This window comes from Erigeron canadensis, chromosome 5 (assembly GCF_010389155.1).
Source record: "Erigeron canadensis isolate Cc75 chromosome 5, C_canadensis_v1, whole genome shotgun sequence".
NCBI lineage: Eukaryota > Viridiplantae > Streptophyta > Magnoliopsida > Asterales > Asteraceae > Erigeron > Erigeron canadensis.
The window spans coordinates 22,214,993-22,287,081 of NC_057765.1; the positions used below are offsets into that span (position 1 = coordinate 22,214,993).

A 72,089-nucleotide genomic window follows, 5' to 3' on the forward strand; every position below is an offset into this window, starting at 1 on the left:
TTTTAATTTATTATTATTATTTTTTACTTTCTACCTCATGTAATGGAAGTCGTATAGATTAATAAGAAATCATATGCTTTGGAGTGACCCATTCCATTCAAAGCATTGAAATCTAAATCTAATAAGAAACTCCAAAATTTTGTCCAATTCACACAAGACCATGTCCAAACTTGAACTAGAAAAATAATAGGGTACACAAAAGTCTCCATATCTTGTTTCTTTTGTTGATTTCCATGTTTCCTGTTGTATATTTGATTTTTGAGTTGGCTAACAATAATCAAGTTGGTTACTTATTGTTGCCAATTTTAGTTAGCACAATATCATAAATAAAGTTTTGACAGATAAGATATCAATTAGTTTAACTTATCGATGTCCCTTCATATCTTTGAAAACTTAGGTATTAGTAAAAACAAAAATAATGTAAAATGATAAAACTAATAACTGATAATGGAATTTGTTGGTAGTTATTCACTTATTTGAACTAAGGCGTTGTTTCTTTTTTATTTAATAAACTTAATAGTTAAGAACTTAATTACTCACTCAAATTTTAAATTTATTTTTTGACTTAATACACAAAAATAACCGTCAATTACTTATATTTTACTTAATACATGCAGACATTCTTAATGCATGCAGCCACTTAATACACTCAGCACATAATAACTAAAAAATCATCATGTAATTTTGATTGTCTAAAAACTTCAAAAGCTACAAGTTTATTTATGTAGCTTATAAATTATGAGCTTTTCATCGAAACAAAAACTTTCAAACTCGTGTAACTAAAAAAAAAATATTTAATAGGAAGTTTCTTTTAAAGACTTTTAAAAGTTCCTTTCCAAACATTGCCAATAATACATAATTTTTCCTTAAAATAACTATTTAGGATAACTTATAAATTTTATCCTTTTGTTTGGTCCAAAATTCCAAAATCATTCGTAATTTCACGAAATTACATTTTTATGTTTTTTATCTCTGATTTTGGACCTCCGTTCAGGTGTTCATACTTATGCTCCAAAGTGAACAATTTTTTATTAGAAATATGTTGACGCTTTTGGACTAAAAGTGTAATGAGAACTCCATATTTAGGGAAAAAGAAAAGTCATTTGAAATGAATTATATCTTGGATTCTTAGGATGATTTACACTATTCAAATCAACATTGGGCAAAGAAAATATATTATATTAAAATAATGAGAAAATTACATTTTTGGTATCTCAGGTTGTCAGTTTTTGTACTTTTAGTCTCTAACTCAAAAAATTGCAATTTTATACTTAAAGTTTTGTGTTTTTTTTTCTAGTTTTGGTACCACGTTCATATGGCATTAATTTTGCCGTTAACGCCCTCACGTGACAAACACGTGAGGGGTATTTTAGTCTTTTGGCCCCCCTGAATGCATTGGTTGATCGATGGCCAAAAAAAACTCATGTCTCCGGAATACGCACCCACCATCGATCTCTTTTCTTCATTTTATTGAAAACCCTCTCACCCCTAAATTACTCTATTCTTCAATCAGTTTGATCGGAATCTGCTACAAATGAGATCTAAACGGAATTTGTTACAAATGAATATATTTGCTACAAACGACATTAGATCAGAATCCCTAGCTAAAGTGGAGGTCGTGGTGCCTGGTAGGGAGGGAGATAGTCGTCAACCCTTTCTGGTGGTGTATGATTCATATAAAAGATTTGAATTTATTTACGCATGTTTATGTATTGGATTTGGTATGGTATAGAGATATAAGTATACATGGATATATGGATGATCGCAATGTGTGTTGATTTTTGAGTGTGTGTTGATTGATAGATGCTAATATGTGAGATAAAAAGTGTAGAATGTAATAAAAATATGTTGTCTACTTAAGGTATCAAAAGTGAAAAAATTGACAACTTGAGGTATCAAAAGTGTAATTTTCTCAAAAAGATGGGGTTCAAAAGACTAAAATACCCCTCACGTGTTTGTCACGTGAGGACGTTAATGGCAAAAATTAACGCCGTATGAATGTGGTATCAAAACTGAAAAAAACCACAAAACCTTAGGTATGAAAGCTGCAATTTTTTGAGTTGGAGACTAAAAATATAAAAACTGCCAACTTGAGGTACCAAAAATGTAAATTTCTCTAAAATAATTAATAACAGCAAATGTAACATTGGGCCTATGAGATTCGATATCAACTGATGAAGTCACGGAAGCTTCAAAGTAATCAGCAAATGTTTGATAATAATATATAGAAAGTTCAATGGATATACCATTATATTCAAATGTTAGGTTTTCTATATTTAATTACAATCATGTTATCTGAAATAAATCTGTTCCATCATACAACGAACTATGGAAGCATTGTCTTGCCACATCAACAATAATGCTAACTAACTTTGCAAGATCTTTTGTTTTGTGTACACGAAATGATAAATCTATTTAAAAATTAGCTTTAGAATTCTATGATAATATATGAATTCCACTAATAATCATTCTCAATCTTATTTGTATCAGATTTTTAGTAATCATTTCCTTATATTGATATTTATAATAATATAGTTAAAAGAAGAAGTTGGAACTTGGGAGCAGTGGCCATTTAATCGGGTCGGGTCAAACAAAAATAACACTAATAATCTAAGTTTTTCATTACAACAAAAAACTACAAAGACTTATGAATATACCAAGTGAAAAGGCGTTGGATTGTAGATTGTGGGAGATATACCTTGTTACGTGGATTGTGGATTGTTGGCTAAAACATAAAATTACGAATGGACTAAGTGAATTGTGGGTTATAAAACTAAAAAGGTAAATTTTATTTTTTTCTAGAGCCTAAACTCAAAAAAAAGAGGAAGACCTTATTACGTGGATTGTGAATTGTAGGCTAAAACATAGGATTATGAATGAACTAAGTGAATCGTGGGTTATAAAAATTAAAAAGGTAAATTTTATTTTTTCTTGAGCCTAAAACTCAAAAAAGGGAGAAAGACCTTGTTACGTGGATTGTGAATTGTAAACTAAAACATAGAATTTTATAAAAACCAAAAAGGTAAATTTTATTATACTATTAAATTTATTAAACGTATCAAAAGTTTTTAAAAAATAATCCTTGAGGACCGACTTAATAGATTATAAATTAATTTTGGACGAAATACAGATATAATAGTACTACTAAACGAAAAAATGGTGGTGGCTCGGGCCCCCACGGGCCCTAAAGAGAACCGCCATTGCTTGGGAGTACACTTGACACCTTTAAATCTCCTCCTAAGGCTAATTCTTCATCCTAATTAATCCTCTACTTTCTATATATTTTTTTAAAACTTTACAGGCCAAACTATATTCTATTAAAAAAAACCCTTCATACATCAATCGATCCCTACACAACATGTTTTTGTCATACACAACAATATATACATTATATAATTGTACTATTCAACTGTATAATGCATACAATGTTGTGTATGGCTAAAAATGGTTGTGTAGGGATCATTTCCCAATAAATAAACCCTCACGAATTCTCAATAAAAAAAAGTTCGACATACTCAACAAACATAAAGGGTTTTTTTTTTAATATATTTTGTTCATGTTTAATCATTATTTGACACTGAATATTTATATTATTATCATAATTCATCTCTTTTAATTTAGTTCTAGGATAAAATCCTCACGATTCTAAAAAAAGTAGTTTGACTAACTCACGAATTCTCAACAACAAAAAAGTTCGACTTATTCAACAAACAAAAAGAGTTTTTTTATATATATATATTTTGTGTTTAATCATTATTGTTGACATTGAATTATGATGTTATTGATATTATTCATGTTTTTTAATTTAGTTTGTTGTCCATTATAGGTTTATTATGGCTTCTTCTTCAACTGTAAAAAATAAGACAACGTTAGTTCATCTTGAGGATCTTAACGCAACACATGTTAACCATCATCTACGACTCTGTGTTGTGCATGTATAAACTGTTTCGGGTTGGAGCAACCAAAAACAAAAAAATCAAAACATCCGAAATGGTCTTAATTGATGAATCGGTATATATTATTTTTTTTTTATTTTTAAAAGTTTCTACTATATCTGCATATTTGTTTTTGGGTTTTTTTCTAATCATGTTGCATATTTGTTTTTGGCTTCTTTTGTTTCTTTGGACACCACAAATATATAACCTAAGAAAAAGGGGTAAGAATTTGTATTTGGTTACAACTTCAGAAGATCGAAAGATCTAACTGCTTTTTCTCACCTCTTTCATCATCTAACATCTTTTCTTCTTTCTTTCTTCAAACTCCAAATTTTTTATTTAACTAATTATTACAAATTAATAAACAAAAATAAAGAACTTTCCAATAAAAAGGAAATTGATAAAAAAGGGTAAACTAAAATCGATATTGCTATGTTTACGGAATAAGACAAGATTAAAATTTAGCCTACTAGTGTTATCAACAATAAAAATTATCTTTGTAGAAAATATGAAGTTATAAACTATGAATACCAAACTCTTATTAACTACTGTACTGTCTACTTATATTGGATGATCCGACTATCAATTTCAATAAAGAGAACTGCCACGAACACTGGAGATTTTGCAAAATGGGTGAAAAAGCAGTCTCCTATTAGAGTTTTCAATTTAGTTAACATTCACCCAATTCATATAATTCGACAATATTCTGATATCATCTTTCAAGAAAGACAGAAACTTTTCGACCCAAATCAATATCATTTTATTTGTAACAAAGATAACATACAAGTGTGCAAGAAAGTTGCCATACGAAAAAAGATAATCAGACCAGGTAAAAGGGAAGTCATGGAATAAGAAAGTTTTCATTTACACTCGTGCTTATCAAAGCGCGGTCGTTAAAATAGGCATTACCAAAGTCTAATCGTCATTTATGACAGAAAACCATACAAGAAATAAAAATAAAAAACACAAGCTTAACTAATAACACAAAATGAGGAAATTCTGTTAGAACAAAAAAGATGAGATGACTACACGCATTGGTAATGGAGCCTGATTTAGCATTCACACGATTATACAGCAGCAGTATGCAAATTCCAGTAGTACCCATTTGCCGCTAAATATTTTTTCATAAATGTGGTCATGTAAATGCCAAATTTTCATTTCTAGTAGCTATTAGTAAAAGTGTGCATTTATGATTGCAATGCAGTACTACACAGTTACAACAATAGTATGCACATTCTTATTAGCTTGCATGATAATGTATTTCAAACTTTAAATGTGTAAATCACTAAGTTAAGGTTTTATTGCACAAAGAAAAAGAGACTTATGCATGCCAAATAAAACCTTCAAAGGAAACTGGGATCAATAAAATATTCCCGGAACTTCTAACCCACTTATACCATACACTTCCCATTTTCAGGCTAGCTAGCTTTACTTACCAGTCATAAAATTCAACAAAAAAGGGAGACTTTTGGCCAATTTGACAGAAATATTACTGTATACGGATTACTTTGGTGTTGACTTTCTTACATAACAAATGTATCGAAAACTAAAGCTGAAAATTAGCTAAAGTTACAGTTTCACATATAAATCATGGTTAAGTAAACCTACATCATTATAGAGATAAGATGTATAGTTGGCATTTACAAAGTCAAAACTACCGAACATTCGATGTTCTTAAGTCTTAGGATTCGTATCTAATAACCAATACAAACTAAATTACACTGATTATAAACACAAGACCTACTGTTAGATATAGGTAGCACAGCGGAAGCAATAGCAAGACAGATAAAAGAACACGAGAATATAACGTGGTATCTCACACAAAGTGTGTGAAGTAATCCACAGCTGCAACTAGGGAATTTTATTAATGCTCAGTAGAAGAAAATTACAATGCAAAGTCTAGGATATATATATAGGCATCAGATAAGGGTTCTTGGATTGGTGAACAAGAAAGGCCAAATGGGCCTCCTAATCAATCTAAAATAGTCCCTAAGGCCAAAACAGCCCATAAGGACGTCAAACCCAACATTAAGATCATGCAAATACGAAGTCCATATGCTATCTAAATAGCGTAACGAACGAAGAGAATTACCCCAGAAGGTGGTGTAGGGTTGCGAGTAAACTTTGCTGCCGCCAAGAGCCCATGGAACTGTTAATTAAGACAAGTAGAAAGCAAGTGAAGTTGTGGCCACACAAGAGAACAAAATCATATTCGTAAGAACTTTAGTCAAACAATGAGAATGTGGATCGCGAATTATCACGATTAATAACTATCAAATACTACTCCATATATTGGACCTAGTTGAGAAAGAACCATTTCATTCTACTCTATGTAAAGATCAGGGTGGCGCCATTTATTATACTAGGCCTCGCCATCAGCAATCATTCTATCAATAGTCTCTATATCTTCCAGTAAAGACAAAATAACATAACAATACACATTAAAAGGTTTACAAGTTCACGATACAGAATTCATAAGAAGAGGGTACCCATTTTAGCTAACCCTTCAGCTAGGTCAATGTGAATGTGCTCTAATATATGATTAACATTGTGATTTACTCGAGAGCAAACCTATTGGCATGTATGAAAAGGTAAATTCACAAAACTGATCTTCACTCTCGTGTTGCAAAAATATTGCAGAACCAGGTAATGAACATTGTCCTGGAATACAATGATCTGGCATACTATCCCTGTTCATTTTATAATGAGAACTTTCATCAACATATTAAAAAGGCTATGGTTTTATACCTTCCCATGTAAAAAAAATACAGAGGATCTTTTACTGAAAGCAACGGAGGTGAAGCTTGAGAATTATTGGTAAGCCTAATCAGGAGGGATCGCACATAGATAAACACACAAGGGTTCAGATTTAGTGACCTTTCTAAGTTCTCCTTGTCCTATTATCAAAGTAATTAAACACGTATCGGTTATAATATACTTAGCTTTCAGCCATCGTGTCCTCACCTATATCCAGTCAGTCCCTATCATCTTAGTCTCTATTTGACTACGGACTCCTCATGCGGGGATTATGAAAAGTAATTCCTTGCTAATTATAGTCCTCCGTTTTTCCCCCAATATCTCAAACTATCTCCTGTTTGATTCCCACAATACTTCACATTTTTTCCATAAATCTACAAAAATTGTTTCAGTCACCATTACCAGTAAATTGTAATCATTCCTTATAATGAACAAATTACACCCTGAATATTCTTGTTATCTGAATTGTATCATTTACCACTAAAATAGTACAGATTACCATCACGTCACTCATGTATACTCTGGTTATTATGATTTTATATTTTTGCTATACTTAAGCCCCTTTTTGCAATACATCATGTCATCATCTAGTCCGTAACTCATAAATGGCAGTACTTTAACAAGAGCTGCTGACCTGCAAGCCTTACCTCTCTGATAACAGTAAGAGCACATGCCCAAAACAACCCGCTTATCTCACATCCTCTCTTAGCCCCCCACATAATGATGTGGTATAATGCTAATACAACAACAATCTAAAAGTTCTTTTAGGAGAACATCCTTATATATTAATGTGGTGCAAAAAAAGATAACGATAATACGATGGTGCGTCAACATCGCCGTCAATTAAACAAAAACAAATGCCTTTTAATCTTTTATGAACATTCACACAAGCTGAAAAAACCTATGCTCCAAAATGCTAAACAAATCACAAAAAACCCAAGATGGCTTTTAACAGAAAGACGGTGAAACCCAAAACATGAAGACAGTTAAGCATATCTTTTATGATCAACTACAACTACTTAACGTTAATTCCCCTGTAACAAATCTTCCTTAAAACAGAAGCATCACAGTTCCCACAAGTTGCCTATTCCCCAATGGCCCAATTCTCAAAACTAATGAACGTTAAATGATGTATGCATGTTGCATAGTCGCATCTTAATCCAGAAAATGGAATATCGATTTCAAAAGAATATGTGCACCAACAATTCTGACACAATAGTGATTGTAAAAGACAACCGCAGCTTACGCTTACCATAAATCTTACAAAAAAATAAAAGTTGGCATAGATAATTGATAATTCCTTCCTCAAAACTGTCTCATGCAAAAACCAATCCACAGATGCTTTATAAGCCTTAGCCTGTGTGAGGTCTCAAATGTTCAAGTATTACCTTACACAGTAATTTTCCCAAAAACACAGAATGAGAAACTTATAAAGTGACTTCTCAATCATAGCATACTTCTAACTAAATAAACCGAAGTTTACAACTACAACCATGATTGTAACTAAATACATTTGCAGCCACGAGATAGAACGTTTCAAAACGAACATTTAGCCAATCATAAAACAAATGTTAGATATAGAATATACGATGCCCGTCAGTTAAAATCATAAAATCCATAAACGCTCACAATATAGCGATGCTAGGTTGACAACCATTTTACAAGCAAATTTTTACAAACACATGTGGCATGTGAGATGGTCCAATCATTAAAGAGAAAGAAATTAGAGAATACATTAACATAATATAATTGGTGGAAGATATGCTTGTAAAAATTTGTATGCAAAATGTTTGTAAACCTAAAATTACTCTTGTAGGATTAGAGTCATCTAAGTATACGTGCTTCCCAAAAAATGCGTTATCTTGTGTCAAGTACCTTTTTTTTCATTTGGGTCACTGTAATCTATATAAATTTTATTATTTAAGATGATAACTAATCTTGTTAACATCATAGCTTTTCCAAAAACATAATCTTGTGAAAATCATAAATTTGGATCAACGTATTATTTATGAATTTTAAATAGTGTAACTAAATTATATGTAAGTTTACACACAAACATTACAGGTTTTTGACCAAGTAACACCACACTTACACTGACCCACCAAATGAACACAGAAAAAAATGACACAAAATAGACATTTCTAAAAAAGTACGTTTACGCTTTGCTGATTTTAACCCGGTCCGTAATTATATGATCTAGTGAGAAACTTACATTTTGTTCCTATATATTTTACTTATGATCATGATACAACAAACAATGCTACATACATAGGTATTTTTAACACGCATCTATTAATAGGGGGTTTCAACTGATTAAAAACTAAATTTTTTCAGGGTTTTAATATGAAAAATTTCTTTTTCATTTTGATTAACATAATAAAAAATCGATGGAAAACAAAAGGCGATTAGGATGGGAAATAGAGATAGAAAAACGGAACGAACCACATTCTGGTTAACATCGAATCTCTCACGAAGTGCATCTGCCTGTATAAATCATAATTAGATACAAAATCATTATCATCATCATAAATTCATAATCAAATAGATATATATAAAAGAAGCACTAATAATAAGAATAAAAAGGAGTAGGAGAGATATAATACAACGGGGTAAGAAGATGACGGTGAACGGTCCAATTGAGGGTGTCTTTTAAGCCGCATCGTTAAAGGATCCGAACTCTCTCACGCCGAGCTGCTCTTTGAGCCAAGTAAGAAGCTAATATGCTCATCAGCCATCGCTACACACAATACACTCACGATTTGTGTTTTGACTGTGTTGGGGTTTGAGCGTTAAGCACTATATAGTTCCAATCACAAGGGTATTTCAGTCATTACAAAAACATCACTTAATATTTCCATATAATACTCGTTTCTTTTAAATGTGAACATATTTAGAACTCTACTTTTCTGAAATTTTCAAAAAATAATTACCTAGCATAGAGTGTTCAGCCTTATGCATTTACACCCCTAGGCCCCAACTTTTATGTAAGTAGTGTGCTTGATCTTGTGTCGAAATTGAAGCCTTTTTGATTCAAACTTGCCTCTTAACTTTATGTAAGTCAACATATGACAATTATATGGTACTTGTACCATCAATCAGAGACTAGTTATATTATAATGTATAATAAATAACCTGGAAGATAACAAAAAACACTGGTATTTTCATAATTATGAAGAACATGATAGTTTACCTAGCATACATTGGTTACCTAGCCATACATTGGTCCAAGACTAATGAACCACCACTCCTTTACTTTAAAGAAAGATCTGCAATACTCTCAACAAGACTGTCAACCGACTCTATATCCAAACCTTTCCTTCTAGGCAGCACACGTGTGCCTGCATTTGAAGAAAGAGCTTCCTTCAGCTGTGTATCAAGTTCATCTTCTTCTTCAACAGGGATGTCTAAATCCCACACCTTGAAAATATTGTCAGACAATGGTTGGTCCATTGCAAATTCCGAAAACACAAATCCCAAATCATCATCATTATCATCAGAAAATTGAGTTTTCAACATCTCGTCTTTATAGTTTGGAAGAAAAGGTTGTTGCTTTAATGAGGATAGAACATCAACGATTTTTTCTTCTTCTAGGTGATCATTATTACTCGTTTCAGCAGTTTCTGAGGGTCCTTCATCTGTAAATGAAGGTAAGTTCTCCAACTCATCTATGTGACTCGCATTATCCTGCTCGTTTGTAGAAGGCTCATGGATCATCTCAGAATGTAAATCAAGAATATTGAGTAAAGCTTCTCTTACAGACTCCATACTAGTTTCTGATATATCAGGATCCGCATTTAAGCAGGAGTCTGCCCAGGCGAAATCTTCAGCAGATAATACATCTTGATCCTGTTTACGCTTGGTGTCAACATGTTTAAGAATAAAAGAGTTCGCATCGGCATCTTCCATTATGAAATTGTTAATAAGCTGAAAATTAATGCAACTAATTTAGTTAAAGAAAAAGCTCGGAACTTTGGTACAAACGTACAAGTATATCATGTTATCAGTCATCATAAGGCTCAAAGGACTAACGAAGGTCTAAAATCAAAAAGTGCCTATTTTTGTGGCGTATCTAGTTAAATGTCAGAAAAAAATAACTACTTCTGAAACTCTAGGACATGTGCCAAGAGCCCTGATCAGTCCAATAAGCTAAGCTCACTACATTGAAGTAAATATAGTGCATACAATCAATGCTTTGAAAAGAAAGCATAACATAAAAACAACAATATTCCCATTAAACAAAAATTACAGTGCAAAGCCATTAAATTTGCTACAGAAAAAACCACAAAAACTGTTTTAGGGGAACGTTTCGAGCTTCCTTCGTGAGCTCAATGTGAAAGTATACTAATTGCTATTGGTCCTAAAATATGTTTGGCACAAGGTTTTCAGGAGCTTTTCAGGAGCTTTAGCTTTTTATTTTAAACTAAAAGCTCCTAAATATTAAAAGCTTTGTTTGGATGCAAGTAGTTTTAGCTTTTATTTGAAAGAAGTAGCGTTTCAGAAGCTTTAGCTTTTCGAAGGAGCTTTGAAACTTTAAAAACTACACAAATACCTCTTCAAGTTAGAGCTCTCCCAAACCAAATACTTTTAGAAAATAAAAGCTACAGCTAACAGCTCTAACTAAAAGCCACAGCTTACCGCTAGAACTAAAAGCTCCAGCTACAACTACTTTTGCCAAACATACTAACACCGTCCACAAACCGTGCAAATAAAAACGTTATCATAACATACATTTTACAACAGATATAATTTTTAACAAACCATTTTCATACCATAGTATGTGTGTGTGTGTGTGTGTGTGTATATACACACTACAACGGTACAACTAACTAGTGTTTCAATAATTCAAGTGTCAAGAAAAGAAAAGAAAAAAAAAACTAGCAGCAAACTGTATGATCGCACACAATGACAGAAAATTGTAATCTAAAAACTATATCAAATCGAATTTTGTACTAGACAATAATAATCATAAAATAGTTGAATTGAATATAAAGAAATAAATATAGGTGAATAGAGATACCGTGGGAGTTGGGGAGAGTATTTGTAGCAATTAGCAAAACGATTGTAAAACCTTGGGGATGGAATTAGGGCTTATATAAATCAGTATAAGTGGCAAATAAATATAAAATTGCGTTAACAGAAAAAAAAATTTAGTTCCGTTGCCGGGACTTGAACCCGGGTCTCTCGGGTGAGAGCCGAGTATCCTAACCAACTAGACTACAACGGAGTGTTGTTTACAAGTGCATATACAATATATTCAATCTTTATTCAGATGAAGGGTTTAATTCCTAATGACGCCCTTAGACATCCTTGAGCTATTATATCATATTATTACAAATTCTTACACATCCTTATAAATCTTTAAAATCCTATAAATTTATCACCAACCATACAAACATCCTTACATATCCTTTAACTCTACTAAAAACAAAAATATATATATATATAAGTAAGGACACCTAAGGGCATGCCCTTGGGTAAGGGCATGCATCAAAAAATCTTTAGTTTTGGACAAGCTTCAACCGCAAAGGATATCCAAGTGCACCCAAGGGCTCCCAAAAACATCCCCATTGGAGATAGTCTTACACTTGTAAAGCCGGAGGTGTTAAATGTGACAACTTGACAAGAACTCTCTCTGATAGAAGTAAGACCATTTGCATCTTAACCTCCTTTAAATATTAATGGAAACAATATTATGACTTATAATCCGTGGAGTTACTTTACTTATTTTTTATTTATATAAAATATGGCTCCAATCATTTAGTTGATTTATCGTTAAGATGAAGAACAATGTATTTAAATTGGTAAAGCGATAATGTTTTTATCCTTATAACTATCAACTAGAATGTTGTTGTAACGTTAAAGTCATAAGGTGAGCCATAACAATAAAACTTATTTACATAATGTCGATAACCACGACTGGCGATTGTTTTGAGGCCATTTCCCAAGGCCAATTTATTTACCAACACTGACGTTGCCAGTAGTTTATGTTTAAGGGAGTTGAACAATCGTTAATCTATTATGGGTAGGCCAAGAAACGTTATACCAAGCTAATTTATTACCCTTCGTCCCATTAGAAGTGTTACGTTTTGAATTTTACAAGTTTTTATTTATAAACTTTAACTTTAAATATATAATTTTTTTGTGTAAAATAAAACTTGATGAAAATTACACCAATGAAAACACATCTAAAACACAAAAAGAATTATTTAAGGTCAAAGTTAATAAATTAGACTTTGCAAATTCTTGCGAATTCGAAATGTGACAATTGTAATGGAACACTTTCGGAAGGTTGTGGCGAACCTTTGATTTCATGTGGATGTGCTTGATAAAACCAAAAGTGTATCCATTTGCCCTTGGAAATTTGCCACTTTCACAATCTCACACAGCTTCCTTGACCTCCATCAACATTAACATCAGCTTCAAGGACCGAATTCTGCACACTCAAGAATTTTTTTTAATCAAGCACTACACTGAACCCGAACAAAATGCTAGTGTTTGCTTAATAAATGGTTAAAAAACACTATTTCACTTCATTAGGATCCTCCGACACCCCAATATGTTCAACCCCACGAATTGCTAACTGCTTCCGTTTCTTGTTTAGCATACCATGAAAATTTTTTGAGTTTTCATCCGCTTCTAAACACCACTTAACCTTAGCTTTTTGATCATCTGAATTGATATTTCTTTCCATGTCCAAATTATTTTTAATGACCTCTTTGGACCACCAACAAACTCCATGATTAATGCTTTCAGCCAGCCTTTTCAATTCATGTCCGATTGCAAGTTTTTTATATCAGCAGTTGTACGACTTAATCTCCATGTGCAGATATTTTGCTTTAGCGCCGTTTTTTAAAACTAAATCATTGAAAAAGTACTACAATACAATGGCACGTAGTCGGACAACAAGTTGCGCCGCTACCCTCTTACACCGATTTATTAGTTCAACCATTTTAGAATACCACCAGCGGGCTGAGACCAAGATTTCATTACCAACTTGTCAAATTCATAATCATTCATCCAGGAAGGATAAAGTTTGAAAGGCGTAGGGCCATAAGATTAATTAGGTGATGGTTAGAAATATTTCTCTCGATCTTGCACCATGTCTTTGTATATCTGATATCACGTCTTAGAGACTAAAAACAGATATGAATTTATAGCCATTCAGTAGGACATCAAACAGGCTAGTCAATTCTATGAAGTTATTGAAATTCCGAGCGTTGATCTGCAGTCTTCTTTCCTATAAGACTCACGTTTCACGGAATTAAAAAAATATCAAATACTCCCCATTCATTAGAACTCATGTACGTCTAAATGAATGATACTTAGCACTTTCGTCTTGAGAAGCTGAGCATACACATTTAACATAAAACATCTAATGTTATTATGAACCCAGCCAAGTGCCTTCAACAATTACAATGTTTGGATGACAAAAGAAAATAGAGTGCTTCTTTAAAAAATGCTTGCATTCTAAATAGAAATAATCCCTCCAGAATGACCAGGAAACCTCAAAATCAAATGAACTATTTTTAGGGAAAATACATAAAAAGGTAACCTATTTACCTAAAATTCCTAAAAAGGGAACCTATTTTGTTTTCGTTTATTTAAAGGATATAGTTTTCATAAATTTCCTAATAAGGGGAAGATCGTTAGTTTTAGACGCTAGTCAGCCTTTAACATCGTTAGTTTGCTAATGTGGCATTACTAAAACAACTATTCATCTTCTTCTCCCCCTTTCCACTCCATCCGCCGACAACCACCCCCCTGCAGCACCACCGCCGCCTGCCACCTCTCCCTCGTCGGAAAACAAATCCGGCAGCCACCACAAACAACCCTCAAGGGTTTTCTTCAACTCTAGACTTCAAATACTCCATAACAACCACTGCTCCGCAGCGAGGCGGCGGTGGTGCTGCAGGGGGTGGTTGTCGGCGGATGGAGTGGAAAGGGGGAGAAGAAGATGAATAGTTGTTTTAGTAATGCCACGTTAGCAAACTAACGATGTTAACGGTTGACTGGCGTCTAAAACTAACGATCTTACCTTTATTAGGAAATTTATGAAAACTGTATTATTTAAATAAACGAAAACAAAATAGGTTCCTTTTTAAGAATTTTAGGTAAATAGGTTACTTTTTATGTATTTTTTCCTTATTTTTATGCAATAGAAATCCACTGACAACACATTTAATTTCCTAGTAAACACGAACATTCACAGCATGATAATTAAGAATTTTGGCAACTTTAACGACCCCGCTCCTACAGATGTTAAATGATAAAATATTTATTCATTGAGCCACCGGCTAATTCTAGACTTAATTTATTGAAGATCTATTGTGATCCCTGAAAAATCCAAACCAAGAATATTACCCATTTTGCACTATACGAGACACACCATCCACCTCGACATGTTTTATGGAGTTACCTCGAAATAACTGAAACGTTCTCTCTTATTAAGGTAGGCATGGTTATTTCGTTTGCTGTAGGGTTTGAGTCAGTGTGTTTATGTCGATGATCGATTTAGAGTCAGACCAGAATTTGAAGTCATACATTTTAAATTACTAAACATTTGTAGCCGACTTTTTTAAGACGATGACTTTGAAATGATTTTTCCTTCTACATTTTATGGTTATTACATTTGATACACTTATTGTAAAGTAATAATAGTAATATTGCATTACTCCTTTGAATTTGTGTCATTATATAATTTTGGGAAAATTACACTTTTGGTCATTGAACTTGGCACGTTTTTCACTTTTAGTCTCTAAACTTCAAAAATTGCAAATTATACACTGAACTTGTCACTTTTTTTCACTTTTGGTCACTGCGCCCAGTTTCGTTAGTTTTGCTCCGTTAAGTTGCACAGATTCGTTAGTTTTTTTTTTCACTTTTCGTCTTTCCAATTATTCCATAACTAAAATCGGTAATCGACAAACTTCAGTGATGAAAAGTGTAATTTACCTAATTTTTTTTTATATATACCTCATTCGTCCAATTTTAAATGTTATTATTTTGATTTTTTCTTAATATTTTTACTTTTAACTTTGACTCTAAACATTTTTATTTATAACGTATAGTAGTTGGTGTAAATTTTATCAATGAAAATTATATTTAAAAATTAGTTCATTATTATATGTTTTATAACAAATTTATATAACATAGACAAAAATATTTATGGTTAAATCATAAGGCGTTATAGATTATCAGAAAAACCTACAACACGTTACTTCAGATAAACATTACAATATCTTATTTTTATTTTCGTTTATTAATAGTTAATAAAATGAATTAAGAAAAACTATATAAGTTTATATAACACACAAAAAAAAAATTACGGTTAAAATAGACATAAGAAGACTCGAAATTCAAACATAGTCACTAAATAAATCTATCTTTATAAATAAAAATTTCAATCACAATTATTTCATCGTTATTAAAAAAAACAATTATTTCATCTAATCAAACTACTGTATAACAAATAGATAGTAACTGTAAACATAAAAATTTTGTTTCAAAACATAGTAAATGAATATGTATTTTCACTAATCGGCCAAAACAATATATAAAACCTGAAGTTGGACCGATTATCGATTTTAGTTATGGAATAATGGGAAGGATGAAAAGTGAATGAAAATTAACGAATCTGGGCAAGTTAACGGGGAAAAACTAACAAAGTTGACGTAGTGACCAAAAGTGAAAAAAAGTGACAAGTTCAGTGTATAATTTGCAATTTTTGAAGTTTAGTGACTAAAAGTGAAAAACGTGTCAAGTTCAGGGACCAAAAGTGTAATTTTCCCTATAATTTAGCCAACTTAAAACGACACAGAAAGACATAAAAGTATAAAACCTTTAGGAGTTGGAACATAGAGACTTGCCAAAATGTTATCATTTTGAAAAGCATATTTCAAAAGCACAGTTCAACCAATTGAACTATAGAGACCTGCACCAGTGGATTACCAGGTTACCACCAGTGGGTTACCAGGTTACCTTATTCACATAAACAACGGGAAGGATATAGTTTTGAAATTTGAACCAATATCATTTTGTTATTTGACAGAGCAATATATATATATATATATATGGGAAAGATAATTTGAGACCAACTAAAAAAAGTCCAAAAAAGGACCATTGATTTTCGTAACTTACACACCACCATCATCATCTACTACGATATACAAGAGTTTTTTGTAAAAACACTAAGACTTTCCAGCGACGGGCCCACAGAAAAATCATGTTTAAGTTAACTTACACATATGTAAGTTACACATGTGCAAGTAACTTACACATGTGTAAGTTAACTTACATATGATTTTCTGGTAGGTCTGTCGCCGGAAAGTCTTAGTGTTTTTACAAAAAAATCTTGTATATCGTAGTAGATGATGATGGTGTACAAAAATCAATGGTCCTAGTTGGTCTTAAAATAATAGATGGTCTCAAAATATCTCACCCTATATATATATATATCTCACCCTATATATATATATATATATATTTGTATATATATTCCGGGCTAACCAAAGCCATTGAGGGTCTATTGTTTTGAGAAATGCATGTTAGATTCTTGCCAAAGGCAAGACCGAGTATGATAGCTAACAATCGATGAAAAAAACTCGGCATGAGACTTTCACAGGAACTAATGTTGTATATGAGATCAAGGTGGCAAAAAAACCGATTCCAAAAAAATTAATCAAAGAAAAACCGAAATTAGAACCCGAAAAATTGATTCTTAAGAAACCGATTCCGGTTCTTGAATAACCGCCAGTTTGGAACCGGTTTCAACTATCGGTCCCAAAAATTGGTTTTTTACCAGTTCCAAATCGGGTCGGTTTCAGTTTTTTTAAAGAAAAATAACTAGTCAAAAGTTAACCAAAACCGGTTCAGGTTTGGTCAAAACCGATTTTTCATCGCGTTGATCAAAACCAATTCCAGTTTGGAACCAGTTTCTCAAAATACTCTTGGTATATTTTAAAGACGACGAACGGTTTTCAGGACTGGTACAACCATAAAGAGGTCGCCAGACCAGTTCAATGTCCTGTCAAGTTTTAAAGACATTGTAAACACAGATTGTACAACATGATTTAATTGAGTTGACATAACAACTTTTAGCAGGTTACCCAACTCAGATGACCCATTCATCTTGTCACCTTTACATCAGATGGATACATAGATCCTTACAATAAATACGGCTCCGACCATCACTCATGACCATTTTAAAGACGTCAGACAACAAGATCTGCAAGCAAGATTAATAAGTTAACATATCATGATGGTATAAATGTTCTTTGTTTCAACTAAGTTTATGAACATCGAACTTCAAACTTTGTTTCAAGTCACAATATGCAGGTGCTCAAAAAGAACCACAGGTAAACATTACACTTCTTGAGTAGTTGGATCTCCTTGATAATACTGCATAGACACGCACTAACTTTGTCAATCTCCCCCTTCGGGAGAATTCATTGTCTGTTGTCAGTCATTCACGACAAGGCCTGCCACATTTTGGCTTTGACCTGCAACTATTTTGGATTCGAGTGGTGTATAAATTTATGTATAGATGATGGTATATATATTGATTGGTTACTATCATACTAAAAGCAAAACTGTAAGCGGCCATATCTGCATGCGGTTATAGGATATGGAGTGTCATGAGGATGAAGAAGAATAACCAGATTGTACGGTAGAAGACACATTTTTCTGAAGCTGCAAAAAACATAATTAAAATCAACATTAGGATCCATACACCATCAAGAAACAAAATTATTGAAAACTTTCAGTACAACGTGAATATGTGATGTAAAAATTGCAACATTTGCATTTTTCAATACAATTTCTGTTGCTATGTGTATTACAAGTTTAAACAATTTTAGTCAACACAGCAAACTCATCTTGAGAGAATCTACTACTAAATGAATGGATTCTGCAACTGTAGGTCGACCTGTCAGGCCCGCTAATTTAAGGCAGAAAACTAGAGGTGGCAAATTAGACAGCTAATCTGTAATATGGGTTCAGGTCAGAACCATGAACTTTTGACGCGGGTCAAAACAGGACAGGTTAATGAGAGCTTTTTGTTCAAGTTCCTTGAACTCTATAGAAAACTAACGTATCAAATTAGCTCTCAAAATAGGGGTCGGTTAAGATAGCTTGTAAGCATAATACTTGCACTTTGAGACAGTTAAACAAACCTGACATGTAAGAAAAAGTAAGACCCATATAAACGCATTCATGTGTAAATGTGTCAAGGTTGTCATTACTTCACTCCTTTACTAATAAAAAAAGATTCTAACACTTTTGCGTTTATTTATATTCTGTTTGAAGGTAGGACTAGTGGGTAGGAAGATCAAGAGAGGAGGTGCAATGAAAAAATAAATATTCTCACACTAGCCAAACATATATCAGTGGCAAGCATACAATTTCCACATTCGTTGGAGTTTTGGTAAACATATTACGTATAGAATTCGCTAGATTTGGTAAGCATTTCTACTAGATACACAACCACAAGATAAATGCATAATTAGTAGGATTATGACCCATGTCTTATGATACCGACAACTAAAAGTTACTTTTGTGTGTGTGGGTGAGAGAGATAGCGAGGTACTTACAAGAAGATGATGGTAAAACCAAGAGAGGTGAAGGCGCCAAACCTTTATGATACCCATTTTCTTGGTGAGGACGGGATCCATATGACACAGCAGGTAAAGGAGAAAGATCTGGGGGCGTTCCTGAACCAAATGGTGAAGCATGAGGTGGAAGGGCATGAGAACTTGGATCAGACATTGGTGATGGACCAGGTGACATAATGGACACTCCACAAGACGGGTCCATTTCAGGTGAAGGGGAATTTGAAACAGGTGGTGAAGACTGGTCAAACGATGCTGGAGATGGGGAGATGGTGGGACCCATGTGAGCATCAGGTGATGGGGCAGGAGAAGGTGTAGGTGCATCAAGAGTATGGTACATATAAGATGATAATTTGACCCCCTTCACTTTACCAAATACAGAGTTATCCAGTCCAAGATTTTTGGCTTGAGATCCATTAATATTGTGGGCTAATTCCTTTAGTCTCTGAGAGTCAAGACCCCCTAGGGTTGAGATAATCGATGCCTGGACTGTAACAGGTGGATCCCGTGTTGATCCCTCTTTGTTCGTCACTTGCACAAATACACTCTGCATAGCAAAACATATTTGTAATTCCCAATTGCTTTGGAAGTTATCGAAAGCAGCGAAAAATGTATCATTTAACATTTCAATTTGATAGAGCACAACAACTTAATTCAACTTAACAATTATATCTTAATCGGCATCCTCCTATAAAGGATTCCAGTAAAAATACTGTCTGAAACTGTGAAATCCAAATACATCAAAAAAAAGGGCATCCCAGTATTGAGGATAAACAATCTGTCACTACAATGTTTATATTATATACTTCAAAATGAGGTAGAGGAGCAACATTGACTCATAACTCCTTAACTTATGAATGCGTTAATTTGTGTTATCTTTCATCTTGTACAGCTGGTCTAATCAATTAAACAAACTTAAAATATTATGTCTATTAGGTCAAAAGTCAACAAAGTATAAATATATAATTATATTCCAAAGTATATTTCTATAGCATCCTATTTGTATCATTGGTTAAGATCACCGTTGTTTGTCAAGTAGGCTAGTGAAAGTGACATATAAGGGTTTTTTTTGGTAACTAAACAACGTATCTATCAATATGGTCTGGGGTAAACAACGTTGAGTTTCAGTAATCAGTAGTAAATAAACAAAAACCTGAGTATAAACAAAGGAAATGGTAGAGTAAACTGCATACCTCATAAGGCATTAACTGCAACCCTGATTTGAGTTGTTCCTTCAACTCGAGAAAATTATCTTCTATTTCACGTAAAGAGTTAGGGAGAGTAAAATTAAAAAGGACTTGTGGTAGCATTATAACAGGAGGAGATGGAGTAGGGATAATTGTGATCCCACCGGAAAACTTGAGAATATCAAAAGAAGATGGCATGCCAAAAATTGATTTTGTGAGTGTCAGGTTGGAATGTTTGGTGAAAAGCTCGACTAATGATGATCTCAGTACACTTAAAGATACAGGATTTATTGGATAATTCATAGGTTTAGAAAGAACACCAAATACCACATCCGTCTGGTTAGATGCACCGGATTTGTGCATTGACAGGATAAAAATCTGGAATTTACAGTAAAACAATGTTATCAGAATACTAAAAATGCAATAAACTAAAAAACTAACTGGACTATGATTGTTACAACCAACCTGTGCACCAGGGACACCTATTTCATCATTAATATCATACTCTAGTCTTGTAATTTGAGGAATAAGAAACGAAACAGGCTTTTCCAATCTGAAGTATGCCTGTACTTTAGCTGAAACAATAATAGCACGGTCAACTCAATAATTCAAAGAGCTACAGCCATACGATAGACGTCTAATTGCGTATACATTGTGTAACATATAACATACACCATATATATATACACACAGACATACATATAAACAATCATTGATAATATATTATAAATCTAACGTACCTATTAATCCAACAAAAGTTATTGTGGCTCTCTCACATCTCCTTTTATACACAGACATACATATAAACAATCATTGAGAGTAAAGAATTTACTTATAATATAACAAGGATACTCATTTATAGTACCACTTTAACCAATATTCTCCAAAAGTAGTATATTGTAATAACATAACGTCAAGAAGTAGATAAAAGAAATAGTTTTCCATCTAAAATTAGAAAAGTGACATAATTCATGCTGTTCGAAAAAAAGAGCCGTCAGCCAGTAATTATACAAATAGAAGTAGCATAAATGTCAACAACTTATTTAATACTTGAACTACAAATAGAATATCAACTCATTAACTATTTACTAATTTGAAAAAAAGGGAACGTAATAGACAAGTACTGAATCCACTTTCCAGAGTATCAAGAATCAAGATCTCCCTTATTCGAAGAGCTCAATATAAACCCCAATCTAGTGTTGTATATAATCAACCACACTAAAATTTAACTGTCCAAAAGATCACTAAAAGTTTTCGTCAATCCCTATCCCAATTAGGGCTAACCCATTTGCTCATTTTTCAGCCGATAATTAATGTTTTCACAATCAACATCCAATACAAGATAACCACAACCCCATCTATTCATATCAGAACTGTAAAAACTCATTATAAACCGCAAAAAATACTATTAAGAATCATTAACCGACAACCATGAAAAGTTACTTTCATTCCGAATTAGGCCTAACCCATTTGCTCATTTATTGGAATTACATAAGTCCTATGTATTAATGTTCTTACAATAAGACCCAAAACGATAAAAACCAAAATCTCATTTATTGATATAAGATTCACAGCAGCTATTATTTATAAACACTAAATTACTGTTACAAATCATCAACCAATAATCACAGAAGAAAAAAAAACCTATTTCGGATAATCGAGATCACTAAGTCTGACCACCTTAAACCAGTCCATTTGCTCAATAATCATGATTAAGTAAACCTAATCCATATAATCAAGAACACCAAACCTTAACTTAAAATCAAAAATTAACACTAACCCATTTTTTCAATTATCATAATTACACAAACCCTAATCATTATTTCCCGAATCAACATCCAAAAATCAAATCTTTATAAAGATGAAAAAAATAACCCTAATTCACAAATCACTAATAAAACCACTAAACATCACCTAAATAAAAAATCCAACACAAACCCATTTGCTAGGATCACAAACAAAACAAAACCCTAAAATTAAAAATCCAAACCTACCCATATTAAAAAACCCAAAAAGAATATATACATATATATATAAACACATACATACCAGAATTCTTGATTGAATCTTTGGCATCAAATCCAATTTGCTGATGATGAAAATGGAAGAGAGAGAAGATGGCAGAGAGTGAAACAGCAAGTGTAAGAAGCAAAATAAAAACACACTTAAAACTAAATAATCTACTAATGGTTTTTGCAAAACAAGAAAACCCATTATTAGAATGATGATTTTGATTTTGATTTTGATTGTTGATATTTTGAATTGGCAATTGGGGTTGTGATTTCCCCATTTGCAAAGCAGCATCTGTACTTGCACACTCTTTTTTTGTGTGTGTTTATAATAAGAAAAAATATATAAAAGATTTTGATTTGATGATTGAGAGAATTAAATCATAGTCTTGTTTTGATTTTATTATATATATGTATTTTGTGTATGAATGTATATCTGTGTGTGATTTGCACAACTGTTACTAGTGCTGATGATGAGGAAGCATCTGTTTTGTACCACTACCACTCTTTTGTCTTTTTTTTCTCTTTCTTTTTCTTGTTTCAAAATCTTCAACTTGTTTAATACGGACTAGAGTATATTTTCCAAAAGAAATGCAATTTTAACAAAAGATAGTAATTATTATTCATATAAAAAATGTTTTTTTTTTTGGTAGTATGTATTAATATGCTTAAAAAATCTGTTAGTAAGTTAGTTGATAGATATTATATAAGGGAAATGATTAATTCTTCTAACTAAATAGTCTACTAATCTTCTATCATGACATATGTAAAAATCAGGGGGCAAAATTAGAAAAGAAAATTAGTTGATACCACATGTCACCTCTTAATGTTTTAGAAGGATTATTAAGCTATTTGGTTAGGAGTATTTACCATTTTCTATTATATAATCGAAATCAATGGTTAGAGAAAAAAAAAAGGATTTATGTTAGTTGCTGACTTGCTGGATATGTTACGTGTTAGCATATTTAAACATTAGACAAATTCATAAACTTAAAGATTAATATTACGTTCATAATAATAGCATTAAAACTTTAGACAAATTCGTAAACTTAAACGATTAATGTTACTTTCATAATAATGTATATATGCTATGATATGCTAGGATGATAATTAAATAAGATAATTGTATACGGAAAAAGTTAATAATTGTTACATATAGCTAGATGGTTAGTTGATATGTTCTTTTTATGTTGCGACTAATCCACATCTTATTTTCAAGTCTCTAACCATAGTTACTGTCAACTAGATTGTAGGGTATATGTGAACCAGTCTGTAGCCAAATTTTCACATGTTTGGATTCCAATTCTTGTGACAATTGTTGGAGAGGCTAATTATTCAATATTTAAATGCGTTATCTATACTCATATATAAAGTACTAGGTTATACCCGGGCGTTGTCCCGAGCTATTTTAGTTCTCATTGATTTCTCATAAATAATATACAACAAAAATGATCATAGAATTTAGTGACAGAGCTACGTGGAGGAAAAAAGTGGTTGTAGCAACCATATAGTGTGTATAAAAAGGATAAGTATGTTGGAATGTAACAAACTTTGAATGAATGTCTATAGTAGGAAATAACTAAAGTTGTGTGTATTGTATGTAAACAACTCGAAAATAATGTTTATTGTATGTAAGAAAATATATTCAACCAATTATAATCAGACAAGTGGCACCTCTATATGGTTGTCACGTATGTTTTCTTACATACAATAAACATTTTTTAAAGTTGATTACATACAATACACACAACTTTAGTTATTTCTTACTATAGACATTCGTCCAAAGTTTGTTACATTCCAGGATACTTATCGCGTGTATAAAATTCTATATTTTCAACACTGTTTTTTAATATTAGTGTAATTCAAAGCTAACTGACCTCCCACCAAAGCATACATTTAGAATCTCCTATGTTCATCTTGACTCAATTTAAGATTACTAGTATATTTTATACACTAAAAAGTATGTTTGGCAAAGATAGTTTTAGATTTTAGATGAAGCTATAAGCTGTAGCATTTAAGCAAAGTGGTTACCTAAAGCTTTTATCTTCTAGATATGTTTTATATGGTTGTTGTAGCAAAGTGGCTACTTGAAATAGCGTTTCACTTTGGAGTTTTTTTTCAAATAAGAGTTAAAGCTAATTACGTCTAAACAAAGTTTTAATACTATATGAGCTTTTAGTATAAAACTAAAGTTAAAGCTCCTGAAAATCTCTTGAAAGGCTTGTGACAAACATAGCGTAATTGAGCCTAAATTATGTCTTTGTCACTAATAGAACTTGAGTAAATAGAAATATAATTATTTATATATACCTAACATGATTATATATACACATGTGTTGTGTGAACTGATTATTTATAAATAGTTGATGATGAAATCGATATATTGATCTATACTACTTTATCTATAATATATTATAAAGCAAAAAGTCTCTGTCTAAATTTAAGTTTCAACATTTACTTCTCCAAAATGCCCCCTATATATTATATATTTACCTAAAATAACTATATTATACTTTCTCTCTCCTCAAATCTCAACCAAATATTTTTTTTCTCTCCTGCATAAATCATTTATTCCCTCAATTAATTCAAAATCTTTTATTTCAAAAACCGTACATCGATAAATCATAAAAATTATATAGGTGTTCTTAAAATTGCATGCTCTTTCATTAGAGATGTCATTCGATATACTTTCGACGAATTTTTAAATCTAAGGGCGGAGCCCGTACGGCTAAGGCATTTGGCTATTACACTTTATGACCTATCAGGCTATCACCTTCTATGACCTATCAAACTTTATGACCTATCACCCACCATCTCACCATCGCAACGCGCGGGTACTTGCTCTCGTATATTAAAAAAACATTAAATTTATTATTATAAATTGTAAATCCAAATCACAAATAAGATTTCTATAAAAAAAAAAATAACAAACTTTGTAATTATTAATTCGATCATTTGTGTGATCGAAAACATTTGAACTATGTTTATAAATAGTTTTACCATTCGCAAGCATTCATGTATAATTTATTATTTTGTTAAAAAGATTTCTAATAGATAGAAAATATATTAGACAAAGCTATAATATACGATTATGAGAACAAAAAGGATAGGGTAGATAGCATGGATAAACTAATAATCAGATACTTTTAGTTACGAAATGTCAAATATGATAGACAACATTGAAATGTATACGACTAAATGTAAATGAGAAATATTTAGTAAAATGCAATTTGTTATTAAAAATGTCAATTATTAAAATGAAATGTCATATTAAATGTAGTTGGGAAATAATATCAGAAATGAAAATCTAGTCCACTGGCAATGTGTGCATATGTTGTTCTGCATTCATAGGTTCGAAACCCATTTGTAACATTTAACATTCACTTGAATGGTCACTATGAAGGCTAACTAAGTAAAGTAGGTGTTGACGTGTCTTTAATATCAATCTAGTGATGACACAAAAGAAAATGCTAACGTGGGGACTCAGAGAGTGTCATGCGAGCGTTTTTTGATAGGCTCATATATAGAGAGAGAGATTGATAAATTAAAAATAAATAAAAATTAATGTGAATAGTATATTAAAATGATTGTACTAATATTGTTTTTTGTAGTTTTTTTTAAACACATATAAATAAATACGGTATGTAAAAAGATCGTATTTATAGAAAACATATATAACATTGTTATATTCTAATTGAAATATTTAGGATATGTTTCATCTATTAATAAGAATATATTTCTAATAGTTGAAAAAAAGAATATGATACACTATGTGTAATAATAAAACAAATAAAATGATAATGATCTATTATGATTTTTTAATATTTAAATGTTGTTAACTATGTCAGTCGTCAGAGTCTACAACTTCAATGAACATATTATGATTTTCTTATATTAAAATATCTCTAAGCGTGTCAGGGTAAAAAATATCGATGGCATATTTTAAAAAATATTTAAATATAAAAGTCAAAGTTTTAATATATAGATTAAAATGTTACTAACAAAACATAGTATACTAAATTTGAAACCATAATAAATTAACATCTAATATTGAAAATGACGTAACTCACGTGTAACCACGGACCTAAATTCTAATGTTTAATCTAAAATATAAGAATTTGTCACTTTGTAATAATTGTTTTCTTTGATATTATATAAATATATGTATATTCGCTTATTTGTATTATTATAAAAATATAACACAAAAAACTATTATCATTTGAGAAAATAATTTTAAAATGTAATCATTATTCGATTTATAGGGAAAGACGGATAAACAACATTGAATTTGATGTTTGGTTTTATATTAAAACTCACAATTTTACATATAGGAATTTGTAAAGTACATATATCATTGAATAGGAAACAAAACACTAAGTTCTCATTAGATGAGTTGGAAAAGACATGTGCCTCCTTGCTATAAGGCCTAAGTTCAATTCCTGACACAAACATTTATTTTTAAAAAAATACATGACACTCTTAGATACCTGTGTGGAAGCTGACTAAGCAAAGTAGGCGCATACGTGGTTGCTGACGCGTCTCTTGGATCGATATGGTGATGACACGTAGGAAAATGCTGACGTGGCAAGCTTAGAGACCGCCACGTGAGCACTTTGAGATAAACTTTTATATATAGATATATAGATTTCCACTATCTTTTTAGAAATTTTAAGACATCTCGCTAACGCTCCTGAAACGCTACTTCAACTAGCATTTTATTTTGGAGCTTTTTCTTTCAAATAAAAGCTAAAGCTAGTTGCATCCAAACAAAGCTTTTAATATTTTAGGAGCTTTTAGTTTAAAATGAAAAGCTAAAGCTGTTGAAAAACTTGTGTCAAACATAGCCTTATTGTCTCAAATCCAATCTCTTTATTTTTTTCATGCCAACCAAGCTAAAGTTCATTGGCATAGATAAGAATATTTTTCTAAAACCTAAAAGGAAAATAATAAACTAATGTACTACTAGCTAGTAACAACTAGATCAATACCCGGTCGTTGACTGGGTTAGAAACAGTACATGTTGAACTTTACATACAAAGATAAATAAATTGACAAAAGTCTAAATATCTAACTTTTTTTAGCAAGCAACGTTAAACCTTTCAACCCTAAACCCGTCCACTATCCTGCTAGCCTGATTAAGTTAGGTTGGTAAGTTAGTTTCGGGTTATCTGGTTAGTAGGTTCGGGTTACTTTTTCTACCCAAAAGTAATCAAGCTGGGTATTTTCAACTCGTCAACCTGAACCCGGCCTTATTGACACCCCTATACAAATAAAAGACATAAATAGTATTATAAAAAATATCGAAACTTAGATGGGCATGTATGTTATTAGTATTAGTTTAATAACAATTATTTTAAACAAATACGTATAAGATCATGACAAATTAAATTTTATTGCATTGTCAGGTGTCGGGTTTGCACGGCTTTGGCCGGGTTTTGACCCCTGCTCATGCCTAACACTGCTGTCATCCGTCACGACACCACTGTTGTCACCCATCACCAATGCCGCATTGCACTCACTTGAAATATATTTACTTTTAATTTAAAATTACAAATTTAAAACCTCATTTTATGAAGCCTTTCTTTCTTTCTATATATTTCGATTGAAAATCCCACACAACAATACTTATCCGCACTTGATATAAAGATTTTTAGATGTGAGCGCTTTCTTAAATTCTTTCCTTTTTCCTGGTTTCAAGTCTATCACCATTTTAATTTCATTAGCTACATAAAATATTTAAATTGAAAATAATAAAAACATGACATAATTAAAAAAGTGTATATATATAACATTAAAAAGTTAACATTTTTAACAAAGTTTGTCTTTAATTTCAAGGGCTCGGATTGTTTTGTGTATTATTTTAAATGACGTAGATCAAAACTTGAATTTATTTTTTTCTCTTTGTAGCATGGGCCATATTTATATTCTAGATTATACCCGGTCGATAACCAAGTTACCAAATAAACTTATACAATACATGTATCACTCACTACAAAAATTTACGTCTTATAGTATATGAAAATACATATCTTATATGAAATCCGTCATAATGTTAAGATAACAAACCTTCTACTTTTTTGGTATAACATATATGGAGTCGGCTATATATTAAGATTTTCAATATAGACCTTACTAAATAAGGTTGTGAAATCTCGACTCGGTAACCGACAAGTTGATATTTTAGGGTCAGGGGGTCGGGTTCACTTTTTGGGTTAATAGCTCAACCTACCTACCTAAAATATTTTAAATTTAAATAAAAAATTTTAATAGGTGGATCTACAAACTTATTTGATCAGACAACCCATAACCCATGTTACTTAAAACTAATCCGCCAACCATCAATCATGTCACCTAAAATCAACCCACCAAACCATTTAATCCGCCCGCTAACCTGATTTTTTTTTTTTGTTTGTGGTTAAGTTTAGGTTGACGGGTTGACAGGTTTGGGTTGAGATTTTCAAATCAATTTTTGATATTAAGCCATAACCACGTCGATGATGTAGTTATTAAGGATTTTTCTAATTGAGAATTTTAATACTTATTTGTTAACTCTTTGCTCAAAATAAAGCTTATCTTAATTGTGACACCTTACGATATTTTTAATTTTATATTTATTTTTTAAATCACATATTAAGTTGAAAATAAAATAAAATATTGTATATATGAGTATCAATTTATATACAACATGGATTTCCATGTTCCCCTTGCATGCATAAGCTTGAAAGTTTTACTTTTAAAAGTAAAATTGTATTAAATTAATGAAAAAAAAAATATTCGCATCCGTAGTTTGTAGCAATGGATTGGAATCTGTAAAGCGTTTTGGAAGTTTAGTTAAATAGCACAAAGTAATTATCATAATTATATAAGTAGTCAAACATTAAAAAGTTGCCATATATAAAATAGTGAATTTTGACTTTTAATTTAGATGGTTAAGATTTATTTCTTGATCTATTTCAATGGCTAAGATCATCCTACAACTATATTTTTTTCTCTTAGTTGTGGTAGCCATTAATATATATAATATAACTATATGTTCGACATAAATTGTATTGTATTACTTATCTATACTACTTATTAAAGAAAATACTCTCATGTTGAAAGTTACATAGGGGAAATGTCTAAAATGCCCTTCCATGTAATATTTTAATCTACTACCCTTATAATATTTTCACTTAGCACTCAAATATTTTCAGTTACACTACCCCTTAACATTAATGATTACGTTACACTATCAATCCTTTATCTTTTAAAATATCTCCATTAACCTTTTATATCAATAATCTACACCAATCGACGCCTCATCTGTCACCAACCATCGCACCTGCCACCACATCGTCGCCGCCACGATCACCGCCGCATTGCGCGAGTAATGTGCTATTAGATAGAGACGTTGTACTTACGTGCGTAATATATGGTGTTGACTAGATTAGTTGAAAGTTTTAAAGCCACATATAGAATTGCAAGGACGTCGATTGCATGTTTTAACTAACAATTGAGATGTTTTGATGTGCAATAAGAGAACTAATTATTAGATGTGTTCTCATATGTCTATGTCAAGTAAATTGTACACGAAACAAGTAGAGATTTTTTTACGATTGGATCCCCAATTATGTGACAAATGTTAGAGAGTTGGATATTCTACTATTTGAATGGTTTATTCCATGTTATTTAAGTATAGGGTTAAGTATCTGGAAGTATAAGTAACTTTTACATTTTTTCTATTGTGTGAATGTAACTTTCATTTGGTTCATTGTAAGCAACTAACCCGTTAAATTTGAACGATTAATGTAAAATTTTAAGGTTGACCAATCAAAAACTTTACGTGATAGCTCATATGGTGTGCCACGTATACAGTTTTACATTAATCGTTCAATTTGGCGGGTTGATTACATACAATGAACTAAATGAAAGTTACATTTACAATAGGAAAAATGTAAAAGTTACTTACATCCCCAGATACTAAACCCTTAAGTATATATGTGCAACAAATAAGTTAAAAAAAATGAAAATATTATGGGTTTCTCTAAGGGGGCTTTGATGTGTAGAATTCTCAGTAATTCGTTGGAATTGAAATTTGAATTCCATCATTTATCATGTTTGGTTGGCAAAAAGGAAGGAATTGAAATTGTAAACTTTCCATTAAATTCCTTAAATCATGGAATTCAAGATTCCATCACAAAATGAATGGAAAGTTCAACATTCCAATGGAATGTTTATAAGTTTACCAAAAAGTCCTTAAACAAATAAAAATATATTACTATTATTTATGTTATTACTATTACTATTATTATGATAATAATTATTATTATTAATGTAATTATAATTATAATTATTTTTATTTTATCATTATCATTAAATAGTATTTTTATATTATTGTTCAATTATATTTTTAAATTATATTATTATAATATATTTACAAATGATATTATTATATTATATATTTAAATTTTAATTACATCATTATTTATTATTCGTGTTGTTATTATTATTTATAATTTCTATTTGTTCATTTATTGTTAATTAAATTATATATTATATTATTTATTTATACATTATTGTATATTATTATTATTATCATCATTATTATATTTTATTGTTTTTATATCTATATTTATATTTTTATTATTTATATTTATTGTTTTTATTATTATTAAAATAATGTCAAGTAAAAATAATTTTATTATTAGTATTTATATTTTTATAATAAAATTATTAATATTTATTATTCATAATATTAATATTTCTATTATTATATTTATATTAGTCTTAATAATTATATTTATATTATTATATTTATTATTTTAATTATTAATATTAATATTTATATTATTAAATTTATTATTTATATTATTATATTTATTTTTTTATTTATTAATTTAATACTATGATTCTTTATGTTTATATATATAATTTTTATTATTTTAATTTGTATTCAATTATATTATTATTATTATTTTATTTTTATATTTATTTTTGTTTCATATAATAATTATTATCATTATTATAGTTATTAGTTTAGTATGTTTTATTAATTTAATATATCTAATTTTTATTATTTTAATATGTATCTAATTATATTATTATTATTATTATTATTATTATTTTATTATGATCATAATTGTTATTATTTATATATTATTAAGATATCATAAAAATTTAATAAAGGGTAATTTTGTCATTGGTTAAATTTCAAATCAAATTCTTTAGTTGAATTTCGTTGAATTCTGTCAACCAAACACATGACAAGTTTTAAAACTTTCCAATTTCAATTCCTTCAAATTCCAAACAGATTCCAATTTCTTCAAAAACATTTTGTGAACCAAACAACCCCTAAGGCTTATATTAACTTATCAAGGAAATAGTGGATGTGGGATTTTCTTACCTCTTGCTTTATGTCATGTGTATTGTGTAATGGGTTAAGATTCTTTAAAGTTGATCCAATTTTATGTGTAAAGTTTTATCAACTTTAACTATTGAATTAAATTTGGTGATCAAATTTAAACATCAAATTTTAATTTTAATAATTAGATTTAATACAATGGCGATCCTAGCTAATCCATTGTGTAATATATTAGTTTTTTCAACCTACTTACATCCGTCACAATCAAAATTCTTTAATGATGTATTTTTACGTTGTACTATTTGTATTTTGGTTTCTTAGCGCCTAGTTAGTTTTCTGTTTAATATAATTTTGCATTTAAAAAGGGAGTTTGTTATGAGTTTATCTTTTTACTTTATATAACCAGAAAGGATATTTTTTGTTTAGTTGGCAATTCTAAGAGAATGTTATGTAGGATTCTTCATTATGTGTCATTTTTCTATTAAATTCCTAATTTTAAATCATTTAAATTATTCCTAATCATTTATACTAATCATCATTAATTAATAATAAAAAAATTAAAAAGTAAAAATAAACGAATACATGATATCAAGTCGGCGTGGATATGTATGTGTTTGCTATTTTAAAGGCATTTGCCAAAAGTCACGTATATATTTACCTTCATTGTGGTTTTAGTTATTTCTTAAAAACTTAATCTATTCCACTCTTAGGTGATGTTATTAATTGTGTGATATGTTTCCAGATTATCATAAAATAAAAATCATAGTCCGTTTATTAAAGATAAATTATGCGCTACAATGCTAAATTTCTGTATAATGATCCATGTCATGAAGCATGTCATTAATTATATCTAGGGGTTGAGAATATAAGGTTATCGGGTATCAAGCTTAGGTGTGGAACACTCACATATTTTAATTCATAAAAATTATGAGGGCTCATTCATTTTTTCATTAAACAAGAAATAATAAAATATCTAAGTCTTATATTCTCTTTTCCCTTATATCTAAACTTTTGTCAATTGGCAAACTACACTTTAAATAATAGGATACATATATGAAAATTTTAATTTCTTCTGTTGTTATTTTTTTTTCTTTTTAATTCCATGTAACGCATGGGTTTAATCTAGTTGTAAATATACAACGATTTCTTTAGCACTTTGTATATTTTAAAAACAATGAAATTAGGTTTTACATTTTTGGAAAAATAAATAATTCCTTTAAGAACATATTTGTGTTTTTTGTGTTTTTTTTTGTTTTTAAGAACATTTGTTCCTATATAATTGTACATATTAGATAAATATAATATATTTATATTCAGTGATAGGGTGAGAATCAAAATAAAGGTGGAAACCGTAAGACTCACTAAAAAAGCCATCTTTAAATGCGGAGTCCTTAGAGCTATGGGCTACGTTCGTACCATATCCAACCATCACCCTATCTTGGATCGGCGATCATCAAATCAATATCATTCTTATATGCGTTCGTTGACAACCCCTTTATCTCGGATAAGGGAAACGGACATACCGTATGTATCTGTTTTCAACACATAACCCATATAATTTTTATTTCATAAAAATTAATTGTAAATTTTTTTTTTTTTTGGAATGAGTTTTTATTTAAAAGTTTAAAATCACACCAAAAAACAGGAAGATAAATAATGATTTTCACAATTCTCACCTCTATTTTGGTTCTCACATTAACACTACCTTTATATATATATATATATATATGTATGTATATAAATGAGAAGGAAATTAAAATGAGAACAAATGAGAACATTTAAAAACTACATTTTGATGCATTAAAAGTCCATAAAACTGACATAGTTCATAACTAATTATCATTATTTAAGTGTTTAACAATACATTGATCCGTCAAATTCAAAAAAATCTCGTTTTATATGTGTATATATATATATATATATAAAGGGTGAGGTTCATGTGAAAAATATTCATATATGAACATAGATAATTTTAAGTATAACTTGATAGTTCATATGTAAACGAATATATTTACATATGTCATTCACAAATAAACATCAAGTTATAATTTAGAAGTTGTCATGGTTTTTCCAATTCAAAAATTTCTAACATGAACTTTTTTTTTATATATCTATAATCCCTTATAAAGAGTATTAAGATTAAGAGATTAAACATATTTTTTTTCCTTCCCAATATACCTCTACTTAAACATAAAACTTTATGTACTCTCTTTTCCCTCATTTGCTCTAATCATTACACACTCTCATCGACCTTCTATCACCCTCCGTCGTCGCCCTCCTTCTCCACCACCTCCCTCAATCTCCACCGCCGCCTCCCTTTTATATTGTCCTCACCTTCTAGCCATTGCAATACGCGGATACTATGCTCGTATATATATATATATATGGTCCGGTAAAATAAAACAAGAATTAAAGTAAAACAAATAAAACAATAAATTTTCCTACATGAAAATTAACGAGCATCATTAAAAATCATCATGCATCAATATATATACTTGTGCTTTGTGAATTTTTGTGCATCAAATTTATCATGATCCAAAGATCAAGATCTTGTTCTATTTATTTTACTTTAATACTGGTTTGTACAATAACCCTATATATAGTTATTTTGAGAACTTACAAATAAAAAAGAATGCGAGAACAAATCTGGACCATTCATTTTTTTTTTTTATCATTTTCCCTCTCTACAATTAAATAATAAAATTTACCCAAATCATTCAAAATGTTTTATCTAACAAACCGTAAATCGTTAGACGAAACAAAAAAGCATGGGTAGTCTTAAAGTTTTGTCCTCTTTCATTAGAGATCCAATTCGATATACTTTTAACGACTTTTTAATTTTCGTTTTCTTTTTGGTACTTACACATAACTTACACATGTGTAGGTTGAATTTACACATGTGTAGGTTAAACAAAAATTATGATTTAGAACAGGCTTCGCCCTTAAGGATATTCATAAACCAAAGCTAGTTGGGGTGATAGGTCATAGTGGGTGATAGGTTATAGAGGGTGATAGGTCATAAAGGGTGATCGGTGATAGATGACCTATCTAACGGGCTTCGCTCTTAGCCGCTATGGCTCCGCCATGGACTGACGGGCTCCGCCCTTGGCCATCATGGCTCCGGCATCGATTGACGGGCTCTGTCCTTAACCTTCATTGTTGTGTACATATGTTCATTTACTAATTTACATGTGAAAACAAGAATCCTACACATGTGTAGGTACACAAGTACAAGAGGAAAAAAAATCAAAAATTATGAAGTCGTCAAAAGTATATCGAATTGGATCTCTAATGAAAGAGAACGATATTTTAAGACTACCCATGTTTTTTGTTTCGTCGAACGATTTACGGTTTGTGAGATAAAACATTTTGAATGATTTGGGTGAACTTTATTACTTAATTGAATAGATAGAAAGAAATAAAGAATGTGTGGTCTAGAATGGTTCTTGAGTTCTTTTTTATTTGTGGGTTCTTAAATAACCCTTCTTCTCTCTTTCTCTATATATATATAGGGAAAAGTTAAATTAGGGACTCCTTATTTTAGGGACTGTTAGGGACTCCTTCTCCGACCACCACCATCATCTCTGACCACCACCACCATGATCATCTCCGACCACCACCATGATCCTCTGACGACGGCGACCATCTCCGGCGAGACTTACACATGTGTAAGTAACTTACACATGTTTTAAGTACATTTTTTTTAGGTAGATCACCCATCACCGGTCATCCCCTATGACCTATCACCCTCTATGACCTATCACCCTCAATGACCTATAACCCCCACTAGCTTTGGTTTATGAATATTCTTAAGGGCGAAGCCCGCTCCGAATAATAATTTTTATTCAACTTACACATGTGTAAGTCTCGCCGGAGATGAATATGGCCGGAGATGTCGCCGGAGATGATCAGTGGTGATTAGATATGATGAAAATGGATGGTCTAGATCGAGTCCCTAACAATCCCTAAAATAAGGAGTCCCTGATCTAACCCACCCACCCATATATATATATATATATATATTAATAGACACTTGTTTTAATGACTTATCGACTTCACAAGCATGCATATTACTCACTCCGTCCTACTAAACTTGTCCACTTTTAAATTTTCAAAGTCAAACTTTACGAACTTTGACCATAGATATTTTTGTTTGTGTTATATAATATTTGACGAAAGTTGTATGATTTAATTGTGTTTTAGATTTGTATTTCATTGGTAAAGTTTGACTTTAATATTTTTAAAAGTGGATAAGTTTAATGAGACAAAAGAAGTATTTCATAAATAAAACTAGTATTATTATATGAGTGTTGTGGTGGAAGCTTAATTAAGTTATTTATAGATTTTTTGTGATTTTCAAAACACAATACTCTAAAAATCATGTTAAATAAGCCATTTCAAACACCACTAAATACTATTTACATCATAAATTATCTGGAGAAACCAACCACCACAGTGGGAAATTTAATTTTTATGAAAAATCATCAATGACAATGCATCGAACAATTACAGTTTTAGTAGCTTTATATTTGTTTGAAATCTAAAATCGAATTTCGGTTATTGTACTTGTTGAAAAAAAATAAAAGTTTTAAAAAAATTTAGGTTAAAAAACCAATTTACCTGTCAAACTGTATAAAAGTTATTCTAAAAGTTATTTTAAGTTTAGTAAACATGTTATATTGGTGATAACTTTTGTAATTAGGACCGTTTAGTAAAATGTTTGCATAGTTAAATAAGCAACCATTCGTTCGTTAATGGTCCAAAAGACACCATTTCCATCGTTCAATTCTTACTCATTCTTAATATATGCCATCAACTTTTCCCAACACATTTAAATGACACTTTAGAGGGTGTTGATCATAAAATGGCACTTTAGAATTATTTATTTGGATCATAAAATTCGGGTCTTAATGATGTTGCCTATGATCTTATCCACATGATGACTTTTTTCACTTTTTATCTTCTCTTTAAACATTACACATTGTTTGTAGTTTTTATTTCCACCGGATCAAATTCAAAAAATAACTACAGGGAAAAAACTATTAGATAGGTCGAAACATGTTACAAGTAGCAGAAAGAATATCTTTCCACACATACAATCTCCTAAACCAACTTTTCTTGTTATTATTTGTAAGTCCCAATATATAAGCGTAAGCAGATATATATAATTAACACGACTGGCAAGTACACACAAATTGGAAGAAGACCAGTTTGTGGTATGATCCAGATTATGGATATGAACAAATAATGAATGCAAGTAACTTAAAGAACAAGTGCCGAAACTATATAAATACTAGATATAATCAAGTATGGAGTATTGAGACACTTAGTATTTTTCAATGTATTTTCTTTATTGATATAAACAAAATACAAGGATTGTTACGGAACAAAGATAAACACGAAGTGTGTAAATATCTAAACAATCCCGAAATACAAGTGAACTAATAACTTGGAAATACTCGTAAGAATTACTTAGAGTATATCTCACAAGTTGCAATGCAAGAGTTTCTAACATTTTGCAAGTTGTGAGAAGTCTTGTATTTATAGGCCAAGATGTCTTTGATGACATGGCAAGGTCGTACTAATATGGTTGGGAGCATTTATGGATTTGTAGGACAAATCCATAACATGCTTGTTTAAGGTAAAGTGTGTAAGTTTCTTTGATGTGACTTAACACACTTTATTCCCAATCTTTTACTCAAACTAGCACTTTACAAGGTATAAAGTTATTAACCGGGTAAAGGCCGTTAAAGTACTTTTGACAAGACTTCTTCGTAATCAGTGTAAAAGTGTTGTAAGGACTTTTACACTGAGCTGCTTCAGTTTCATCTTCAGATAAAATCCTCCTTGAGCTCTGCTTCTGAGATGATTCTCTTCTTCAGTCTTCAGTCTTTGACTTCAGTCTGAACGTCTTCAGTGGTGTTGATTCTGAAACTGAAGTGAAGCTTTAGTGAGCTTTATTCTGAATGACTTCAGAATCCTGAGCAAGCTTCCTTCACTGAACTTCAACTATTTTGAACAAATCATACTTGGTCGATTTTCGACCCAACAAATTCCCCCTATTTGTTCTAAAATAGTGGATGCATTTTAGACTTCTATCTATACAAGTTTGTAAGTCTAAAAATGCAAGTTTTAGTTTAAGTTGTAAAATATTTCTAAGGTCATCTTATAGATCATTGATGCCTTAAGAAATTTTCTTGTGATTTTTCTAACTTAAACCTACTTCCTATCAATTGTTGTAACTTGCAACATATATATAAGATACTGAGGTGAGTTTGTTACAAGCACACACGAAAAAGAAAATATTTACAAGTACAAATATTTACATAAAAAGTAAACTACTTCTTTGCTGGCCTTGAACCTGAGGGAGCATCAGTAGCTTTCCTTTTTGTTGGCGAACTGACCTTGCCAAATAACCTTTCTTCCATCTCCACCTTGGCCTTCATCTTTTTTTAAATTCTTGACATCCAAGCGCCAATCAGGTGAGACTTAGGCTTCCCCTTCAGAGCATGTATCATTTCTCTATGCTCAGAGATCCCAAACTCATGTACAGAAACTTGCTTGTATTCGTCTTCTGCCCTTCCTTCTCTCCTTACAATCAAATCAAACAACCTCAGACCATCTTCTTTAACAACTTCAACATCCAGAATCTTTGCAGAATTAGACCTGTGTTTCATGTAATAATCATATTGATCTTTCTCATGTTTATTCTAAATCTGAACAGCGTTTTCAGAAATTGGTATGAAGGTGGAAAGGTCTGAATCACGAGCATGTTTCCTTGATGATCTTGGGCCAGTAAGCTTGACTTTTGGGGGTGGCTTGTTCAGTTGCTTCTCAACGTTCTGAACCTCAGCCAGAATTTCTTTCTTTTTAATCTCCATCTCACTCATTCGATTTTTGACCAAGTCTTCAATAGACATCTTGAATGTGAGACTCTCTAGCTTATGTTCCAAAGGTGAGTAATTCTTACCACATTCATACTCCCCAATCTCTTGCAAGGCCTTCTACTCTCTTGAATCATTCTTTATCTTCAGATACCTTTCAAGTGGAAGACCAAGAGCTGCAGCATTAACAAGATCTAGGGTCCCCATCTTCAGATGTTGTTCCCTTTCTTGTCTTCGATTTTCCCTCCACATAACAAATTGTTTAGAGACTTGTTTCTACAAAGCCTCCAACTTTTTGTTGTCTGCATCAAGGTTATGCAGAGGGTAGCCTTGTTCATCAACCACAAGTCTAGAATTCTTGGACTTGGGTTCTTCAACCATCTGGGCCTTGCCCTTATCCTTTTTTCCTGCTTCCTTATCTTTCTTCTCAGATTGTTGTTCCCCCTAAGCATGTGCAGATGTAATTGCTTCAGTCTCAGCACTCTTCTTTGTCTTTTCAATCATTTCCTGAGTGCTAGACAGTAGACCAATTCCCCCTTTGGGGACCTCTGCAGGCATTTTGGAATAAGCATCAATAGTGGCCTTCATGGCCTTCAGAGGTTCCCAACTCTGCTGTTCTAGGCAATCAGAAATGCCTTTGCTCATTGTTGTAAAGTGTGCCCTTAACCTAAAATTGGAGTTAAGGAGCAACTTCGCGTGTTCTTGCACATCCTTGAGCATTTTTCTATCTTCTTCAGAGAACGAAGCAGATGGAGGTGGGGTAACAACTGGTTCTTTTTTGAGAAAGGTCAAAATTTCATCCAACTGTTTTGACCAGTTCTGAACATTTTGATCAAGGCTTGACATAGAATTTTTGACTTCAGTAACAGCTTTGTCAACCTTATCATTTATATCTTTTGTGAGTTCAGAGACCATCAATCTGACCTGCTCTGCAACCTTTTCTGTCACTGAAACTGAAATCTGAGAGATTAATTCCTGAGAGATTGCAGACTTCAGTTTCTCAGCCACATTTTCACCAACAGAAACACCAAGTGCTATATCATCCAAACTTGGTTTCTTTCCCAACTCAGACACCTCCTTCTCAACTTCCAAGATATCTTTTTTTATCATTTGGACTGAGGATGTCAGATTTGTAACAACTGCATTTTGAACATCCATCTTGGTCAGTTTGAAGGCTTCACCAATAGCCACACTTATCTTGTTACAAGAAGAAACCAACTCATTGAGCTTCCCAGCCACCAATCCTTCGTTCCCAGCAACTTTAGTAAACTCGGTGCCCATAAAGACTTGGACACCCTTCAGATCAGCCAAGGACTTAGTGTTGGCAGTTAGAGATTTAGTTAAGCTCTCAACCTGAAAGAGTAGGTTTTGAACTTCGGCATTGGATTTCTCTAACTGTGCTTCAATACTCAGTGGAAGAGGAGGTTGAATAGAAGCAGAAGCCACAAAGGGAAGAGTTTGAAGATTTGCCAGAGTCTTCTCTAAAATAGTATCTGAAGGACCCTCAGATTCGGTCTCAGAGTCCAACTCTTTTTCATGCTCTTCTGGCAGATCATAGCTTCGTCTTGGTGGAATATCATGAATTTGTGAATGAAGGTGTTGGAGTTGTGGTGAAAATCTTGGAGAAGTGACATATGCTGGAGTTATATGTGGAGGAAAGTAAGGATGTTGGCGTGAAATTGGAGGTGGTTGATATGGAGGATCAAGTTCAATAATATTTTGTGGATTTGGGGGAGGGGGCATTGGGGCGTTCAAGAGGTTGAAGGGTGGCTCAGAATCCGAGTGATTCTCCTCCAATAAGTCCTCATCAAACTCAAAATCAGCAAGAGAATCAAGATTCTCCTGAGTTGGCTCATCTTCTTCCCAGATATTAGCCGGGGCTGCTATCTGATCAGACATGCCCTGGTCCAGATGACTGGCATCTGAACCAGCACCTGGTTCAACATCTGCAGCAGCAGTTGCATCGTCACCAGTCAGAATAACCTCCGCCGAAGCATCTTGGCCTGCAACAGTCGATACCGGAGTTGCCTCAGTAATTCTTGTGTTGTCTCCAAGAATCTCTTCATTGGCCGTAGAGGTTGAAACTTCAGTTTCCCTGGGTATCACCTGAGAAACATCAAGAGTTTGTGCACAGATAGAGTGTAAGATTTGTGAAGTTTTAGGGGGTGCACGTGCAAACTCAATTTCTAATGTGTGTTGGGCTGACACACTTATATTTTCTTCACCATCTCCTCCTAAAGAAGTTTTGGAGATGGTTGCTTGTGGGTTTCCCTTTTGATTTTCTTCTGGATCTTTTTGGGAAGATCCAGAGGGCTGAGCTTGGGTACTAATATCCTTGGGCTGTGAGGATGGCTTAAATTTACGCAATTTTAAAACGCCCTTTGGTGATCCTGAGGGATCTTTTGGGAGATCCTCAGGTTGGTCAGTGGAAGAAGTAGGTGGCGGGGTGGAAGAAATTGATTTGGATTTAAATAAGTTCAACATTTTGCCACTAGATGCACTGGTGGGTCTCACATTCTTTTGTGACCCGCCCAGTGATCTTTCTGAGCCAGCCGGTCGTGCTGTTTTAGTTTTATTTGTACCAATTACCTGAAGCATCGCAAGAGATAGCTTAGGTTCCTCGTCAAATGTGGAGAGTCTGGAGAGATCCTTGTAGAATTCAGTTGCAGAGCTCTCCTGAGGATCAGCAGCATATGCGTCTCCCAGAATATGATAAAACAGATACTTAGGAACCTTGAGAACGAAATATGCACACTTCTTTTCCCTTTCAACTTAGACACCAATTGGGACAACATCTCAGCATAATCTACATTCATTCCATGCCACAAATAGTATCCTATCTCAACTTGGATCAATGAGATTTGATCCAAACCACCATGGTTCCCACCAAGGCACTCAACAATTTGAGTCCAGAAGTACCTCCAACAGTTTTTAAAGCCAGACAGAAAGATGTGTCCTGAGGTCTTCAAATTTCCATCACCATCAAGCATTTGATCATGGCCCATATCCAACAAAACTTCCCTGAAGTTTGTTCCTTTCTTTTTCTTCATATATGCAGAGGATGGAGGCAAGTAGTTCAGATGTAGAGCCTCTCTGAACCCATCCAAGATGATACTGCACCTCTTAGTTCCATTCTTCAGAGTGAAGGAAATAGATTTTTCATCTTTACTAATCTCCGCAGTATACCAGAATTCTAGCAGATATCTATGATATAGATATTGGGGATCTGCTGTCAAGGCATAATGTAAAGGGCATGATTCAATAAATCTGTTTATTCTGCCCATGAGAGTTTTGGATTTGACATTAAGGGCCGCCTTGAAATTATTCATATTGAACCTGATGGTTTTAGGTTCAAAGTTTTCCGGCCACGATGAACTTACCTTCACCGTCGGTTTAGAAGGGGAGAATTCAAATGCTATAAGAGATTTGGGTTCCTTTGGTTGTTTAGCCATTTGAATATTGTGAAAGAGAATGAAAGTGAAGTGGATTTAAGTGACTTTAGGGTTTGGAAAGTTAGATAATTGAATGAAGGAATTTGAGAGGATTTGTAGAGAGAGAATGATGATTGGAGAGTAAATGTGAAGTAAATGAAGGAATGAAATGAAAAAGTGGTATTTATATATATTGTGGAAATTCAAAAGTAAATCCAAAAAGAATATAAATAAAAAATATTTTGAATCTCAAAACCAATGATAATATATTTAATTTGAAATCAATTTTGATCGGTTTTGGAATCTGAAAATAATTTTTGAGTATAAGTCTGCATTAAATGCAATGACGGTTTAATACCCATTTTTCAAACATTTGTCAAGGAAAAAGTGATCAATACTTTACTTTTACGGCGCCACTTGGGTGCCACATCAGCAAAAAGAGCATCTTTGAACAGTAACAAACATGAGGACACATATCAACCAAGTATCTAAGAGACATAACAAGTGACTGTTAGACTTCAGGTTTAACTCAATCAATCCTGAACGTGGTCAGTTAGTGCAATCTGAATCATCTCATTTTAAACAATATTCTGAAGTCCTTCAGACAACTGAGACATTTCAGTTCAAAATATTTTTCTGAGAGAAAAGTTTCTTTTTAGAGAAAAATTCTTTTAAGTACAAAAATATTTTTGACACTTCCCCCTGAACGAATGCTATACAGGATTGAGCATTCCTAACTCACTGATGAGATGTCTAAAGGTTTTAACATCCAAAGGTTTTGTAAAAACATTAGCAAGTTGTTTGTCAGTGGGAATAAAATGTAACTCAATATCACCTTTAATAATATGATCTCGAATGAAATGATACCTGAGATCAATGTGCTAAGTCTTAGAGTGCATGACAGGATTGTGAGAGATTGATATGGCACTTGTGTTATCACAAAAGATTGGAGTCTTTGTATAAGTAACACCATAATCAGTTAGTTGGTTTTTCATCCACAAAATCTGAGTACAACAACTGGCTGCAGAAATGTATTCAGCCTCTGCAGTGGATAATGATACTGTAGTTTGTTTCCTGCTTGTCCAACTAACCAATTTGCCACCAAGGAAATGACAACCACCTGTATTACTTTTCCTATTTATCTTACAACCTGCATGATCAGAATCTAAATAGCCCATTAGATCTAGACTTGAGCCTTTGGGATACCAAAGACCAAGTCTGGGGATACCTTTCAGGTATCAAAAAAATCCTATTCAAAGCTTTGAGGTGTGAATCTCTGGGATCAGACTGAAATCTTGCACAAAGACATGTTGCAAACATTATATCTGGTCTACTTGCAGTTAAGTACATGAGGGATCCCATCATACCACGATAAAGTGTGGGATCCACTTGTTTTCCATATGGATCTGACTCAATTGAAAGTGGTGCAGAAATGGGAGTATCTTTGGATGAAACTGAATCAAATTTATATTTCTTTAAAAGATCTCTGACATACTTTTCTTGATTTATAAAAATACCATCTCTGGTTTGTTTTACTTGAAGACCCAGAAAGTATGTCAGTTCACCTATCATACTCATTTCATACTCAGATGACATAATTTTAGAAAACTTATATCACATTTTATCATTTGTAGATCCAAACACAATATCATCAACATAAATTTGTACAATCAAGATATTACCTTTATCATGTAAAATGGACAAAGTGTTATCTATTGTACCTTCAATAAAACCATTTTTCAGAAGATGTTTAGTAAGAGTATCATACCAGGCTCGTGGTGCTTGTCTCAGACCATATAAAGCTTTGTTCAGTCTGTACACCCAGTGAGGTTTTTCTTCATTGATGAACCCTGGTGGTTGATACACATATATTGTTTCTTCTAATTCACCATTCAGAAATGCACTTTTGACATCCATTTGATAGACCTTGAATTCCTGATGTGCAGGAAAAGCTAAGAAAATTCTAATAGCTTCAAGTCTAGCAATTGGTGCAAATGTCTCATCAAAATCAACTCCTTCTTCTTGTGAGTAACCCTTGGCAACAAGTCTTGCCTTGTTTCGAATTATATGACCATTTTCATCCATTTTATTTCTAAAGACCCATCTCGTCCCAATTGGTTCTTTCTTCAGATTACTAGGACATGGAACAAGCTCCCAAACATTGTTCCTTTCAAACTGGTTTAGCTCATCTTGCAGAGCTTCAACCCAGCTTGGGTCTGCCATAGCCTCGTCAATCTTCTTCGGTTTAATCAGTGATAAGAAGCTGACATTTAAGAATTGATCGCTAGTGGCTCTTTTGGTTTGAACCCCTCTAGTGGAATCACCAATAATTTGATTAATTGGATGAGCTTTGGTCTACCTAGGTTATTGACCAGGATGCACAATTATATTAGTGCAAGAATTCCTCTAAGCAACTTCAGGAGGATCTTCAGAAAAGACGATCTCAGTCTCACTGTCTTCATCATCCTGCAGTTCATGGCTTGCATCATGAAATTCATCAGACTGCGGCATCTCAGTGGAATATGATATTTGTGGAGGAGTGACACGTACATCTGCTTCAATAGTCATTTCAGAGGGTAGTTTGAAACTGACTGAAGGATAGAATGGGATGTCACTAGGTGCAGTTATTACTGGTTTTGAACGAAGTTGTTCAGAAACTGGTCTTGGTGTCTGATTTGATTCAGGAATAGGATCAGATTCACCAAAACTGATTGGACTTTCCGAGGGTGGTTCAGAGATTGGTTTCTTGAAAAATGCAGAATTTGGATCATCAAAGGTAACATGAATTGATTCATCAACCTTGTCAAGTCTTTTGTTATAGACTCTAAAGGCTTTGCGAATTGATGAATATCCTAAGAAGTAGCCTTCATCAGCTTTTGCATCAAATTTTACAAGCTGACTGGCGTTGTTCAGAATATATACTGGACATCCAAATACATGGAAATATCCAATATTTGGCTTTCTTTTTCTGAGAACTTCATAGGCAGTCTTCTTGTGCCTTTTAACATACATAGATCGGTTCTGAGTGTAACAAGCAGTTGATACAGCTTCAGCCCAAAAACATTTTGGAAGACTAGATTCATTAAGCATACTTCTAGCAACTTCAATTAGCGTTCTATTCTTTCTTTCTACAACACCATTTTGCTCTGGTGTGTGTGCTGAGGAGAAGTTCTGAATAATGCCAGTTTCAGTGCAGAAGGATTTCAGAGTTGAGTTTCTGAATTCAGTGCCATTATCACTTCTGAGCTGACAAACTTTTCGCTGATACCTGAGTTCAATTTGTTTGATGAGAGAAATGATTTCAGTAGCAGCTTCACTATTTGATATGAGGAAAATCACCCAACAATATCTTGTATATTCATCAACAATAACAAGGGTATATTTCTTTCCTCCTCTTGTCTGAACATTCACAGGACCAAAAAGATCCATATGCAACATATGAAGTGGTTCAGTTATACTGAAACTTTGTTTTGTCTTGAATGTAGCTCTTTTCTGCTTTCCCATTTCACAACCAGGACATGGCTTGTCTTTATTGAAAGACAAAGGAGGAATACCATCAGCAAGTTGTTTTATAGACAACTTATTAATATTTTTGAAGTTCAAATGGGATAGCCTTTTGTGCCATAACCAGTTGGTATCTTCATCAGCCTTTGTGTAGAAACATTGTTCTGAAGGTGAACTTTCCATGTCAATAACATAGATATTTCCCTTTCTTGGTGCAACTAACACTACCTTCCAATCCCTGTTGAATATGGTGCATTGAGAAACATCAAATAAAACCTTGAAGCCATCATCACAAAGCTGACTGACACTAATCAGGTTATATTTCAAACCATTCACATATGCAGCTCTAGTGAATCTGACTTGTCCATTATTCAAAACACCATATCCCTCAGTTTGTCCATTTCCATCATTCCCAAATGTTATCGAGGGCCCCTCTTGCACCCTATACTCCTCTAGTAGGGTTTTGTTACCAGTCATGGTCCTGTCAGCAGCGCTGTCAAGGTACCATATATACTTTTTGCGGTCTCCCTACACATAAACAGAGATTAGTTCGACTTGGGAACCCATCTTTTGATGGGTTCACTTGACTCTCCCTTAGCAGTTTCAGATTTCTTTGGTACATGAGGTACTGAGGGGTCAAAGGGGATCTCAGTCATAACTTCAGATGATAGAAAAACAGTTGGTTTGACAGGGGTTTCAACCTTTTTCACTTCCTTTTTGACAGATTTATTTTTGAGTTGTTTTGAAAAAGGCTTTGCATTTTGTTGTGTATTTAAAGGTGTCCCTTCAACATTTTTTAATCTGGCATTGCAACTTTGCATTTGCCTAGCTAACAGTTGGAATTGACTTTCTAACCTTAACAAAATTGATTCTTCAAACACCTGAGCCTTACCAGAATCGGAGGAAGATGGCTCAGTAAGGGAGTCAGATTTCTTCTTCCTTTGGTTTTTAGGAACCTTGGATGAAGATTGAGGGGATTGCTTCTTTTGTTTCTTGGTCTTAGTAATCTTGTCTGAAGCATTGGTCTGGGATGCGTCAGACTTACCCTCAGAGAGTTCCTGGGTCTGGTCAGTTATAGTCTTCCCTTTGCCAATTTCCTTAAAAGTAATTTCTGGTTTCATTTGTTTTGGAAGAGCATCTAAATTAGTGATTATAGATGCTAGACGAAGCTCACCAGATTCATATGCAATTTTATGTTTGTCAAAAATGTTTTTAATTGCAGTATCTGGTCTGGGTGCATTCATCCAGGATTTAATAACTTTTTGTTCTTTTTCAAGAACAGTTTTTAATTCCTCTTTTTCAACTTCCAACTTGGCAACTAAAGATTGATAGCTTCTCAGAGACAACTTAACATCTTTCAGTTCCTTCAATATGGCCTGACTGGCATTCAGTTCAGAGATATTTATTTCAAATATTTTTAAACTTTCTGAACGCACAGTCTCAACAAAATTTATGTCAGACTCAATGAGAACTAAAAGATCCAGTTTCAGTTCTTCATTACTTTCATTTCCAAAAACACTAACCTTTTTCATGATGATGTCCACCCAACGACCTGATTCGATACAGTTTTCACAACATGACCTTGATCTTCTCTTGCCATAAAACACATGTCCCTCACCTCTTCTTCATCATCTGAGGACACATCAGAATCTTCCCATTTTTTGGTGTTCGCGATCATACAACTGTTGTTGGAAGAATCTTGTGCCATAAGAGCTACGTGGGCCTTCAGTTTTTTTATATTTGGCCTTATAGTTATCATCAGATTTCTAAAAAATAGAGTGGTTGGGGGCAGATGATGAGGGTTGACTAGATCTGCATTCCTCCCTGAAATGTCCTTTCTTTCCACACTTGAAGCATTCAAGATTAGACTTATCAATAGAAGCACTGCATGCAAATTGTTTACCAGGTCGTTTAGACTTGGCCTTAAAACGATTGAACGTTTTAGCCAGCATGGCAATGAGATCATCATCGTCATCCTCATCACATTCATGTGTTGCATAATTAGTTATACCAGTTTTCATTAAATCTACCACTATCTTCTTCACTGAGTCACTTTCGTCACTCTCGGAAGACAGTAGGGCAGTGCCTTGTGGCTCAGAATACTGAACCATTGCAGTACCAGTAGAAGCATGATTTTTGGCATCTTGCTCAGCCACGACTCTCTCAGCTTTGTTCTCTTCAGTGTATCTGAAGGATCCATATAAGGATGCTAGAGTATGATTGTGCAAGGTTTTTCCTTGTCTCAAGACTAAATCAAGTTTTCCCATTTTGATGGTAAGATATCACAAAACTTTTCCAAAAGTATTTCTTTATCCTTTTCAACACCTAATGCCTTTAATTGATTTACCAAATTTGAAAATCTGATGTAGGTTTGAGTTAAAGATTCATTTGAATAAGCAAAGAAAGCTTCATATTTCTTTTTTAGAGCAACCTTTCTTGTGACTACAGTCTCTTTGGTGCCTTCAAACTGTGTCATTAGTTCCTCCCACATTAACTTAGAATTTTCAAGAAAAACTAAGGTGGGTCTGAGAGACTCAGGAACTGAATAGAGAATCATATTCTGAAGCTTAGTATCAAGATCTACCAGCCTATGATCCTCCTCAGACCAATGATCCTTCTCCTTTGGTGTTAACCTAGGAGTCCCATCAGCTGAGTAGAAAACAGTAGAGGCATTCATGGGTACAAAGGGACCATCTTTCAAAATATCAATCAGATGCCTTTCAACACCAGCAATATACTTAAGCATGCAAGCTTTCCATGTGATAAATGAGTCACTGTCCCCATTGAACTTAGGGACATGGTTTATTGGAAAGTGAACATGAACATTATGAAGTGGTATATTATTGTTGATGTTTGGGGGTGGTTGAGCATTATTAGAGTTAGTTTCATTTGGAATTGGTTCACCATCTTGTTGTCCAGACATATTTGCAGATCAAAAGTTAAAATGAACAGGTTGTGTTACAAGTAACTTAACACTGCTCTGATACCAAATGTAAGTCCCAATATATAAGCAGATATATATAATTAACCCGACTGGCAAGTACACACAAACTGGAAGAAGACCAGTTTGTGGTATGATCCAGATTATGGGTATGAACAAGTAATGAATGCAAGTAACTTAAAGACCAAGTGCAGAAGCTATATAAATACTAGATATAATCAAGTATGGAGCATTGAGACACTTAGTATTTTTCAATGTATTTTCTTTATTGATATAAACAAAATACAAGGATTATTGCGGAACAAAGATAAACACGAAGTGTGTAAATATCTAAACAATCCTGAAATACAAGTGAACTAATAACTTGGAAATACTCGTAAGAATTACTTAGAGTATATCTCACAAGTTGCAATGCAGGAGTTTCTAACATTTTGCAAGTTGTGAGATGTCTTGTATTTATAGGCCAAGATGTCTTTGATGACATGGCAAGGCCGTACTAATATGGTTGGGAGCATTTATGGATTTGTAGGACAAATCCATAACATGCTTGTTTAAGGTAAAGTGTGTAAGTTTCTTTGATGTGACTTAACACACTTTATTCCCAACCTTTTACTCAAACTAGCACTTTACAAGGTATAAAGTTATTAACCGGGTAAAGGCCGTTAAACTACTTTTGATAAGACTTCCTCATAATCAGTGTAAAAGTGTTGTAAGGACTTTTACACTGATCTGCTTCAGTTTCATCTTCAGATAGAATCCATTCTAAGCTCTGCTTCTGAGATGATTCTCTTCTTCAGTCTTTAACTTCAGTCTGAATGTCTTCAGTGGTGTTGATTCTGAAACTGAAGTGAAACTTCAGTGAGCTTTATTCTAAATGACTTCAGAATCCTGAGCAAGCTTCATTCACTGAACTTCAACTATTTTGAACAAATCATACTTGGTCGATTTTCGACCCAACATTATGATTAATACTTTAATTATACTTTAGTTATGACAATAAAGGCTAGATCAACTGGCTGTAGTCATCCCTAGTTTTACCTCAGGTTATGGGTTTGACTCTTTAAAGTGACATGTCCTGATAATTTTTTCTTTGAATCACCTGTAATGTCTTATGATCTACGTTCAATAAAAATAAAAAAATAAAATGTTAATAAGCCAGCCCAACTAGACCTGTCTTGACAAGTTATTCAAACTAAACTTGTTTGACATGTTACTTAACTCACATGAGTACTCAATATGTTACCTCTAAAGATCAACATCATTTCACTCGAACTATGAAGAAAAAATTGAGATAAGTATCCTGAAATGTAACAAGCTTTGGACAAATGTCTATAGTAGGAAATAACTAAAGTTAAGTGTATTGTATGTAAACAACTCGAAAATAATGTTTATATACTTATCACAAGAAAATTTACATGTTTTGAGGTATATGAATGGCCTCCACAAATCCTTCAAATTCTCTCAACTCTAGCTCTAACTAAGACCTTATGAAGAAATTCAAGCAAAAGTATCAAGGCTCCATCCTTCAAATCACAACATAAACCTTGACACATCTTCTAAATATATTGGGTCAAACTTTTATAATATTCTTCCATAAATAAAGACAACTATGGGAATTTGCATGTTGGACCTAAATCAATACCATTCGTTGTTTTTATACTCACAGATCGTAATCAACATAACAAAGGAATATAACTTTGTATCTTTCCAAAGACAAAAATGTTACAAGTTTGATAAGACAATTCCAAAAGAAAGTCTAGTGATTCTCTTACTGAATGAAGTAAATACGTATAACAATATCTGCTCAGCAAAAAGAACAATTTGTCAATGTGAAGTTAAACCATTTGGAGGTTTTTGTCTTCTGGAGTGAAGTCGGAAGTTCAATCTATGACATTGTTGATGTTAGACTTATTTGGGATAGTTTAAGAGTAGAGTAAATATACCGTTAATAAAAAAAGAATGGATAAAATTTTGAATAAGTTAAGCTTGTGAAACAAGGAATCATGTCAATCTGGTGGTGGTTGCTTTGGAAAAATAGAAACAATGCTACTTTCAAGCGAAATTTAACAATAGTAGTGTCATCTTCCAAGCAGTGGTCTCGACTTCTTTCTTGTGGATTTTCTCAAGATGTAAAACATTGTCCTTTACACGGGAGTCGTGGATTATTAGTCCTTCATATTTAACACAAACCTTGTAACACATGTTCGCCTCGCTCCCCCGAGGCTTGTTTTGTTTGTTTTGTTTGTACTTTGGTCCTCTAGTTCCTTGCTAGATGACTGTTTGTTTTTAATATAATATATTGTCTTGTTAAAAAAAAAATTGTACAGAAAAGCTAAATTTAATGTCTGCCCCCCACACTACGTATGTTTTATAACCATATCCAGAATCTCATAGTTGTTAAACAATACATTTTTTTTGAACAACAGTGGTGATTGGACTTAGCGACATGCCTCTTCATTGTCCGGTAGAGATCGACCACGTCACCAGCACAGTTAATCCGAGGGCATGACAGGCTGTAGAAGTCTCACTACCGTTCTGGAGGAAACTAGCTAATGCTAGAAAAAAATCTCATGCTTCACTTCATTGGCAAAGACTTCCTAATATGTCTTTTAAAGGTTTTGAACCCGTAACCAACATTTGATTGAAAGACATAAGGGATTAAGGGACATTAAATGCTAAATCCCAAGGACAGTTGTTACAATACATTTGTTTCAAGATTTTGACGAATTAGCATTTTATAAAAAGAAAAGTCTAACTGGACAAAAGTAATATTAAGTTGGATATATTACGAGCCAATCTCGAGTCTAAAGCTACCTTTCAAAAGAAACACTAGCCAAATTTTGGGTCATTGAAATTCATCTCCGTGACGATAGTTGGAGTGTAGCTATTATAATATTTGAATGCTTTATTCCACATTTTAGAAGCTTAATCATTTTTTTTTAACAGCAAAGATTTATTTACACATCAACAAATCGAATAATTAGATCAAGTAGTTCGGGCTATCTTAGCCAAAACTGCCACGAAAAGTGGTCCTTCTTACAACGCCCCGATGACCATAAAAACGACGTGATAACGATGGTTTGGATGACATCACTATAACAAAATTTAATCCACTGTCGACTTTATTTTTAGCGAGTCACTAATTTAACGTAACCTCCACGTTAAACGAATTATTGATTTTCAAGCAGATTTACATTGAAATTTGAAAGTAGAAAGTGATGAAACAATAGGGAGTTTTTATATGTGCTAGTGCTAAGTTACATAATTCTATCGGGCTGTTTTTTTTTTTTTTTTATTTCTAACCGCTAACTTTATTAAAAAAAAAAAAAAAAGAAAAGAAAATTTTTTGGCAAAACGCCGAAGCATAAAAAATTACAACAGAAAATCTGACTCATTGACCATAAGATCAATTGAAACAAGACTTTTTAAGACGATTAGATACTCAAGAAAAACTAGTAGAGATGGTTGTTGCTGCTTGATATGTATTGTTGAGTAAGTTTGAAGGTTGTTGTGACATGATATGAAATTGCTAGGACGTAGATTGCATGTTTTAACCAATAATTGAGATGTTTTGATGTGCTATAAGAGAATTAGTTGGTGTATGTGTCATTAGATGTCTATGTCAAGAAAATTGTCGACGAAACAAGTAACAATTTTCTTGTGATTGAATCCACAATAACGTGACAATTGTTAGAGAGTTGGACATTATGGGGCCGTCTATTGATAGACCTCTATTTTTCTTAACAAACACCGCATATACAATACGTATAGGCCTGTACTTGGCGTATAGTGTTTAGGCGACCACCTATACATAAGTATAGGTCTATACGTGGCGTATCACGTATAGGTGGTTTTTAGACAAACCATTTATACACACATATATGCCAAGTAAAGACACATACACCGCCCCTTACGCCGAGCATAGTCTATTCATAACGTACTTGCAAGATGTGTTTATGTAAACAGGTAGGTGTTTCCACAGACCACAGCAACACTTTTTACTTTTTGATGCACTTCACAATTCACATGTCGATTTAATAGAATCTCAAACTTTATTCAAATTGAAGAAGATTTTGTTTTTATATATGTGCTCACATGAACACAATCAAATATAGAGACATGTTGTCATGAAGTAGTCTGACTAAATAAGACGATGCATCGCCACTCCACAACAACTTTCTTTCACTTTTCGGGTCATAAAATTTGGGTCTTAATTGATGTTGCTGCTTATGACTCGGTGCCCATACAATCTTTTCATTTTTCGGTTTTCCCAAAAACATTATACATCGCGTAGATCATACAATCATAACTAGCTTTACTCAGTACCCACAAGAAGCGAATTTTCTAAAAACTACCCCAAGCGGGCTAATCATCGCCGCATAAACAACTTAATGAGGGGCATAAGATTCAATAAGAAGATTAAAACGCACTATAATTGATGCAGTCATAAGCTATTTCCTGCTATCTTAAAAAAGAGGGCATATATCTTTACAAATAGTATCAAGAATCTAGAACCCACCACAATCAAGATAAAAAAAAAACCATGATTCTATAATTAACCTTAGTCTCATAACATTACCACAAGGGGGTGCAAACACTATATCAGTTTCTTCTTTTGGAAGAAGCGCGTCAAATACCATAGTTGTGCACATGAAGCGAAAATGCAGATACCCAACGATAAGATACTGTACCAGGCCACACGAGAATTGGTAGTCTCACTCACTCCTCTCATTATTGATTCTCTGCATAACGATACAAACCTTTTAGATATCTACAGATATGCACATTAAAAAGTAGTAACAAACTTATAGTGGGCCAATTTCTAACTACATATAGATAGGTCTATTCTGGTTATTATCTCAAATGGGCCAAACTAAAAAAAGCTATACAGGTCAGATAGGTTGAAACCATTGAAAGTCATCCATAGTACATTTTTCATGCATACAACCTCAGAAACCGTTCTATCAGAACATTTTTTCGTTAAATTCAATTTACGCTGGAGTTCTAAAAAAATTTAGAACCAATCCACCATCACACATTACGCACCCACACTTCAAGTTTATCCTTATATAAAAAAGAGACTGAAATATGAACAAAATGGAGATAAAGAAATGCTAGCAGGTCAAACCAACTACATGTGTTTGGACCTGTTACCCAACCCACCTGACCTGCCATAATGCGAGCTCTAAAGATTAACATCATTTAACTCAAACTACAGGAAGAAAATTCACCTGTTCTTGAGGTATAACAAATTATCATGAATGGCCTCCACAGCTCCTTCAAGCTTTCTCAACTCAAGCTCAACACCCTATGAATCAATTCAAGGAAAAGTATCTTACAAACAAGGTAAAAGGACGTAGTTTCTCCATCCTGATAATTGGAAATTGTAACTTGATACATATTCAGTATTCTATTAGACCGTGTAACCGTTTTTCAAACTTTTATGATATTCTTCCCTAAACAAGGACAAGATAAAGGAACATTTGGACCCAACTCAATCCTCATAAATCGTAATGAACATAATAGAAGAATACAGCTTTGTATCTTTCCGAAGACAGAAATGTTGCAGGTTTGATGAGAAAAATCCAAAAAGGAAAGTCTAGTAATTCTCTAACAGAATGAAGGATATAAGTATGGCAATTTCTGCTCTACCAAAAAGAACAGAATTCACAATGAAGCCCTTCACCAGAAAAAAATCAGAGATATACTTCAGACTATTTGCAGGACAACTTTGTATAGAAAAGCTACAGTCATAAATATTCACGAAATATTCCTATTGACACATATGTTTTATAACCATACCCAGAATCCCATTTGTCTCGAAATATTCACGAATAAACATTTGGAGAAAGAAGAGTGTAACTAGACATCTAGATAAATTTCAAAAAAAAAAAAAAAAACTAAACATCTAGATAAAGTAATATTCTATTAAAATGTAGCAAGTTTGGCCCATTTACTAGTCAATGGATCAATACAGGTTTATGATTTACCACTAATGGGTCTAATAAATGGATCAAATGGGTTGAAAGGGCCAAATATGTTATTTTGAAATAAGACCTCCTGGATTATGTTGTATAACAAATTAGATCACTATTGCAGAACGGCAGTTGTTGCAATTGAAATTGACACACTAACTATTTTAAAAATTACAGGTGAAGTGTTTGGGGTCAATCCAACTATCTATCTTGATAGCATACTACCCAACCCACCCAATATCCCACTTCAACAATTTTAAACCGTTTCAAATATTTGCCATAAATTCACCATGTTAAGATCTAAGCCAACAAATATTCTGGTTTTAGTAGAGAATATATCACTATGACCAATTGTTATATTTACTAAATAGTTATACATTTTAATTTTATTATTATCTAATACTATATTATAAAGGAGGACCCTTTTTTTGAAATTCTCAAAAGATGAATTGAAGTACCTATATTGCCCCTGTTTTTTATTCACTAATTTAAACATCTCTACCTAATATACCTATAATACCCTTAAATCTCAACTATTCATTTTTCTCTCTCTTCTCAAATCTCAATCACTCATTTTTTCTCTCTCCTCCATAAATCATTTTATTCCTCTAATTTATTCAAAATCTTTTATCTCAAAAACCGTATATCGATAAACTATAAAAACTGTATGGGTGTTCTTAAAATTTCGTGCTCTTTCATTAGAGATGTCAATCGATATACCTTCGACGAATTTTCAAATTCGAGGGCGTACGGCTAAGGCATTTGGCTATCACACTCTATGCCTTATCACCTCCTATTACCTACCACCCCACCATCTCACCGCTGCAACGCGCGGGCACTATCTCTCGTAATACTAATTTGAGAAAAGCTCAGGTTAGACTGTTGAAGATGATACAAATTTTTGGATTCTGTTTCAATGTCTATAACTTATTTTGATCATTAATCATAACATAACCTTCTGTTGACTGTATATATTGGCCATGTTAAATTTCCGAGTCTGATGAAGCTCAAAATTTATATATTTATTCTATCTTTAACATTTATAATCTCCAGTGGAGAGAAATGAAAACGAGCTAGGAAATGTAATGCAGAAGTTATTTCTCACCTCAATCTTTTCCTTCCTAGCAACCGAGTCCCAGTCCTTTGCTGCAATACCCATTTTCCAGTCAATATTAACACTTAAGGCACCACCTTCATTAGGGCGGTCTGGCCAGAAACATGTTAGATACAGCCCAGCCTCGCTTGATGTAAATGCAAATTGACCATGTGTTATATTCTCTTTATGGTGAAGGATGTTTCCGTAAGGCGATGTAACCTGCAAGAGTACGCATAACCAAAATTAGAATTCATTGGTTTTCAAAATACAGTCAAAAACTATCATTCAAATGATTTTGGTATCATAAGAAATAAATAACTAAAAAACAAGTAAACAGACTAATAGCCAAAAAAGGTTTCTGTAAGTTAGACTGTGAAACATGCAGCAGCAAACTATATGTAGATTAACTGAATGTGGTTACATGTGCTCTTATACATACAAGAAGGATAACCATAATATGATCACCATCTTACTACAAAAGATGTAGTTATAAATCAGGGCATTGTAAGGCATACGAAGATAACAAACACAGTCTGAATATCTATTCAACACACTTTTAGCAGATCACCATTTGGCTGAAGTTTATCATTTGGCTAAGTTCAAATCAGTAGGCATATTAGGCTCTTATTTAAAGCATGTATTGTTATTTTGTTCAAACATCACAAAGCTTCAGAACTTTAAAAAAATTTTTTTTTTTTTGAAAGGTGTGGATCATTTGCTCGCAACAGGGGATCTAGCTTACGTTGTCTTGCCCGGGTCTGTGCTAGAGAGCCACCTCACCCTCAATACCTAGTTGGAGGAGAAACCCCCAACTAAACCTCCTGAAGGCACGAGATAAAACTCTGCAGGACTCAAACCTGCTTCACTAAAAGACTTTATTTGTGAAATTCATTTAAATTTCTTTCCCATGTCCGGAACTTTTTTAAACTCTTTTGAAAACACTACAACATTCTTTAATACAGCAACAGGTGTCACACATTGAAAATTGGTGGTGTAAAATAATTTAAAGTTTTGTTCCAATATATTACTAGTCCTAATACCCGTACGATGTACGGTAGCTATATAGATTATATCATAAAAAAATTCAAATCATTCTCATACATGATTTGTGAGAATGAAATAAATTATAATTAAAGTAAACCAACGATCGAAACAAAGTTATAACAAACAGTAATGATAAATATAATATATGCTTAATTAAAGTTTTGGATTTACCTTAAGTTTTTACAATCACATCAAAATCGGAACTTGTAAGCATAGTGGATGACGACAAATAGCCTTGTGATTTCGAATTGTAAACTCAAAATTTTGAAGTATTCATGTTAATAACTTATTATAAGTAGTATAAGTAATAGGAGTTGAAAAATTGAAAAAGAAAAAAAAAATATTAGTGAAAATGATGAATCAAAGTGGATTCGGAATTGTCTTTCGTTCCAAGGCCTAACTTGTATCCATGGACATGTTACTTCGATAGATATGTAGTTATTATTTTATAATAATATATTTAATTAGTTTTTAAAGTATCAAAATTTAAAGTGACACGTGTCGTTTGAAGATTATGCCAAATGGCGCGTTTTAATAAAACATCAATCCTGTTTTAGTATATTGGTAGATAATGTATCCAAAAAAGTACCAATGTATACAATGTACTTTCAAATTTTGTTCCAATACCAATGTAAGTCTGGTAGAGTAATTGAAAATTCACAAAATAATATTTTCCAAGTGAATTCCAATCGACTATATTTCACTTGATCAATCACATAAAATTTCAAAACCCTAAATTTCAAAAATTAAAAAATTTAATTAATGAAAGATCAACGAAATATATAAAACCTTTAAACATAAAACATGTAAACATTAAATTACAAAACCCTAACAGCTTCATATAATTCATATCATTAAGTTAAATGCATGCAACTGCTTAGGATGAATTAAAAAAAATAAAAGCACACATAAAAAGTATTTAAAAAAAAAACATACATACAAATAATAAGAACAGTGATATAATAATAATAATAATAATAATAATAATAATAATAATAATAATAATAATATAATAATAATAATAATAATAATAATAAATTAATAATTAAGAATGTACCTTAGCGGAAATGGTAGGAGTAGGATGAAGATGATCATCGGAAATAACAACGTAATCACCAACGACAACAACGTTGTTATGGATTTCTTCAGTGACACATTTGCTTCCTGATTTTGGTAGATTCATCCATACACTTTCACTTTTTTCCACCATCACCGTTATTATGAATAATATTAATATTAATACACCTGCTGTGGCCACCCTACCTAATTTCTCACCCCCCATTTTTATTCCTTCCTTCCTTCTACTTCTTCACTAAATATCCAACTAAAATAAAATTATTACTATTATTATTTATAATTATTATATATCAAAATTCAACAACAAACAAAGTAGCTAAATACACGTTGATATGTTGTTTGTATCGATCATGCGTTTGATGTTCTATGTTAGGGGTTTTGGTCTCTTCTGTTGTTGTGAGTCGTGAATAATTGTCTGGAAGTTATATATCAACATTACATGTGTCATGTCATGTGTGTAGGAGATTTTACTAAACCTTTTTTTATTGGGCCTAAAAAAGAAGTCAATAGTTTGTTGTTTGTGTTGTTTTCTTTTTCTTTTTTTTTTTTCTCTATTTGATGACAAATGGATCATTGCCTCATTGGTAACCGTCATCAAATACTCAAATACCTCTAAAATAATGACCAACCTGTTATGAACTCTTAATTATAAGTTTGATATTTCTAAATTACATTTTCCCTTTATTTATTATTTTAACCAGCTTTACATGATATATTTTTTCTCCATTATGTTTAGAACATTAATTTTATTTTATTTTTTTGAACGGAAAATAAAAATTTTATTAACAAGTGCTAGCAAGAATCTAGCGAGTACACGACACACGCAACACAATCTAATAGGTATAAGACGAAATGAACGACCGCACGAAGCCCAATTATTTTAGGGGCCTGATTTATAAAATTTATATATGCATACATGTGTATTTATATAAATAATTAAATGCACATTATATTGTATATAATATTACATATATTATGGTTTTATGTAAAATAAAATAAGTATTAAGGTAAAACAAATAAAACAATAAGTTTTTCTTCACTGAAAATTACCGTGTATCATGAAAATCACCGTGCATCAATTGCTTCGTGAATCTTCGTACATCAATCTTATCATGATCTAAAGGTTAAGATCTTGTCGTATTTGTTTTACTTTAATACTTATTTTACAATATCCAACCTCTATATGTTATATACAATATCGTGGCATTTAATAATTAATTAAAAGCATTCTGATTTAGTGATTAAAACGTTATGTGCGCACATATATTAATTTTTAGGTCGTTGGATCAAATTCGTCGCTCCTGGCCTAAGGCCTTTTCCCGTTGACGTATCCTGGGCCCAAAGTTCCTTAGGGGTGGCCCTTACGTACACGTCGTTATTAACACCACTAACAGAAGTTACCACTATCACCGTTGTCGCATCACGTGAATATTATTCGGTGTCTAATAATCAAACACATCTAAAAATAATAAATGTAATTATAATTGACATTGAAGTTTTCATTATGTGCATATGGAATGATATTATTCAATATATGCTTAATAATTGTATTAATTACTTTATATAATGAAAATAACAATTTTTTAGTAGAAGTAAAAGGTTATCTCTTGTAAACTTGAAAATAACAGTTGTGCACATTGTTCGACTTTACGTGTCTTAACAAATGCTAATATTAAAGTAAATAGTTTTGTATTAAACTGAATTATTTTTGTGGCACTATGATACGAAGTTGTGTTTTCCGTCTTTTGTAAAACCAAAAAAATCATAGGTCGAACTAAAAACCAATCAAAGGTTAAAATAACAAATAAAGAATGGAAGGGTCCTAACCAACTCTTCTAGAATGTTATTAAACGTATGTTTTCAACTATTTAATTATACTAGATTATAAACCCGCGTAAAACGCGGAGAACACATTATAAAATATAATAAAATTTACAAAATAAAATTCTAAAAATATTGATTTATTTTCAAGGTGGATACATGATAAAACATATACATAACTTACAATTGATTTTTGCTAAATAAAGATGTTTTATTGAGTGTAATATTTATTTAATCGATAATTGATAATGTTAGATGAAATTGTTTAAAACAATAAAAAACATGAAAAACTGGGTATAATTTTAAGACCATTGTGAGTTGTTTATATGGTTTATCAGAGATATAAGATATTTGTTGACATCTTTTATTTTGTTTATTATTATACTAAAGAAAGTAGGAAAATAAAAAAAAAATTTGAGCATACATAAAAGGTAAGTATATGAGTTGAAATTAGAACATGGTCAATATCTCATTTCATTTTCTAGTTTACGTGCAAAGCTTTATCATTATATAGTGAATTTTTTTTAATGTCGTATCCAGAATGTTCAGAAAAAAATAGTAATTATATTATGAAATATTCTTTCTATATAAATAAGTGAGAATATGTTTTTGATTATATATCAATTATCTTTACATGTCACCTATAATTTTGATTTAGGTGTCTTTTTTTGGTTTTTTTAATACTTTTTTTCTTATAGTAAAAAGACAGTTATTTTTATCTAACTAAATATAAATATATTATCTGTTACTTGATTAATTAATGTACTTTTAAATATAAATTAATAATTGTTGTAAAACTCATTGAGTGGAGTCGAGTACTCTCTGAGTACTCGCTACAAGGTAGGTGCCTAGGCGACCCGATTCGGCCAATTACTACGAGTACTCACCGACTTGACCACTTTGACCCCCGATTACTCACCGCATAGACCCGATTACTCACAACTCACTAGTCGACCGACCTGGGAACGCATAACGACTTCCGCAACCTTGAAATTAATAACTATATATTTTTATACAATAACTCTTTATTTTATTTTTGAGAAAATTGAAATTTTCTACCCAATTAGTGTTATTATCTAGAATTTTTTTATACAATAAGAACTTTTAAATTTTAAACTTAATCGCGTACTTACTTAAGTTATTATCTAGAATATTAATTACATATCGATTATATCGAATCATTTTAGCATTGATTATTTATTTTTTGAAATTAACCCATTCAGTTTTTGCTTTATTCATTAAATTTGAACTTATGTTGAAATTAACCCATTCAGTTTTTGTTTTATTCTTTGATTTCATTTATTGTTACATGATTGCATGATTTAAACATAATTAAAAAAAAGTTCATTGATTAGTATTAAAATGTATCCATTTATTATGTAATTATCTTAAATAAGTAAGTTTTCATTTCAACATATTGTTGCTATAATATTGTAGGTTTATAACTTTAAATTTCGAAGATGCATTATTTACTTTTCACAAATTTTTACAACAATTATTTATCTTGCAAGTATGAGTTTTACCTGATTTTAAAAATATATAAAGTTGAATATATTGTTTTGAGGGTTTATATATCACGTATTATGCTGTAAACTTTTGGGTTTTCTAACCAATTTTTTTCATTTTTATGTTGTATGGCATGCACACAATTCAATGACAAATCACTAACATTTTTTTATGACATTTAAATGATGTGTAAAATTAAATGATCCTACAAACCTGTTATAAACTTTAAATATTATCGCACACAATAAACGTCTGAATTTTTTTTAATCTTATATGCTACCATATACATAAGCGTAATGTTTCATAGAGTAACAACCGGGTGACATATCTCGTTTTTTTAGTTTTGGTTTTAAAGATTAATTTGCCATTAGAAATTACTATCTAGACATTTTAACAAAAATATAAGAAAATATCTCCTATTGCTTAGAAAGAAAAACAATAAGGAAATTGAATTTACAAATTGTTACATCAAGGACAGGGTATTGTGAGCTCATAACATTGTTTATCAAGCTAATAAATAATATACAGAGTAACATAAAATAAAAAATAAGAATAGATGGAGTAGCATAGTTATATAAGTAAGAAATAAAATAAAAAATTAACAAAGTTACACAGTTTAGGAGCAAAAAGAAATATTAAAAGATTAAAAAATAAAAAAACCCTAAAAACGACGGATATACTTTTAAAAATACCATGATTTCTTCATTAAAAAGACATCCTCAATAACAATTGCAGTATAATTGTAATCTAGCATATTGTAGCCTCTACAAAAATATAGGAATTGAGACATACTTTGCGACATGTATATCACAATAGTAAAATGTTGTATATACCTATGACTATTATATATAGATTTCTTGTATAGTTTGTATAATCTAATGGTAAAGAATAGATTTAATGGTAAAAAAATATATGTCAGCCAATTTTTTCGATTTAGTTACACAAAGAAAATTGTTGAAAACCTATAATAATTAAAAAAATATAATACAATCAAATAATAATGTCTATAGAATGGTTGTATAAACTGAGCAAGAAACAATTAATATGAGCAAGAAAATGTTTATACATTGTGCAACCATTTAATTTACATATAAATTAAATATGACTTTAATTTTAATATGTAGATAATAAATTTAAATAAGGAAGGTGGGGTGGATATCAATCTAAGGGTCAATATTCATTAATATTTTTCATCCAAAGGTTGTTATTTTTTTAAGATGAAATTTAGGTGGTTGGTTTAGTATTATTGGGAGATTTTAATCTAGATTTATATATATATATATATATATATATTTTAGAAATGCTACACACACTAACACTTTTACTAACTCTTTTTTACAAACTTACGTGTACAGTGATCTGGCCAATCCATGTCACTATTATAAGATTAAATAAAATTAACATAGGTTAATTAACCCTACACTAATTTCCCTCCTTAGTCAATCAATAATAATATTGTACGTCATATTACGGTTTCCCTTTAATCCTCTTCTTCTCATGCAACAGAAACTACCAATCAACATGGATCAATCTTCCACTCTTTCTTCTCCATTACATGATGAAAAGATATTATCGGATTGCTCTTCTTTTCTTTCTTCCCCGTTAGATGATGACAGGTTATTATCGGGTTCTGATCAAGGGTTATTATCGGATTATGATCAAGGGTTATTACCAGATTCTAATCAGGGGTTATTACAACATTCTTCTAATCGAGCACCATTTATATCAGAGTCGTCATCAAAACCTAAAAACTATGAGTTTTATGAGGATTTAAATGAGCAAGTTTTTAATTATTATAGGCTGTTTAGAGAAAATCAGAGAGCATTTCCTGCTCAAATAGTCATAAAATTTTATGAAGCACCTCAAATATACCAGCATTTTATGCTAGAATGTTAGGTCCAGTTTAAGCTAAACTGGAGCTCTCCAGCGACATCTGGAGAGCATGAGGAATTGTTCGAAATATTAGAAGTCCAGTTGCATTGTACAGGTTTAGCAACTGATGACTTCCTCAAGTTGAGATCAGAAGACTAGAATCTGAAGACCTTCCAGTTGAAGTCAAAGACAACAAATGGAAGATAGAGATTGGCAATGGCAGCGAAGCCCAGTTGACAATCTACCAGATTAATCAACTGGAGAATCCTCCAGTGTAAATGCTCTTACAAAGCTTTACACTGATTACGAGGAGGACCTTTTTACTCTACATCCTTTTAACCGGACAATGATATTGTCTTTGGATAAAGGTGCAAAGATGTAGAGTGGTTGAATAAAGTAACCTTTTGTCTTACTTTATTTAGCACACACAAAGGATTATTTAAACAATACTTTTGTGTGCTGTCAACCATATTTGTACGTCGAAGTTGAGATCCCCATGCTCAATCTTCGACTATAAATAAAGGTCCTTGCACAAGAAGAGAATAACAACTTTGCAAATACATATATTCTGCAATATTGGTGAACTTGTGCAATATTCTCTCAATCGCAAAAAGGAACATTTCACAACTCTAAGTGTTTCGATTGTTTAGGAGAATTTCCAAGTTTAGATCAATTGTAATTCATGGGTTGTTAGGATATTTACATTCATGTATTATCTTGGTTCCGCAACAACCTTGTATTTTATTTAAACAAGTAATAAATAAAATACACTTGAAAATTACATATTGTCTCACCAGTTTACATACTTGTCACTTATATTATTGCAGTGTGTTAATTTACATATTCTGTCACCTTTATACATTAACTCCAGTTAACCTGGTACACGATCAATCTAAACTGGTCCCATCCAGATTAATTGATCGTGTTGCAAAGTTCACTCACCATCGACATAGAGGTGTCTTCAGCACCCATCTAGTAATAGTTGGGACTTACAAGTGGTATCAGAGCAGGCAGGTTGAATTGTCTCAATTCTATAACCTAGGTCTGCTTCGATGGCTGCTGAAGGTGAGAATGGTTCTGGTCCATATGAATCTAATCCTAATATTGCTACTCCTTTAAATACTAACCCTCCTCCTCCTCCTCCAACTCCTGGAGCTAACCACGTTCATGTACATTACTCCAACTCTCCTGTTCCCAAATTCGATGGGAATGGTGAGACATTTGGTACATGGAAGGCTAGAATGCTCTTGCACTTTGGTGGGATAGAGAGGTATATGTTGAAAATCCTTAAGGATGGACCATATATACCCATGTCCAGTGGTGTTAGCCCTCTTCTCGACCCCACTGGGAGAAGAGGCACCAGGGAAAAATCTGAGGAACATTGGTCAGATGAGGATCGCAGATTGGTTGATCTTGATACCAAACTGAAAAACATGATTCTTTCTGCTATACCTGAGGAACTAATTCCTACCCTTGTGCTATTTCCTAGTGCAAAATCTATGTGGGATGAATTAGTTCTCCAGTTTGAAGGAGGAAATGACACCATTGTCACTAGAAAGGTTGCTCTCAACAAGAAGTATGAATCCTTCTTTGCTCTTCCCAATGAAAGTTTGACTGGTACTTATACCAGATTTACTGGCCTAATTAATCAACTTAGAGGCTTGGGAGTGGAGAAGGATAAGGACATTCTTCTTGAAAAATTCTGTGATGTTTTGCCATCCAAATGGGCACACATGGTTCTTGTCTTAAGACAAGGAAAGACCTTGCATAGCCATACTCTTGCCTCCTTTTATGGAGCCTTCAGATTCACTGAAGATAATGATGCTGCAAGATTACTGGCTGAGCAAGATGCTTTAAACCATGCTCAGAGTTCCAAGGCTGCCAACTTTTCTGGGCAACCTTGTGCTGCTTTAATGTCTACTGAGAATGTCCACTCACATTCTATGAAGGAAATGTTAAACAACTTTTTGAACTCTGGCCCGACCACTAATCTCAGTGATGGTTGTGAGGAAACTGACGATGATGATCTGGTAGCCATGATTGCTAAAACCTTTAATAGGTTTAAGCATAAATCTAATCGATTTAATGGGTCCAATAATGCTTCAAATTCAATCTCTATGGATAAGGCTAATCTTACCTGCTATAAATGTGGTAAGAAAGGCCATTTCATGAAGGAATGCAGATCTAGTCAGATGAACAACCAAACTGCTATAAATCTTTTTTGTTGCAAAAAGATTAAATTTGTTTTGCTGACATAATATTGCTTATAACATTGAAGCTCCTGATAAAAGATTGGTTTAGAGTTAAATGGGCAGACCCACTTGACCATCCTAGCAATCAAATTATTTGATTAACAAATGTAACGTTAATATGGTATATGAGTAAGTCGAGACTGACCTAGAATCGCTGTATGATTATATCCTATGGATGCGATGCGATACCATACGACGGGTGTCTAAATTTCAATATCAGTGCACCCGTTTGGAATATTATCAAGAAATAATTCAACTTTAGCACCATTACGCTTGTTTTTATTTAATAGTGAGTAATGTTGAACAACGAAAATAGGCTGGATTGTGTTTTTTGAACAAAATTTGTTTGTTAACTCGTGTTTATTGTAGACATCATCAACATGGCTTGGAAAAAGAAACCAATAGCGTGGATGAAAGTGAACATCATGAAGATGTGTTTTCTCAAGTCAAAAGTAACAATAGTACTAATCATGATAAAGATTGTCATGACCTTTGACACTATTGAAGAACTTTCTAGTTTTTATGTAAATTATGAGAAAAAAAAGAGGGGTTTGGAGTGTCTAAAAGGTCTTCACGAAATTCTTACTTCGATGATGAGAGAAAATATGCCACTATTTCATGTAATCGGGCTGGGAAGTCAGTGTCCAAATCGAAAAATATTTTGAACCCCCGACCTAGCTAAAATCAATGCAGTTCTTGGCTCTAATAGAAAGTGGAAGGTGTCAAAGGTTGAGCTCAAACATAATCATCCATTTAGTCCAAGCAAAGGATGTTTTTATCGGTGTCATAGGGTTGTAAATCGAAATGTCAAAAGATGACTTGAGATCTTTCAAAGAGCTAGAGTGAGAATGAATAAGGGTTTTAATACCTTTGTCGTGGAGAGCAAGGGATATGAAAATTTACCTTTTACGGAAAAGGATTGTCGCAACTACATTGATAAAGTGAAACGTTTGAAGTTTGGAGAAGGTGATGCTGAAACAATTCAAAGTTATTTCACGAAGGTTCAATCTTCAGATCGTGATTTTTTTACACATGGGAATTAGATGAGGAAAATCAACTAAAGAATTTGTTTTGGGCTGATGCGAGGTCTCGGGCAGCTTATGAGGAATTTGGGGATGTCGTCACATTCGATACAACGTATCTAACAAATGAGTATGAGATGCCCATGGCTCCATTTGTGAGAGTAAATCATCATGGGCAATCAATATTACTTGGTTGTGGATTGATTTCAAATAAAGATAATGAGACATTCACATGGCTATTCCAATCATGGTTAGCGTGTATGTCTGGACGCCCTCCCAAAGCCATTATCACCGATCAGGACCAGGCTATGAAGAATGCAATACAAATTGTGTTTCCGGATGCACGTCACAGGTGAGATCTATTTTCATTCTAAGTAGCTGGTATACTTATCTATTTCTAAATGCTAAGTTTAAAAGTAATTGTTTCGTTAAATATTTGTCTTCTTAGGTGGTGTTTGTGGCATATCATGAAAAAACTACCTGAGAAGTTAGGTAGCCATAAGAAATACAAATTTATTAAGTACAGGCTTAAACAAGCTGTGTAGAATTCTTTTGTTCCTAGAGAATTTGAAGATGCATGGAATATAATGTTAGAGATATGTCAACTAAAAAAAGAATAAATGGTTGACAAGTTTGTATTTAGAAAGACATAGATGGGTCCGTTGTTACGTGAAAGAAAGCTTTTGGATAGGGATGTCTACTACACAAGGTAGCGAGAGTATTAATGCATTTTTTGATAAATATGTAAACAAGAAAACTACCTTGAAGCAATTTGTGGAGCAGTACGAAAATGCATTAAGGGATAGGGCGGAGAAAGAAAACAAAGAAGATTTTAATTCTTACAATATACAATATCCATCAATTACCCGCTATGCCATGGAGGAACAAATGAGGGAAATTTTCACCCATGCAAAGTTTAAAGAGTTCAGAGAAGAATTAACAGGAAAAATGTATTGTGGAATAGGTTCTTTAAAATCACAAGATGGGATTTTAGAATACGAAGTAATTGAGGATGTTATGCTTAATGGTAATATAATAAAGAAACCATTTGTTGTTTCATTTACAAAGTAGTTAGGTAAATTTGTCGCTTGTTTGAGTTTCGTGGAATATTATGTAGGCATGCACTTACGGTACTTATCAATGAGAAGATATATTCGTTGCCATCGAAATACATCTTGCGAAGATGGAGAAAAGATGTCAAGAGGAGACATACTAAGGTTAAAGTAATTTACAGTGATTGGGTTTCCTCGGATGAGGGGAGTCGTTATGACAGAATGTGTAGTGCTTTTTCACAAGTGGCGGACTTGGCATATGACTTTGAAGAAAAATGTAATCTTGTTCTTAACCGAGTGAGTGAGATAATGAGTGAAGTTACAGATAAAAAAAATGTTGTTGATAGCTTCACATGCACCTCTTCCCTTGGTACTTCTATTGAGAATAGCACAAAGATTATCGATCCTATGGTAGTGTGAAGAAAAGGTCGTCCTAGTAAAAGACTCAAACCCAATGTTGAAAATATCATTACAAAAATGCGGAAAAAGAAGAAGGTATGGTAGTAAGTTACTCGTATATATTATTTCATTTTTAAAAAGAATGAGTCTTAACTTTTTTTTTTTTATGCTGGATTGTGATTTCAGAATTTGAAAGAGGATGAACATGGAGAGCATGGTCATGGAGTTGAAAAGGATCCGCTACAGAAAAAACGTGTAAGGAATCAAAAAGTGGTAATAATGTTAAACTAATGTTGAGTAAAAACGGTGTGTGATTTATATGTATGAAAATTTAGCAATAATTGTTGTATTTAAGGTGTACTCTTTTTCTTGTAGGAAAATCTGAATGAGAATGTGTACTCGGTTTCAAGTAATATAAGTCATAACGCATATGCGAATTCCCAGCGTCACTATGGTGGATTGTATCCAAGTTATCCTATGCAGCATCTTCCATATGTGCAAACTGAAGATATGCTTCTCCGAGGTTCTCCACATTTACAGAATGTTGGACTTCAAGTGCAGAATTCGTCCAAGTTTTCCTTTCAAATGCATCATTTATTCCTCCAAATATGTGAGTAGGTCGAGGTATTTTGTGGATGCTCGAACATTGTTCATGGTGTAGCTGGTCGTCTATTTTGCTGCTAGTGTTTTTATCATGGTGTTGGTGTTTTGTTGCTGCTTGTATCCTGCTTTGGCTCTCATCGCCAATATCGCGGTGGTCGGGGTTAACATATATTTTGGATTAAAGAGTCAATGACTTTTTGGACTTTTTGGTTTCATTGCCTGTAGTCCATGTAAATGTGTGTTGCTGCTCATGTTTATAAGGTACTGCTGTTTCTTGCTTATGTTCTTGTCATTATGAACTTTAATTCTATCGTTTTTATTTTTTGCAATAATTGGTGCATGTTTCTTGCTGCTCATGTTTGCAATATCGTTTTAATTAATAGCTATATAGTTTAAGAAGCCATTGACTTTCATTGGACTCTTTGACTTGTAAAGTCAAACTATATCTTTATGAACAAAGCTTGATCGTGAATATGTCAACAATGAAAGACGCCTTTAAAATGTTGTTACTCCATCGAAGTTTATAACTCATATATACAGTTTAATTGGTCTGTTTGACTTGTAAAGTCAAACTATATCTTTATGAACAAAGCTTGATCATAAATATTGATCATAAATATGTCAACACTCAACAATGAAAGAAGGCTCTAAAATGTTGTCACTCTAACATACTCAAGCTACAAGTCCTGAACTTCTTACATTTCAAATTATAAAATTCCATATGCTTAAAAGTTGATTTGTCAACGATGAAAGAAAGAAAAAATCAAAACAAGTACTAAAATATTGCTTATATTGATCGTGAAATAAGAATTTTTACATACATATAAGGGAACTAAAAAGTTCCCAGGAAATCGTTAACTTGTAAAGTTATAAATAACTTTAAGGGTAAAGTTGAAAGAATTTTGACCATTGGATTAAAATCAAAAGTTAAGATTAAAAGATTAAAAGTTAAGATTATTTTTACATACATTCAAGGGTTGAGATTAACAACTTTACCCTTAGAGTTATAAATAACTCTAGAGAATCCTCATGTATGAATTAACTTCACTATCACCACCAATAATTATAGCAAACATTCATCTTTATATAATTGATATTCTCTTGGAACAAATATACTGCTCTGCACATCATTCCCTTCATGTAATGTCCATGCTTACACAAATCCAGTAACACACTTCTTATATTACAAAAACTCAATTGAATATTAATATTTATATATTAATCATAATCAGTCAAGTGAGGAATTTCCTCAAACACTTGGTGTACAATATCTATAAACTTATATAGGGAATTTTCTCAAACACTTCATATACAATATCCATCAATAAAAATTCAATATATAAATTGCACCCGCAAATTAGAAAAAGAAGCAAACAAAGTCGATTACCTGCTACTCATGTGAAAGAACCTCAAACGGAAAAAGGCGACTAACAGTATCAAGAAAAACTCGGGGGAAAAAAATTTCCAGATCGATCCAAACATTCTTAATTTGTAGGTTTGTAGGCTTAATTTTCTTTCTATAACTAGGAGAAAGAGAGCCTCTGTTTTCTTTATTAGGAATGGAGATAGAGATTTATGTTTTAAGGAGAGAAAGCAGAAATGTTAAAATATGACGGGTAAAGAGAAGTTAAAGAAAAAATATTAACCATAGTCAAATTTTTTAATGACATGGATTGGCCAGATCACTGTACACGTAAGTTTGTAAAAAAGAGTCGGTGTTAGCGTGTGTAGCATTTCTCTTCTTTTTTTTTTTTCTTAAAGTTAAATGAGGGTCTGGTTTTTTCAGATCAGCTCAACCACCGTAAACGATGAACCGGCCCCAAGAGTGGTTCCAATGTCTAGTCTCTTAATGAAAATTCTAGTTAAATTACGTGTAGCTTTATATGTAGCTGTAAGAAGACTGAGACACTCTATACTTTTGGCATTTCTTAACATGATTTGTGGTACATTAATCTTTCATGTTTCACTGTTTGCTATATGTTATAGCTAATGTTGCCTCCATTCCACATATTTAAGGCAATAGACTATAGGTCTATAGTTGAATCAGTTAGGCAAATTTAGACTATAGGTCTATAGTTGAATCACTTAGGCAAATTAAGTACTAAGAGTTTTCTATCAGGGTAGGGGGAGAGCTTCCCCACTCCTCCCCTCCCCTCCCCTCCCCGATTTTTCTTCTCCTTCCCTCCCCTCCCCTAATGCTAGGAGCACCTCGCCACCCCCTCCCCTACCCACCCTTTTCTATTTAATTTAATTTCTATTTATATTTAATTACCAAATTATTAAACTTTTTATTTAATAAATTAAAGTACAATTAAAAAAATATAAACACTACAAAATCAAACATTTTTATTAAAAAATATAAAATTTTAAAAACACTACAAAATTAAAACAATTTTAAAGTATGTTAAAAAAAATAAAAAAAATATTAATGTATAAAAAATAACATTTTTACCCATTTTAACAAAAGTTAAAACTCTAGGGTATAAAATGTAAATACTGAAGTTGCATATTTTGACTTTTGGTGGGATCGTCTTCTCCAGCCTACCAACATGTATATATATATATTGCATATACATGGAAATGGTTTTTTTTAATTAAAAAAAAAAAAAAACAACAATGATTAGTAACGGACCAATCTACCGGCACGACGCTCCCCACTTCGCTGCCCTCCCCACCAGTACCGGGGGGTCGGAGCGGTGTTCCATCCGGTACCGGCCCGGTACCGGTCCCCTCACCTCACCACTCCGTCCACCCTCAGAGCACCTCCAATGGAGGTTGATGAAAAGTATTTTTTGTAGAAATTTATTTTTTTAAAAAGCTTGATATCATTGGGTACAAAGGTTTTTTTCAGCAAATTTGAAGAAAAACTTGCATTGGAGTAAATACTGTAGTTTTTTTTTAATTTTTAATTAATGAATTTGTTAGCTAGCAAAATAAAAAGCTTTTAAAAGCTTTTTCCCATTGGAGAGATGCTCTCACAAGCACCAACTTTCATGGCATAGGTCTCATACATCACTTGGCTGTATAGATAAACCTGAACTTGAAAGTGAAGCTAAGAGATGGTTAAAAGTTTTAATACATGTACATGTTGTATTCAAAGCAAAGATTTTCCTTATTGCTGCTGGAAAATATTACAAGCTGCATTTTGACAAAACACTAGCTAAGATTCTCTGTCCATAAACCTACGAAGAGAGGAATTATATAACGTGCAGATATATATACATACGTATCTCACTGACAAAACCTAGGATTATGGAACTCTTCAACCAATCTTCTCTGTATTTGTATCATCTGAGGGCCATATCACAGTTTCCATGAGGCGTTCACGCATCAACTCCAGGTTCTGATCTGAGAGATCTTTATACATTTCCGCATGATCCAAATTCTAACAACAAAAAACAACACCAAAAAATCATTATTCCACAACTTTTAAGTTTGTGACAAAAGTATAGAATGAAAAGCGGAAATGGAAAATTGTCACAGATTTCATACCTTCACCCATTTTCCATAGAGGTGAAGGCGCGTCACCATTACTCTTTCTGCAAGCTCATGTTTTTCCTATTGAAACATAACCGAGATTAATAATAAAGTTGAAGGTCTGCAAATGATAGTCGTCAGATTTCTAATGAAGGTGGCACAGTGGCAGTATAGGCAGATTAGGTAATGGGTCAAAAGGGTTCAGGTATAAGTGGGTACTTTTATCTATGGGTCGGGGCGACCAGTCATTCCACCAACTTTAGTTCATTTACAAACACGCCTTAAGATAGCTAATGTGTT

The 72,089-nt window shown here is 32.5% G+C and overlaps 5 protein-coding genes, 1 long non-coding RNA gene and 1 other non-coding gene across 7 annotated transcripts in view; 1 reads left to right on the top strand and 6 right to left on the bottom strand.

The window, feature by feature from the left end:
• Positions 1–5,770: 5,770 nt before the first annotated feature.
• LOC122602347 lies at positions 5,771–9,456 on the bottom strand. The gene is made up of 3 exons (XR_006324219.1): positions 9,296–9,456; positions 9,135–9,176; positions 5,771–6,084 (listed from the first exon to the last, which is right to left on the bottom strand). It is a non-coding gene; the product is annotated as an uncharacterized LOC122602347 (long non-coding RNA).
• A 376-nt stretch (positions 9,457–9,832) lies between these two features.
• Positions 9,833–11,779, bottom strand: LOC122600945. The gene is made up of 2 exons (XM_043773724.1): positions 11,710–11,779; positions 9,833–10,616 (listed from the first exon to the last, which is right to left on the bottom strand). The coding sequence occupies exon 2, from the start codon at positions 10,596–10,598 to the stop codon at positions 9,942–9,944; it is 657 nt and encodes a 218-aa protein (XP_043629659.1). The 5' UTR covers positions 10,599–10,616; positions 11,710–11,779; the 3' UTR covers positions 9,833–9,941.
• Positions 11,780–11,843: 64 nt separating this feature from the next.
• TRNAE-CUC lies at positions 11,844–11,916 on the bottom strand. Its single transcript has one exon. It is a non-coding gene; the product is annotated as a tRNA-Glu (tRNA).
• A 6,001-nt stretch (positions 11,917–17,917) lies between these two features.
• On the bottom strand, positions 17,918–22,955 carry LOC122600036. Its single transcript, XM_043772680.1, has 5 exons — positions 22,534–22,955; positions 20,950–21,059; positions 20,491–20,862; positions 19,280–19,844; positions 17,918–18,380 (listed from the first exon to the last, which is right to left on the bottom strand). The coding sequence occupies exons 1-5, from the start codon at positions 22,772–22,774 to the stop codon at positions 18,307–18,309; spliced, it is 1,362 nt and encodes a 453-aa protein (XP_043628615.1). The 5' UTR covers positions 22,775–22,955; the 3' UTR covers positions 17,918–18,306.
• Positions 22,956–53,028: 30,073 nt separating this feature from the next.
• LOC122600693 (transmembrane emp24 domain-containing protein p24delta3-like) lies at positions 53,029–58,224 on the bottom strand. The gene is made up of 4 exons (XM_043773446.1): positions 57,766–58,224; positions 55,674–55,883; positions 53,825–53,901; positions 53,029–53,335 (listed from the first exon to the last, which is right to left on the bottom strand). Exons 1-4 carry the CDS (start codon positions 57,988–57,990, stop codon positions 53,191–53,193), a joined length of 657 nt encoding a protein of 218 aa, XP_043629381.1. The 5' UTR covers positions 57,991–58,224; the 3' UTR covers positions 53,029–53,190.
• An 8,727-nt stretch (positions 58,225–66,951) lies between these two features.
• On the top strand, positions 66,952–67,730 carry LOC122601344 (protein FAR1-RELATED SEQUENCE 1-like). Its single transcript, XM_043774112.1, has 2 exons — positions 66,952–67,325; positions 67,376–67,730. The coding sequence occupies exons 1-2, from the start codon at positions 66,952–66,954 to the stop codon at positions 67,728–67,730; spliced, it is 729 nt and encodes a 242-aa protein (XP_043630047.1).
• Positions 67,731–71,352: 3,622 nt separating this feature from the next.
• LOC122599939 (chaperonin-like RbcX protein 2, chloroplastic) overlaps positions 71,353–72,089 on the bottom strand; it is a 2,815-nt gene continuing 2,078 nt past the window's right edge. The window contains exons 4-5 of the mRNA XM_043772558.1: positions 71,805–71,870; positions 71,353–71,697 (exon numbers count right to left, since the gene is read on the bottom strand). Of these exons, the coding sequence (XP_043628493.1) occupies positions 71,575–71,697; positions 71,805–71,870 (189 nt within the window). The 3' untranslated portion in view covers positions 71,353–71,574. The remainder of the gene's footprint in view (positions 71,698–71,804; positions 71,871–72,089) is intronic.

What these genes read in the sequence shown, in the direction of transcription:
- LOC122600945 (XM_043773724.1), bottom strand. Translation starts at nt 10,598, where the DNA reads ATGGAAGATGCCGATGCGAACTCTTTTATTCTTAAACATGTTGACACC.
- LOC122600036 (XM_043772680.1), bottom strand. Translation starts at nt 22,774, where the DNA reads ATGGGGAAATCACAACCCCAATTGCCAATTCAAAATATCAACAATCAA. An exon ending in TGCAGTTAATGCCTTATGAG is followed by an intron (nt 19,845 to 20,490) that starts GTATGCAGTTTA and finishes TTTGCTATGCAG; the next exon opens with AGTGTATTTGTGCAAGTGAC. An exon ending in GGTTTTACCATCATCTTCTT is followed by an intron (nt 18,381 to 19,279) that starts GTAAGTACCTCG and finishes TGTTTTTTGCAG; the next exon opens with CTTCAGAAAAATGTGTCTTC.
- LOC122600693 (XM_043773446.1), bottom strand. Translation starts at nt 57,990, where the DNA reads ATGGGGGGTGAGAAATTAGGTAGGGTGGCCACAGCAGGTGTATTAATA. An exon ending in CTCCTACCATTTCCGCTAAG is followed by an intron (nt 55,884 to 57,765) that starts GTACATTCTTAA and finishes GTACTCTTGCAG; the next exon opens with GTTACATCGCCTTACGGAAA. An exon ending in CTAGGAAGGAAAAGATTGAG is followed by an intron (nt 53,902 to 55,673) that starts GTGAGAAATAAC and finishes ATTGATTCATAG; the next exon opens with GGTGTTGAGCTTGAGTTGAG.
- LOC122601344 (XM_043774112.1), top strand. Translation starts at nt 66,952, where the DNA reads ATGTCTACTACACAAGGTAGCGAGAGTATTAATGCATTTTTTGATAAA. An exon ending in TTTGTTGTTTCATTTACAAA is followed by an intron (nt 67,326 to 67,375) that starts GTAGTTAGGTAA and finishes AATATTATGTAG; the next exon opens with GCATGCACTTACGGTACTTA.